The following is a 70,309-nucleotide window of genomic DNA, read 5'->3' on the forward strand; positions in this document are numbered from 1 at the left end:
CTGCTTTGTTTTAAAAAACAAATAACAAAATGGGGCCCGTTGCCCTTCTCCCATCTTTCACATCTAGACGGGGTGCGTGCCTTCCCCGTGCTCCTTCTCTCCTCCTTCTTACAGCAACGTTTCTCCATTTGCGAAGGGAGAAGGAAAAAAAGCCTGATTTCGCTTTTCTCTCCCGTTTACTTTATCGTTAAAGCTGTTGTGGATTTCCCTGGGAAACTCAGCCTGGAGCATCCCAGGACCCGTACATACTTCAAACAAACTCTCCCCACGGTCCCCTCACCTCGTCTCCATTTTGGGGTTTGTTACCGTTGTTATGAATATATTTTTTTGGGGGGGGTTGAGGGGAAGGGGAATGAGGTTTTATTTTGTTGGGATTCCTTCTCATCCTTTCCAGTGTTGGGGGGGCAGAGTGTTGATAGCATTTTGCCATGCCACACAGCATAGTGTTATACAAGCAAAGAATTTTGGCTAAAATCCAAAAAACATTACCCAGGAAAAAAGGCAAACTGTGAGTGAGACTCGATCGTTTGTTGTTCTTCTGTGAAAAGACTTGGAAATTGTCGTAGGACAGTTCGAGTTATGATTTTTCCCTTTTTGTTGTTGTTGTTTGGTTTGTTTTTGTTTTGTTTTGTTTTCCCCCATTCATACATGTAACTGTTATTTTTGCAAACAAGACAGTCTTGAATTAGATGAAAAAGTTAATAAACAAAATGGCGACTCCAATATTTAGTAAGATCACCATGACTACCAGGATTGGAGCTGAGCCCTGGAAGAGAAAGAGAAGGAGAAGGAGTTAGAAGGCGCGTTGGAAGTCTGCCGAAGGTTGTGCTGGGTCCGGGCCGCGGCAGGACAGCGGGTTGCAGACCCCAGACGGCCCATTTACACCCTCCAGCAAACGATCCCAAAGCTCTCGGTAACCCTCGCTGAAGCTTCGCAGGCTGCTGCCCTAGTGAGGACGGTGTGAATGAAGATCTCCCCCTCAGAGGTGAGCAAACGGCAGAAGCAGGGACTAAACCCAGATCTGCTGCCTCCGTCCCTGTGACAATAAACAGGTCCCCCCCGGCTCTTTCAGCTAAGCACGATGTCCTCCTAAGGCAGCCCTCCGGTTCTCCAAAGGCAGACAAATCCCTCTCCACCAACAGAAGCGATCCGGGCTCTGCTAGGAGCCCCTTTGCTCCCTCCCCACACTGACCCATAGCCCAAGGCGTTTTTGGGGCCCGCAGCATCCCCGGCAGCGCTGTCCCTTTATGCCCGAGTGACAGCAAAGCTGCCGGACTCCTGCTTTTCTGAGCCACTTCCACACTTACTCTCCATCCATTTGCCTCAATAGACACGGACACCTGCAAGCCCTGGGGCAGACTGTTTCTGGTCACGCATTAGCACCAATGGCGTGGGAAGTCCCGACGTGAGCTCCGGACCCAGCGTCTGCCCAGCAGACACCCGGATGCAAACCCACCGGACGCATCTATTAAGACGGCAGTTGCTCATGGACTCCCCCATGTCCCGCACGTAGGAAATCTGGCCTTAAAACAATAACTAAAATCAGTTGCTTACCCGGGGTGGTCAATGAAAAAGGAAAAAAAATAAATATATATTGGATCATATAGTTTTTTGGGGATGATTTGGAGGAGCCTTCAAAGAACATTCCCCAGTAAACACGACTGCTTGTACAGGTATCCTGATAATGGCAAAAGTCAGGCCAGCATACGGTGGTCTATGTCAAGGCAACATTTTGGGAAAGCTCCTTTCCTGAGGTTCACATGGACCAAATCAAGCTCCTGAAGACTATCGCAGCATCTCGCCCCGCAGCTGGCCCACGTCAGCCTCCCACTCTAGGGGCTTGAAGCGCACCCCAGAAGCACCCATTACTTTCCACTGCGCATAAAGGCGGCCCAGATAACTTGCGTTGGACCTGACGAGGATGCTGGACCCTATTAGCACGCCAGGAATGATGGGAAGAGACCGCTCGGTGCCAGGACTGCAGACAACCCTCCAACGCATCTTTCTGCAGCGCATCGGTCAGAAAAACATCCACCCTGCCACCTCGTCCCTGCCATGAGACGTTTGCTGTCCTAAAGCGTTAACGTGGCTCGCATCAGGGTGAGCAAGCCTGTGTGCAGGTAGGTGGTAGCTATTTCTCGGAGTAGCTGGTATCCTCGTCTATTCTTGCTGCAACGGAGCTGTGCCAGCTTTAATCGCCTGGAATGGTATAAACGCTTTTCTCTATGCTCCTGCCCTCGTCGCAAAGGCCCCATGGCCATCGGGTCGGCACGGGGCAGGGGTGGGCCCCCTTTCCGAGCAAGTCCTGGTACCGCTCTGCAGAGCTGCTAGGGGCCGGGGGGGCGGAAGCAAAAAAAAAAAGGCAAAAAAAAGGCAAAAAAAAGCTCCTTGGTGGCCAGAGATCGTTTCTCTTCTGAGCAGGCTGATTCAGTTCGCATTTGGGAGTGGGTGGGAGCGAGGATGCTGGAGCATAGGCATATTTGTAGCTTAGCAACAGGGTCAAAGGAAGCCAACCACATGGAGGGATTGCGGAGAGCCTCTCCTGGCAGCCAGGTATCCACGCCTGACTGCTTCCAACAAATCTCTCCGCCTGCACCACGCAAAGCCTCCCAAAGGCAGAAACCACCCCCCTGTTACCACTCCTCCCCGCCGGCCCTGCCGCTGCCAAGCGCTGCGACGCGGCGTGTTATTTACACTGGGGGGGGAGCGGTGGGTTAGCTTCATTTCAAAAGATTATTGGGTTTTACGATTTTTGAGCTGGTGTTAATGTAATAACAGATTGCAAGCGATTATCACTGTCGTTGTTTCTGTTGGCAGGGCACCACAGAGACACAAAATGCACTCGGTTCCCTCCACCTCGCAGCCAGGGAAGGACTTAATGGCTCTCCCTCGCGCTCGGTCCGCTCGCCATTTGATTTCCCCTGCCAAAGAAGCAGCCACCATGCCTGCCCCTGCTCCGCTCAGGCTACTGCATCGTTTCAATACCGTGAAGGAGGCAAAGTTGTATACCAGCTGCCGCGAGCCCGGGATCATCTGGAGGCTGCTTTCTCCTCCCTGACAAAAGGTATAGAGCAGGACCGGCCCGCTCTTAATTCCCTGGTGTTTGAGCTTCACCCTCTCACACACAGATGCTTTGGGATGGACCTGTTGGGCTGACTGACATCACAAGCCTTTGTGCTGTGTTCAGAGGATGCTGATGGTGGGATGGTGTCCGGGGAGGGAGCACACCCTTCATTTATACACCGGTGCATCAAAGTCGTGCCCTCACCTACAAAAATGGGGGGAATCAACGTGCACATTCCCATGGACGATTGTTTTGCTCAGCTCCCTGGTTCTGCGCCTATCCGCACCCTGCATCCCCTGTTCAGCGCAGAGGCAGGAGAAAATGCCTGCTCCGCCACTGCGCCTGCCAGCAAAAGCATCCCAGAAATAGGATGATGACCTGGAAGGGGGTGTCTGCAAACTGAGCAGCTCAAATCCACCTGTCTGACAACCTACGAATTCCGCTTCCTTTTTACAGGTCCTTCTTTTTAACACCTTCTTCCCCACGCTGACTCCAACAAGGGCCCTCCACGCAGCAATTGCAGGTACGGCTGCTCCCCGCCGTGAGACGCCGGCGTGTCTTAGCAGGGGCTGGAGTCCTGCCTGTGGCAGCTGGTGGATAAGCAGCTTTGCGACTCTGAAGCTTCTGTTTTAGCTCCAATTACAAATCCTGCTGCATTTCTAAATGCTTGTGTCTGGCTTATTTCTAACTTGTAAGGTCTTTGTGCCTTAACCTCTGCTCAGAGGAAACGCTTGCCCTTCTCCCCTTTGATGGCAAGGGTGTCCTGGGATACGTGTCATCTGTTTCTAAGAAGTGATTGCTGCTCGGTGCCCAGGCAGAAGATGAATCACTTTTTGGGTTTGTGCTTTGGAAGAGATGTTTTGCTGAGCCCAGCCTGGCAGTAGGTCAGTGAACTCCCTTTTACAGCAGCTGCAGACAGCATTTTAGAACTAGCAGCTTTTACAACTCGCAGGCCACACGCTAGCCCTCGACCGTGAGCCGCCCACCTTTGGAAAGAAGAGAAACAGCCCCTGATTTGCAACTTTGCATGTTGCCTCAGTAGTTCGGTGGGGCTTTATCTCATCTTTGGCCTTCCTGAGGCTTAGAAAAGCCCAATGTAACCCCCGAGGCCAGCGGTATCGCAGTCTGGGGTGCGAGAAAGCCAGAGGTTGAGCTGATTTTCCGTGCCTGGCGTTTGTGTGTCGCAGACAGCAAGCAGCCTGCAAAGCTTTTCTATCTTTTTTTTTTTTTTAAAAAAAAAAAAAAAAAAAGCTACAACACTCTCTTTAAGCCCTGAAATAGTAGTGCTAAAGCAGGCCGTCAGGAACTGCAGAGATTTGTTTAAACTACCCTGCCTGTCATTCAGGAGACGGGGCTCTGCCGCGAAACGCCGCGCTGCCTCCCAGCACAGTGCCCGCATGTCCAGAACCTGCTTTACTGGGAAGCAGACGCCAGTTGGCAGCGTCCTCTCACCCAATTTTAGCTGTCTAAATGTTAGACATCTAGTCTGCGCTCACCATCTAGGCTGTCTGTAGACCAAGTGACGTGAGACGAATTCCACCCAGAATGGTTACCAGCCTGGCTCCAGGAAAGGAAAAATGCAATCAAGCTCTGGTGCGCCGGAGCATCATCCGGCATACTGGATTTCATCAGCAAAACAAGGCAGCTCTGGGGCTGAGGGTTTTTTTTTTTAATTTTTATTTTTTATAATAAGATCCCTGGACTCCTTCACAGGGGGAGGAAAACATCTGCCAAGGATGGGCAACATCCCCCAGTATCAGCGAGGCGAAAGGGTCCTTCTGTATCAACAGAGATAGTCTCCTGGGACTTTGAAGATTTCCTCCGAGGTTTAGGGAGCTGGAACCTAGACCCAAACCCATGGAAACCCTGAAACGTGAATAACCCCTTGTTATGGCACAGGAGTAATAACACTAAATGCAGCTGCAGAAATAACGAGTGAAGGTCTCTGCCAGGCTGTGGGTTTTGGGACGCTGTGGCTCTGATGGGGGCTGCAGCCCAGCACCACCAGTTCTGCCCCTCTGTCTTGTTTGTTTTTATCCTTTAACTGTTGTGTAGCAACTCAAGAGCCTTACTGGGAATACAAGGGACAGCTGGTTTACAAATACAATTGTAGCATAATTAATTTAAGCATTAACAATCCATTATTATGTGTTATCGCAGGGTACAAGCTCTGTCTCTCTGCCATGGAAACCATAGTGCAGGTTACCTAGGAATCCCTCTGGGATCTATTAAGTGTAATTACTAAGGACTTGGATCAGCAAAAAATATATATGCATTGTTTTCCAGCCTCAGCACTGCGGAAAGTGCTGAAAACTTAGCAGCGCCGTGGCATTTGTGCTGAATTGTCACATAATTGCCAGGAACAGGCTGCTGTGAAACGGTTAAGGAGCATTTAGCAAGAGAAACATAAGGGATTTGCTTGGCTTTCTCCAGCGCATTGCTGCATCTCCCGCGACTCGAGGAAGGGAGCCCGGGAGATGCTGGATGTGCCCGTGCAAGAGGAACGGGCACTGGGTACCCAACTGAGTCGGGTGGTACCGAAAAACCCGCTTCTGCAGAAAAAAACCCGGGTGGGTGAAGTGGACGCAGGGATTTGTGCCGAGGCGGTGTCTCTTAACGAAGCCTTTTGTTGCTTCTGGTTCAGTCCTCCCGTTACGCAGCCGGGAGCGAGCTGTGTGTTTGGAGATCTATGTATGTTTTTAAGATTCTTGGTTCTCGTGCGGTCAAAAGCTGGCGTTTGACCCCAGCTTTTTCAAAGCTAGAAGAAGACGCGGAGTTGGGCTCAAAACCCTAAAATGAATCCAGGATGACAGGAGCAAAGGCAGCGAGGTGCTCCCTTCAGTACATCAAAGGGCCCCTGAGATTAAAAGGGTTTTAAAAGGACCCTGTCAAGTTCAACATCGCATTTCTCTCTGAACATTATTTACCTCGCGTTGTTACAAGTAATACCTGCGCTGTCTGTACATGAAAGAGATTAGAGGAAGAACAGCTTCCGATTATTATTTGTTTTGAGAAGAGACAACCCCCACGCCCTTCGCTTTGTGCCTGTGTCGGCTCTTCCCGCTGCAGCCCCTGCGGCCACGCTCGGACCCGGCTCATCGCTAGAGGTGTGGGTGGCGAGCGGGTGTCTCCCACGTAATTATAGCTCACACCTGTACGGACACATACAGGGATTGGGGTTCGAACCTGTTTGCTCGAGATGAGAGAAATAAGGAAAACCCAGACATGCTTGTGTTAGGACACCCGGGGAAGGCTCCCGGTGGGGAGAAAGAATGAACGGAAAAACCTGCAGCAGGAAGACTGAGAGGACCACGGGGATAAGCCACAGGGTTTAGTCCCAAGGAATCTAACCACGAAAAAGTCCCCAGGCCCCTTTCCCAGCAGATTGGGAGCATCTTCCCGTAGACGGGAGCATCTCCATGCACAGCATCGAGCCGGGGCTGAGGTGCAGGTGAAGCTTCACAATTCAAACAGCGGGTGTCCGTTTGGGACAGAGGAAACAGCCAGCTGGTTTGTTTGGGTTTTTTATCTCATTTTACACTCTTTCGGGCTAACGGTGCCTAACTTTCCCGAAGAAAACGCTCCACCTTGAGGTAAACCCCTTCAAGAATAGCCCCTCAGCCGCTGGAAAAGGCAGCATTCATCGCCCGCATCAGCAGGGAGGTGGCATTTCTGGGGCAAGCTGCCCTGCTCCGTCCCCGCAACCTTGCTCCGTGGAAGCCTGGGCTGAGCCCCCCGTTCCCCGAGCGTCCTCGCTGCGCTCCGGCTGCGCGGCCGGCTCCGGCAGAGCCCTGCGCTCTGCAGATTGGCTGCCTCCTCCTCACTTTCCCCAGCGACAGCGAAACCTGCTCAGAATATCTCGATGGAAAATACGCCCCTCGCGCAGCCAGCGAGCGAGAGAGGAAGATGCCGCAGCTGCCGGGATCCCTCCCCGGCGGGGGGTACCTGGAGGCGAGAAGGGGGTCCCTCTGAGATCCCTAACCCAGCAGATGCCTCGCAAACCCCGGTTGCTGCAACCGTTTCCCCCCGGTTTGTTTGCAGTCAGCAGCAGGACCATCAGCAAACAGCTGAGACCACTGAGGTGTTACCCGACAGCACGCGACAATGGAAGAAAATGTCAGGGGTGGCTGGGGAGGGGGTTTGGTGGGTTTTTTTGGCTGCTGCCCTACCGTCGGGCTTTCTGAGACAGGGGGATTTTAAAGGGCCGAGTCTCGAGCCTACTCACACCTCCAGGGTGCCTTTAGTGAGACCACAGCGTGTCCCTAGAAGTCCTCATCTAAATGGCCGCGATCGCTCCTGCTAAATGAGGACAGGCAGATGAATCAGGCTCCGTTTGTGCCCGAACACTGGCCCTTCTCGCAGGCGTGCTGAGGACCTCTGCGCCTAAAACACTTCTTTGCCCTTTTAGAAGCTGCAGATGTTCAGCACCTGCAGAAAAGGAGATGTGTTCTTCTTTTTTTTTCCTCCCCCCCCCAACCCTAAAAATGTGATGCGTTTTGTGCTGATGGATAAAAGGGTTGCTGGCATTTTAGAAAACCTCTTTCCCTTTCCAGTGTCTCAACAATTCCTTTTTTCCTTCCCCGTTTTAGATCTTCTCAAAGGCTCTGGGAACCTGTGAAGCATTCAGGCACAGGCTTGAGCTTTGCGCCTCATGGGCCTTTAAGGCCGGAGAGGATGGTGACGTTCGTATAAGTCCCTTAATCCGACAACACCGACACCGGTCCTGGCGCGTTGGTTTCCGTTTTCATCTGCCCGAACGATGACAATTGATGTGAGTTTGCTCTGTGCGCGCAGGGGTCAGTGCACACAGAGACACAGAAAGATCAGGTGGCTTTAAATGGAATTTTAAAGCGTCCGTATGGCTGTAGCGCCGGCTTGATGACCCTGAAACCCCGAAGTCCCCTGATGGCGAACACCAAGCAGCGCTGAATTTCATCAATGTTATTGAGCGGTGGCCTCAAGAAATGACCTTTATAAGAGCAATTTTCAATTACTGATGCGCAGCACCAGTGAATGGGGGGTTCTGGGAGCCTCTTTTTAAGGGCCTGGTGAAAAATGACCGAGAAGATCAAAGCTCCTGTAGCTCATATAGCTACCTGTAAGTCTAAAGGTCGCATCCCCACCTGGGCACAGGCTGCAAGAGGCTGGACACCAAGGGACCCCCCCCCCCCAAAGCTGTTCCTAAGACAAAAATCTTAGTGGTGTGGGGAGAGAAGTCATAATTTTAAGGCTGCGTTTTTGCAACACCTTTTGCATCCCCACCCCGTTCCCGCGAGCGCTGCCAGAGGTGTGTTCGCTCTCAAAGCTGGAGCTGGCACTCCAACACAGAGCCAACCCGCCGGGCTCATCGATGGCATGTGTCGAGCCGGTTTATGGCGGACTATTTTTAAAACAAGCTAACCTGCGAGGGTGACCTCAGTTCTGCGCAGGGATACTCCAGGTAGGGCAAAAATAGCCCTCCTCAGCTAAGAGCATCCTTCCCGTTCGTTGGCAGGCACCTTTCTGAAACAGCCCAGCTGCCTGGGAGATGAGAAATGCCCTTTTCAGCGAGCAGCTTCACAGATGGCGGTGCCGCGGATCGCAGGGAAGCAGGCTGTCAGGCAAGCTGAAACGGCGTGGGCACACACACGCGTGCACGGCACACGCGTGCGCACAGCCAGCCCTTCCCGGGCTTCGCCTGCGCGCCGGAGGCGAGCTGCGGGGCGTCGCAAGGGGAGGGCTATCTCAGGCGAGCACGAGAAACGGGGCTCTGGGGAAGTTGGGGAGCCTTAACTCTGCGTGAAAAGATCTGGAGCGTGAGCAGGAGGCAGTGGGGCTTGGGTTTTTTGGGGTTTTTTTTGGTTTTTTAGGACTGACCGTGCGAGTGCCCTGTGTCACGGAGCGTGCACGGAGGGAGGTGGATGTGGGGAGTGTGGGATAAGTCCTTCCCCCTCAGCCTTCCCCTCCTCTTCCTCAGGCACTCACTACGTTCACCGAAGTTTGAAATGCTTCGAGATCCTTGATGGCAGGTGCAGGCAAGGTCACGGCGTCCGGCAGGAGGTTGGAACACAAATCCCGGCACTTCCCATCCCTCTCCTACACCCCCTTCCCCTGCTCCTGCCCGACGACCCCCCACTCCCTGCCAGGCCACACGGAACAAAACCCTGCGAGCACAGTGCAATTCTTGCTAGAACAAATTGTTGCTGGCATTGTAGGTTATTTAAATCCACATATTATCTCTTCCTCTGTATTACATTAGCTTCCTCCCAAACCTTCGCCATCTGTTCCACCCTCGGTTATGAATGTGAGAAAACTGAACATGCTGCTTCACAGCTACAGCACTTAAAAAGTATGATGTGCATCCTAATGGCTTTTCTGTGCGCCTTTCCATGCAGGCTGTGCCCCTCCGTTAGTGCCCAGGATTCACTCGGAATAGCCATTAATGTTAGGTTGCATTAGCGGCTATTTACCTGCAGGGCTGCAGCTCAAGCCTTCCTCCCCAGGCCGGGGGTTTGTGTGTGATGAGGAGCCTCAGCAGCGCGTCTGACCCCGGCTGGGTGGGGAGAGAGACCCCAGGGCCGCTCGTGGCAGCCACCTCCCCGAGGAACGCCTGCCTCTCAGCGAGGAGAAACGGTGGTTTCATCCCTCCTTCGGGACCCGTGTCTCCCCCAGCTCCCCGCCCGCCGCGTGGGGTCACGTTATCAAAGGCACTGGACCGTCTGCAAGTCCCACAGACTTCAACAGGGTTGACGTCCGTGCAATTACAGCTGCTGCTTTTCCCTTCTGAAAGCCTGTCAGGCTCCTAATGCTGCCTGTCATTTCTCTCGTGCTTCACGGGCACGGATGCTAGCAGGTACGGACAGGTCTGGCCTCGGCACCCGCGTCTTCGCTGGGTGGTGTGTGCTCGGGGCTGGCTTCACTTGCAGCTCTTTTTCCTGGACTGGCAAGACGCGTCCTACGGTGCAGTCCACCAGCAAACACACTGCGTTCAGCTCTTCTCAAACGCTGTGTGGGTGCTCTCGAGCCTGCGCCGCAGCTTGCGAGATGAATAGGAAGGCAGAGAGCTACGGGGCTGTGGGGGGCGGTGATTTATCCACAGCCACGGCAGGGAAACTGTGGCAGAGCTGTAGTTTAGTCCTTCCTGCACCCCGGCTGCTCCCGGGCTGCAGATGTCACCGCTCCTTCCTCTCTCCCACCCGTTCACTCTCATCCCTCGGCTGCAGGTGCCGGCACCTTTGCTCTGCCGGCAGAGCCGTCGGCGGGCGGCTGGAGGAGCAGGGATGCTGTAGGTATGGCAACGGCAATCATACGTCACAGACGGTGATGCCTCTAGCCCAAACTTTCGATGTGACTGACAAATGCCATTTCAGTTTCATGATCCCTGTCTCCCAACCAACCAAACATCATCTTCCGCTGCCCTGACAGGGAGATTTAGCTCCTTTCTTCTGCCGGAGCCTGAAATGTCACCACCTGAGAGTTACAAATTTTCCGTTTCTCCTGTGTAGGTCTGGCCTGGGCTGTGGGACACCCGGCAGCACGGGACCCCTCCAGCCCTGCCCTGTGTTTGGCACTGACTCGACAAGGGGCAATTTGGAGCGGTGGTGGCTTCCCCACTGCTCCCATCGGACCCCCGTCACCTCTCCTAGCAATGCCAAACCAACGGGGAGAAAACAAGTGAGGAAGCCGCTCTCAATGGTAAGTCCAGGAATCCCAGAATCATAGAATAGAACCATAGAATGTGTTGGGTTGGAAGGGACCTCTAAAGGCCATCTAGTCCAACCCCCTGCAGCCAGCAGGGACATCTTCAACTAGATCAGGTTGCTCAGAGCCTCGTCCAGCCTGGCCTTGAATGTCTCCAGGGATGGGGCCTCCACCCCCTCTCTGGGCAACCTGGGCCAGTGTCTCACCACCCTCAGTGTAAAGAACTTCTTCCTCATGTCTGATCTAAACCTGCCCTGCTCTAGTTTAAGCCATTGCCCCTCGTCCTATTGCTACATGCCCTTGCAAACAGCCCCTTCTCATCCTCAAAAAACAGGGCTGGAAAGGACCCGAAAAATCACACAGCTCAGCCTTCTCCCATGGCAGGTTCAGCCCCGTCCAAGTTACATCTGAGCTGCAGATGTCCAAGCAGGTCTTAGACGACCTCTTCCCTCCCAGCCACCACGGCCTCCCCAGGCAATTCGTTCCAACCCTCAACTCACTAGTAATGGCTAATGGCTCACCGCTGCCTCTAAAGCTTGAATTAAAGCCCATTAATTCTGTTCATCGAGAACAGATTATTCCCTTCCACTACACAGCAGCCGTTTGATGTGTTTGAAGATCGCTCTGTCTCCTCTCCTCTGGCCCGGCCACCTCCAGCTCTTCCCAGCGGCCGGTTGTCAAAGCCCAATGTGCCCTTGTCTCTCCTGAAATGAGGAGCCCAGGACTGGATGTCTCACAAGGGGTTATCCTCCAAGTGCCACAAGCCGTGCTCCGGCTTAGAGAGCCTACTTGTGTTCTTCACAGCAGGGCCGCAGTGCAGACTGACGTTTGGCTGTAGCTGCTATATCCCCCTCATCTGCAGAGCTCTAACAGCCCACTGGCCTTGCTGTACTTGCCCGTTGCTTTCCCTGCCTGAATTTGCACCCTCCTGTCTGCAGTTTGCCGAGACCCTTTTGCATTGCATCCCCCGCCCCGAGGGGCTCGTACCCCCTCCTGGATCAGCGGCATCCACACACCAAAAATCCTGAGCTGTGTCACATCACACAGATCAGTACAGGACAACCCGAGCAGTGATCAGCTCAGGAATGCAACCCCTTGGACATGTCCCCAGCTCCGTCACCATGGTTCCCTCCTCCACCTGGGTCAGGTCTCCCGTACGATGCGGTGACAAGGCCACTCCTGCTTCCACAGGCAGTGCCACCACACAGCGGCGGAGCGATGGAGAGCTGCCGCAGGCTGCCGCGGTGCCCAGCTACCAGGATGTAAGCACTGACGTCGCAACAGGCTCCCGCCACGCTCTTGGGCCGGCGTGAAGTTCTCCTGCCATAACCTAACCACAGGGAAGCATCGCCAACGCCTTGCCTGCTCCTGCAGCTTTTCCACCAGGTGAATGCTCAAAATCCCAGTGTTTTCATTGCTGGCCCCGGGACTGGGTTGCAAAACTAACTCAAACTTGCTGCTCGCACCCCTCAGCTAAAAACCTGCTGTTCCCACCAAGAGTGTCTGCGGAGAAGAGCCCACACCGACTTCCAGCACAGGCTATTTTGCAGGATGGGAGAAGGGAGGAGGGCGGATTCAAGGCCCAAACCCGCGGTAGTTTGGGGGTCACCTCTGCTGGCCGAGCAACCTCCCCTTCCGCTCCGCTGCAGTACCACACCAGCTCTGCACCGGGTTTCTCGGCCGGATTTCAAACACACAATTTCGCCTACTTACCGTACTGGATTTGAGCGCATCCCCATTGTCCTCTTCAGATTCTAGTGCAACAGGTAAAGATTTCTGTGGCGGGGAGAAGGTTAAGTCCCACCTCAGTAGCCGAGGTTCAGCTTTGTCCCCAAATCTCAGGTTTTCCAGTTTCTGCACCGTGGGCTCGGCAGAGGAAGCTGGCCTGAAATTCTCTTTGTTCTGGGACTTAGACCGCAGTCTCTGAACCCCAAAGCCCCGGTCTTCCCCGCGGTGGTCGTCAGCCATGCTCCTGCAGGGTCCCCCTTTGCTATAGTGTCTTTTTTGGGTGTGAATCTCTTGCATATAAGAATCCATCCTCATGAGGGGCTTCATCTCCATCTCGTAATTGCTCATCTTCTCCTCGTCGAGCTCAAGCAGTTTGGAGCTCCCTGAGCTGTGGTTGTGGGACCTGTGGTGGGAAGTCCATGAAACCGTGGCTGGGGAATCTGTCCACCTCTCTCTTTGCTTGTGGTTGGAGGCCGAATGTTTGTGTCCTCCACTCCGACCTCTGTAGTCTTCAGGGATGGAGGCTGACCCTAGCTGACCGCTGCGCAGCGTCCCGCTTCTCACGCCGCGCGTCCCGCCGACCTTCTCTTCGCTCCAGCTGTTGGGGCGCAAGTAATCCCCGCCGCGTCCCTCCAGCAACATCTGGATCTCCCCACCCCGCTCTTCGTCCACCGAGACCTGCCTGGAGAAGTGAGCGCTCTTGTTCCTGCAGGAAGGACCCAGGGGCGGCGTGGAGGAGGGACTGGCAGGGAAGCTCTGCAGCGGGCTGTCATCAGGAGTCAGGTCGGACGGGGTGGTCCCTTTGCGGTACAGCTCGGGGCTCTCTTGTTGGAGAGGCGTCCCGGTGGAGAGGACCTCAATGTCATCGCTCGAGTTCTGGCGCTTCGGTCGCTGGCATTCGAGCCCTTTTTGTGCGGTCGTTAAGAGAAAAGGGAGAGGGAGAGAGAGAGAAATGCAACAGGATTATTTCTAGTCTGCGGGCGCCCACCAGGCTTCTCATGTCAAAGAATAGGGCTGAGAGTGTCGGACGGCAGGGAAACCGCGGGGCAAGATCAGGACAGCAGCAGCGTCGCACAATGAACAGCTTCTGCTGCTAGACCGAGAGAAGAGGCACCGCTGGATTTACACCAAACCTGCCATCACCCCCAGCACCCGCAGAGCAGCGCGGTGGAAGCGGCTGCAGCCTGACACGGGAGACGGTTTGGCGTCAGCTGCCGGTGTCATCAAGACAGAGGCATCCCTGCATTAAGGTTGTGTTTCTCCGCTGCCACTAGCCCAAGGGCTACCAAGCCTTTTAGAAACCAGCTGGCACCACCCTGGCTCTCATCTCCAGCTGACTCAAGGGGGCTCGAGGGCGGCTTCTCCTTTAGCACCCGCAGTTCCCGCCTGCCCTGCTGCCGGCAGGCACCCTGCTCGCGTGGGGATGCGCCTGGAGCGACCCTGTGTGCGTATTACGAGTCAAAGGACCCGCAGTAGTTGCTCTATGTGGGGAAGCCACTTCCGATGCGGAGCTGCTGGGAGCCCGGCTGGGTGGCGGCGATGCAGCAGCTCCCAGCCCCACTCGGAAGCAGCCTGCGCGGCTCCACGGCACCATTCCTACACCGCGCATGCAGTCGCTCCAGCCCCGCTAAGGGCGTTATCTCCCTGCCCATGGGCCTTTTTCGGGGCATCCATCTCACCACCTTTTTTCCACCAGCTCCAACCCCAGTTTGCAGGCACGAGAGGGGAAATCTGAGATGCGGCCGGTGGCAGCCCATGGCTCGCCCCATGCCCTGGGCGATGCTGGGATCGTGCCCAGCTCACTGCCCACAGCCCTCACGCTCCTTCTCCGGACAAGAAACACGTTGGCTTTGCAGCTGCCTGGCTTCGGAAGGGGAATCTCACCTGGGAGCTTTCAGAGGGAGATGGTCCCTTCTGGGCAGATGTGCAAGCCTCTCATTAAGACAAAAAAACCCCATAAACCCTACGTGGAACAGCTTTCCTGCCCCACACAGACAAAGATGACACGGACCCTTCCCCACTCAGCCCCCATTGCTGGACGTGACGGAGAGCACACGGGCAGTCATGTGTCACGTTTAGGCAGGAGCAAGGTAGCGTGTTCAGGGCTACGTGAGTACGATATACACCGTATCTTTAAAGATAAGATCACCTTATCTTCACCGTGCTGAACGCACTTCGTTCCCTTCGAGCCCAGAGGACACCCCAGACGATGTCTCCCTGGGGACGGGGACTTAAAATCAGTTGAGTGTCTTCTGCGGGAGGTGACCAGCTGGCAAGAAACATGTCGCTTCTCCGGACAATCCGAAAAAAACTGCAACTTATTAATCATGGATGAAACACCAAATTATTTCAAGGGGGTGCAAGCTAACAGTGGTTAATTCTCATTTTACTCTCTCAAGGCATAGTTGTTCCCGGCTAAAGGCATGCTAAATTACGTGAATAATTTGATAAATATATTAACTGCCTAATGCCCCTGAAATGCATCTAATTGCAATTGCTACGGCTAGACAAGAAATGAGGCTCAAAAAGGAAGAACTCAATTTCTTACCACGGTTTAAAAATAAATGCTCTGAAGCGCCTGCTCTCACATCTCCACTTTTGCTGAGTAATTTTCTCTATCGCATCTTCCCAGGGAGCCGCTGCCGCCGCCGGGACGTGCCTTCGCCCGCAGCCGTCCCCGCGTCCCACCGCGCCGTGGTCCGGATACATGCGGGGGACGCCGGGAGCGTGGGGACAGATGTCCCCATCGAAGCACTTGCAGGGGAGGTAAATAGTAAGCAGGCTGCTCGGAAATTTGCTACAGAAGCAATTTCTCGATGGGAAATTGGCCTTCTGATGACTGTCGATTTTTTTTGGTGTTGTTTGCCACAGAAAATTCTGTTCGTGTTTTGGGACAGATAGTTCAGTCTTAGCGCGTTCCCCGTGTCCCTGTATGTCTGTGGGAGACTGAACCACCCGGGATTTATCTGGGTCCCCCGAGCAATCCTTGTCCTGGTGGGAAATTGTGGTGAGGGAGGAAGGCGGAGTTCACCCCCTCCGCTTTCACGCAGAATTACTGTCTCTGGGGAAAAATACAGACCGATTTTGTGGCTGCTGTTGAGACGTTGCCGTTCCAGCCACCCTCCAGTATCACAGATGGGAAACTGAGGCAGGGAGGGAATAAACGGCTTCCTACGAGAAAGCTGTAAAGCGAAACGGGCTCACCCAAGACTTGGGGTGTCCCCATTCGTCTCAGGCTGGAGGTGCAGGGACTTGAATGCTTCCCGCCAGCTCCGGTGACTCCAAGGCCGATCTCCAGTGCCACAACCAGCCACAGCCTTGCCACACTCACTGCTCCTGCACCCGAGCTCCCACCCCCATCTTCCCTGGCCCCCTGAGCCCCATGATGGAGGTGAGAAAGCCCAATGATGCTCCAGCATCCTCACCCCAGAGCCCCACGCCGTCCCTTATAGAGCACCCTCTTGTCCTCACTCTTTTCCACCCCAACCTGCAATGAGCCGACCTAATTCTGCCTCTCCATGGGTAAATTCCTGGAGTTTTGCAGCCCCTGGCAGGGGCTCATGGATGAGCAGGGGCTGGGGCACGGCCGCCCCTCCAGCCCCGACGCCCCGCAGGGATGCAGGCACTTCCTTGCGGAGGAACTTGACAGATGCACGGTGCCGTCTTGCCGGCTTTCGACACCCGAGGATGTGCAACAATTATTCCGAGCTAAAATTAGTCGCGGAGCACGTGATGTTCCTGGAAGAACGGTTGTGAGAGCGCGAAGGAGGATGCGGAGCACCAAATCTGGATTTCCAGCAGGATTGAAGCAGCCGTGCCTGGCCGCGGCGTCTTCAAAGCCACGCACGTGCCCCGACCCGGGTGCTGCAGAGGCCCTGAGGACCCACGTACGGGATCTGGGAGCAGTGCCGAGCTCCTGCCTCTGCCATCACCCTGGGGGAGTCACTTCATCCAGCCCATCGGCTGACCCCGCCGGCAGCCACGGCCAGGGGCGTCCGGCAGAGCCAGGAACCGGGGAGGCACAACGGCAGCGAGCGTGATGGGGACGTGGAAGAACCCCCCTCCGGCAGACAGAGATGGAAAACCACAGGGGAGAGAGTGATGCAGGGCACTGAGTAGGGATATTTTTGGGTTTTTTTTCCAGGTAAAGGCGTTGTGGTACTGCTGTGGCGCGTCTGGGGTTGCTGGAGCCGGAGCCGGTGCCTGCTGGTGTGGAGTCGGTGTCTGTTCAAACAGGGATGCTCCGGGATGTGGGGATGCTCCGGGCCAGGACGGCTGTGGGGCTGACGCTGAGGTGGGCATGAACCCCCCCCCGTGGTGCTGCGGAGGTGGGTGGCACATCCTGCACCCACAACAGTGTGTGAAGCGGGGGGCGGGGGGGAGCACATCCCGCATCCCGCACCCACGACGCTGTGCAAAACGGGCACATCCTGCACCCACAGCACTGTGCAAGGTGGTGGCGGGGGTGGTGGTGTGGGGGGGGTCACATCTCGCACCCACGACGCCGTGCCTGCAGCCCGGTGCGAGGTGGGCGCGTACAGCCCCTGCATCGCCGTGCAGCGTGGCGGCAGCTCGCCCCATCCCTTCTGCTGCTCCCCCCAGCCGGCTGCACATACCCCCCCACCCCACCCCCCCCCAGCCCGTCGCAGCCTGGGGTTACGGGGTCTGCGGGGTGGCACGGCCGCTCGCAGCTATTATCTGCCTGACTTGGTTTCCCAGGTTTCCCGACACGTCTTGGATGGTGTGTTTGTTTTTTAATGTGCTCTAAGTGGAAACTCCTTCCTCCCCGCCCCCCCCCGCCCTCGCCCCGCTCCCCGCTTCACTCACACACAACCCACCCAGACGCGAGCACCAGAAACACAAGCCCCGACACAAGTCAAGCACCGTGTCCCCGTCTAGAAGCTAGTAAAAAATGTATTACCTAAAAATATCTTTTCAAGAGGTGATTTAAAACAGCAAAGTGTCTCGGCGAGAGGAAATGGAGATGAGGAATATCTCAGGGCTGAAGAAGCCCCTGGGACCGCGCAGCCCCGCGAAAAAGCTCAGATCTCCGATATACAAATTGGGCCTCTGCAGGAGGCAGAGGTTTGAACAGGGCTGTGCCTTCTTCCAGCGAGCAGAGAGCTGTGGGGGCTCAGCTGCGAGGGGCTCTGCATGCTCTTTTCCCCCCCCCCACCCCCCCAAAAAATGCCCATCGGCAGGTGGCCATGTCCTGGACAGGGGTTGGTGACACACGCCACCCCAGCTGGGGCAGGTTCACGGCTGGAGCCAGACCCCAAACCCCGCCTGGCCCATGGCCGCCGAGCCATGGGATGCCCCCGGCCGCCCCCGCAGCCTCCGCGCCGCGGTGAAGCGAGGACTCATGCATGGGCTGGCCGGGCCAAAAGATGCACTGATCCCTTTTCCCCAGCCGCAGGGAACGGGCACCGCCGACATGAGTCACCGGCACCAACCCCTGGAGCAATTAAGCGGAATGAGTAATCTTCAGTTAGAGAGCTGGAAGGGGGAGAAAATAATGATAGACGCCTCCTAATGAGGGTTCGGTGCAGGAAAACTTTTGAATAAAACCATTCACATATATTAATTACTATGTTAATTATTGCTGTGGGGACTTGGAGCTTTCTGCTCCCACTCGCCGCAGCCTCTCTCGCTCCCGGATAGGGAGCCCGCCGGCTGCAGACCCCTGCCCGACCACCGCTTCGCTTCAGCTTCCTCCTCCCTCAGCCTTTGCCGAGCCCGAGCCTCTCGTCAATGAGCAAAAACTGGGGCAAACCAGCAAGAAGCGTCGAAGATGATGGAGGGAAGGAAGAGCCACCAAGCAAACCTCAAATGTGGGTTTCCCCAACACCTGTACGGGTGTACGGGGACTGGTTTGCAGGCCCAAGTGAAGGATTAGGTCCCCACGCGTGCTGCCCCAAGCCTTCAAAAGACATCATGAACCGTGAAAGCCATGGGGGTAAAATCAGGGCCCGCCGCCGGGATCATTTGTGTTTGCATTTTGCCTTCAGAGCTCTTGTTGGATTTTTTTTAATGTGCAACCATCAAGGACTACGAATTTAAAAAAATGGGGGTGTTTCGGTGTGAAAAGAGAAGGTCCCCCTAACAACTGGACTGCACAGGGTGGAAGTGTTGAGAATTGAAAGCCTTGTGCTAAAAACCCCTGAAAGCTGGTCTTTCGGGGTGGTTTCCCACCCTAAAGGGTCCCAGTGAGGAGCGGGAGCTGCAGGCACAGACCAAGCCTCTGTGCAGGGCTCATTTTGGGGGGTTTTGGGTCTCTGCGGGGCTGAGTTGGGCAGAGAGTGGCATGGGGTGAAAACCGCATCCGCGGGGCCGGCCGGCGCGGCGTCACGCACTGACCGTTTTCCCTGTGCTGGAAGGAAGGCGAAAACTCTTTGGCAGTGATCCTGGCAATCCGCGCTTCCTCCTGAGCTTTCTGCGCCGCCGTCACAGCCGCCTCCGCCTTGGCCCTGGAGTGAGAGGTCCTGCAAGACAACCAGAGAGACAAGGACCACGTTAGGCAGCTTCCCGCTGCAGACCAAGGCATGGAGAAACCCAGACTGCCCCCGTAAAACCTCTTCGCCCCGACTCCCTTTGGCCGTGATGGAGGAGTCACCGCTGGGAGCTGGGACTCGCTGGGGAACGGGCGACGGTACGTTGATAACACGTTCAGGAACTGCTTCTCAGCCTGCAAATCACCCCGGCACTTTGGAAACAGGGGCAGGATGCTTTGTTCCCCCGGGATGCATCACCCCGAAGCAGGCTGGTCCCCCCTGTCACGCATCCCTCGGCGGGGGACCCCAGCCTGGCAGGCATCTGCGTGCACCTCCCGTGAGCCCCTGGGGCTGAAGACCTGAATTTAAAGCCGGTGGGGTTTTTTTCGTTTTTTTTTTTTTTTTTTTTTTTTTAACCAAAACCATTTGCTTTTGGATGAAAAAGCGAAGATTTGCACCCCTGCCCCCACGGTTTGCGTAAAAGGCTGGATGTAAATAAAGCGCGGTTTGTCACCGAGAGCAGAGGTAGGGGCAGGGGCTTGCCATCGGTACCGCCTCTACCACCCCTTAACACATCTTTTTCAGGGCCTTCTTTTTTTCCACCCTGGATGAGCGACTGTCCCCTGCGCTCACCCGTTACTGGTGATCTCCCCCTGACGCTCGTCTTTCTTTGATGGTGTTTCATCCCATCGCTCAGGATTCACACCCGCTTACGCAGCCCCTCTGCAGCGTCTCCTGCGAGCATCCCTCGGAGCCTGGTTTGCCCCTTCCCCTTAGCTGGGCTACGGAGGCACTTTAAAAAAAAAAAGAAAGCCTGTTCCGACCCACCCTGGCGCAGGCAGCGTTATAAATAGCTCCGCTGATTTCTTTTCCCTCCAAAATCAGGCCCTCCATCTCCTTTAATCATTTTTTTTTTTTTTTTTTTTTTCTCCTCCCGCTCTCTGAATTCCCTCTAATTTTTCGACATCTGCTCAGAGAGGAGTGCCATTTCTGACAGGCTCCTATAAATGGAAAATGGGGCTAGTAAGTGCCTGGCGTTGCATCGTGCAGCACAAGCCGGGGATAGGAAACCGGGTGTGCGTGTGTCTGTGCGTGGTCACCTCTTTGAACCCGAGCGAGACGCCTGGTCCCTGCTCCCGGAGCCGACCTGTCGCTTGTTTTCAAGCGCTGACAACTTGTCTTTGCTCTAATAAGCGCTTTATTTATATAAATTGGCTGCTTTTAGTAGCCGAGGGAGCGGATACGACCTGTTCTCCTGGAGCTATCAAAGGTGGCGGAGGGGCTGTGGTGATGCTGTTGCAGGTCCCGCAGGTCCTCCGTGACCAACGCAACCAAAAAGCGGTTTTAAATGTATTTTTTACCCGCCCTGGGGCCAGCGCTCGCTCTGCTCAACACTCGTGCAGGGTTGGAGGAGTGGACAAGCGTCTTACAGCCCCATCCCCTGGCAGGTATCCCAGTTCAGCTCTTTTAGGAGGAGCAGGGATGCTCCGAGCAGGAGCTGCAGCAAACTGCTGGGAGAGGAGGCCCCAACTGCTCCCGTTTTTGGCGCAGACGTGGTCGGTGGCAAAGGCTGGGGCGTCAGACCCGCCGATTAAACCACCCCAGTGCCAAGAACGGCTGTCACCTTCCATGGCAGCTTCTCAGTGGTCTGGATATTGGCTCCCGAAGATCCTCCATCCGTCTACCCCCCCGCCGTCCCCTTGGAGAGGAAGGGAAGGGACTGTCCCTCCCATCCTGCAGCGCATGTATAGAGCAGGCTGCTGGTCCCCGCTGGCCTGATACAAAGGATTAATAACGTCCGATAGAGTCTGGACCAAACTCAGCGGGCAGGATTACAGGCTGCCTCCCTGAACTCCTCCCCGGAGATGCAACTGGAGGCAGTTATTTGCCACTTCTTGCCAGGGAAGGAGGCTGGAAGTGCTGAAAAGCAGCTTGTGCCACTTCCAAGGGTCCTGGGGAGGCACAAAGGTGTCTGCAGAGCGGGAGGTTAGGCCGGGAGAGCATACACGGAGCCAACACCCACGCTGCGCTCCCTCCAGCATTCACCACCTCCCCTTTTTTCACCAAAATGGGTCAAAATCCCCATCCCTGGGGGGCTGGATGGATTTCCATCCCTGGAAAACTCAATCCGGCAACTTCTGGACTAGTTCATCCCCGCAGACTACACGATCAGCCCAGGAAGAGCAGCAACTGGGGGCTTTGGCCCAGAAAGAGTTAAAAATCAATCACATTAATTAAGCCATCTCCAATCTAAACTATGCTCGATACCCACAAAGCGGATATAACGCTGAGCGCTGCGCAGAGGCGCAGGCAGGCTTAATTGTTTGTAATGCTCTCTAAGATGCTTGGAGGAGAGGCGCCGTCGGAGGGAAAAGCAGAATTATGGTGATCTATACGTTGCATAATAAAATACATAAGTATTCCCAAATAAATGCAAGTAATCCAGTTAGCATTCGCATGACTTTGTCACATACTAAATTTAACAGCTGTCTCCTTTATACATGCCTGCTGCTCGTAGCGTGCGCTAAATCTTAATTCCCCAGTTAATTGCTTGAGTTTATTTCCTCGTAAAGCGGGTCTTTCTCCCCGACGCATCGACGGGGCCCAATCTAATCACTCTTCTCCTCCTGCCATAAATCTTTCCCAGATAGAGATGCCATCCTGGAAACCGTGGTCAAAATAAGGCTGGATCTTTCCCTACGGATCCACCACAGCCGGAGAAGGAGGCTGGGGATGCTCAGGGGTGGCAGGAATTAAACAAATCCTCTTGCGTTGCTCCTTCGTTACCTCCCGTGTTGTCCTCCGTCCCGTAACGAGCCCACCGGGCAAAAGCTGTTGTCGGCAAGAGCATGGTGCCCCTCTCATCTTGCCTGAGCTGATTGAAAGTTGCACGTCAGCTCGAAGGTGCCCATCTGGGTTTCTTCTGCCATCGACGGACAAGCTGGGGAGAAGGAACGACGCATCCCGGGGCGATGGAGGCGGCCGGAGCTCGCTGAACATCAGCACACGCAAACGCAGAGGGACTTTTGAGGATGGCTGCAACCTCTAAATGTCCTTTTAGTGCACTTCACCCATCCAAGCTGAACTGGGGGAGGGTGTTTTGGCAAGGAAGAGCCAGAGGGGTGCTGGCGCGGGTGGTTTATAGCTCTTGAGGCCCAAGGGTCTGGTTTGGGTTGGGGCAGGGAGTTCACGCTGTGACTGGCTTGGGATATTTTATTTATTAATTTTTTGCCCAGCTGACTCACTCTTCTCGGAGGATGGCCGGGCAAGTGGTCAAACTGGCAAGAAGAGCTGGCAGGAGGCAGGGAAAAAATCCCAACCAAACAGATTTCTGTAAATCTTTGCAGATCTCTTGTGATTTGGCCAGGACTGACAAGAGAAGGGATAATACCTGCGAGTGGTTCGTAATGCCAAGTTTATCGGCACCGGCTAATCTATAAGAAGCTGGAATAAACTGATTTGAAAGGAAGAACTTGGCTTTTTAGGAATGCCAAGAGCGACTCTAGCCTGGCTTTGCGTGAGCGAGGAGCTGCAAATCTGATGCTTGGGGTTGGTTTAGCCAAAAAGGGGCGAGCTCTCAGCAAAATCTGTGGCACCTGATGGTCTCAGGAAGAAACGAAGCAAAATTAAAACCAGGCAAGGCTTGAGTGGTGTTTAGGTTAATGGACCGCTTTGGCAGGAGCCTAACAAGTGGGACAAACTGCTTAAAAATTAGGCTGGAAATAAGAGCAAGTTTACAGCCCCCGACCCACCCCGAAACGTTTCTGAATGGAGATGGGTCCGTTCGGGAGTCGTAAGGGCGACGCCTGTAATTGCAGGGATGGCACCCGGTGTCACAAGAAACCTGTTCCATTTCTGAGTCATCACCTCCACCCAACCTTCTCCGAGCCCAGTGGCAGCGCAAAGGGTGAGGTGGAAGCAGACGAGGGATTCACCATCCTTGTTCCCTTTTTTTCCTGCATTCCCGTATGAGAAACAGGCTCTTCTTCGATAAAACTAGGTAACAGACTCTTTGAGCAAAAGTACGTTTGGGGACCAAGGAAGGGGACCTTGGACACAGGGGGAAATCCGCATTATTCGTGGTTTAAATGCAGAAAAGCATCACATGGGCGAGATTTCTGGAAAAGAAGGTCTGTTTTCCAAAACTGACATGGCAGCTCTCACTGGGGGATTTCTGTTCTTTTGCAAGCAAAATCCTCGCTTCTCCTGCATCCTTGTGAACTCAAAGCTCGACCGAGGGATCCCCTCCTCAGCGGGATTTCGGCTTGACGGGGAAGCACAAAAATGCTGCTTTATCGCTCCTGTTTGTCGGGATCCCGCTGCAGGGATGGAGATCCCCAGCCCTCCTCCATCCCATGCCGAGAGGTGATGGAAACCTCTCCTGAGCTCTCCAGACAGTCCCCTGTCAGGAGCACACACGAGATCGCAACAAGCCCTAAACCCTTTGCTCGGCACCGAGCTGATTTCAACAGGACTATGAGGTCTTAATCTTTTCTGTCGCCTGTACAACCCCCCCCCCACATCAACCCTCCGGCAAGGGAGCTCAAAAAATCAAGCTCCTGGTGACTACAAAGGGGCTCACTGTCTTCTCCCCCTTGTTTCGCGTTTTCTTAGCTCAGACGGAGGGGCCGGAGTGACGGACAGACTGATCTAACTGGCCAGAGCTTAGAAATGAAGTGAGAAAGAGGAGATCAAAAGAAAACTATTATTAAAGCCTTCTTCCACGCAACTTTTTAAACTCCTCCTGCCCTAAAAAAAGGAGCAAACCCTGCGGCCCACACGTTCATGGAAAACGCGCAAACGCGCCACGTGCCGTCTGCGCTGAAGGCTTCACTTCGGCAGACACAGGCACTCCCCAGCGGCGAGGATGGAGTTAACCAGCCAGTGAGCTCATCCTGGGACAAAATCAACAGCCTCACGTTTTCCTGAGGGGCCAGGCTGGCTCCATTGGATTCACTTTGTCTCTCAGGTCAATATGTAATCCGGCAGCTTTTTGGTTTTTTGGTTTGTTGGTTTGTTTTTGTTTTTTTTTTTAAATGCATCTTTATCTTCCTATATAGGAGGAATGTTTTCTCCCTCCATTACAGAGGTTCATGTATTTTTCAAATGGCAAAATTCAATTAAAACATACACTAGCTGCAAGAAAATACTTCAGGAAAAATTCAGAGAGAGCATCCGGAGGGCATTTAAGGCTCGGCGCGTTGCTCCCCCCTCCAACCCCGGCTCCGTTTGGCTCTTGAAAAGCAGCCAGGCTGGCTCAGGGATGCACAGGGATGCACCGGGATGCGCCTTGTCCTGGGAAGGGATGGTTGGATGAGGCGAGGGAAAGGAGCTTTTCAGCCCAACCAACCCACGTGCAAAAGCCAGGCTTGCACGAACGCGAGCCCCTCAACCGTGTTGACTCGTCAGGGTTTATTTCACGCCCCCACCGCCACAGCGGAGAGCAGGATCCGGCCCTAATTGCATCGAGCTGAGACACACCAAGAAAGCAAAAGTCCCTGAGAGATCGATGCCAGTAACCGAAGCCCGGGGCCGAGGGGAGAGGGTGAGCGCTGCCACAACCCTCTCCCAAGGCCACCCGATCCCTCCACACCCCGCAGCGACGGAGAGGCATTTCCAGCTCCCGACCCTGCCGGCGTGGGATCGATAGCTGCAACCGGCACCGGGGAGAGACAAGAAGCTCTGCCCGCTCGGGGCGGTATCTCAAACCCTGCCTGCGAGGAGGGGAAGCTTGGCTGGTCCTCACGCTCTCCTAGATGGGACAAATTGGGACTGAATTATTAATAGCTGCTGCAGACTGTCTGGCTGCTGCCTCTGCGGGAGCATCTCTGATTTAGGGCAGAGCTGGGGAGAGCCGCGGTGCCCATCCTTTGCCCCTGCCACGGGCTTCGGCTCGGCACAGCCTTCCATTGGGCACAGCATCCCGCATCCAGCACCGCTCTGGCCCCAAAAGACCGGAGCAAGAGCAATAACCTGACTGCAAGGGCCGGGGTAGGCGCAACCCAGGGCCAGGCTCTGTCTAGACATTTCCTTCAGGGAGTGGGGAGATGGCAGCAATTAACAACCTGTTTGTTATTTTCCCTATCTGGCATTTATTGCCCCGATAAAACCCACTCTTAATTCCAGCTTGACTCTTTTCACAGCTCTCCTGGCTTGGTTGTTATTGCACTAGGCTTGCCTTGAGTGATTTGTGAAGGCAGTAATACAGTGCCGGTACTCAGGGGGTGGAATATTAGACACACCAATTAGCTATCTGTGCATAAATTCCCATTTACCTGCTTATCGCAAGCGTATTTGCCTTGCTCGCTTCCTCCATCTGCTTTTTCCTCCACCCTAATTCCCCCCCCATCGCTGGAATTCTTAATCGAGACAAAAAAGCAGCTAATGTGACCTCTGACATGACGTAATGCAGCCCGAAACGTCTGCTCTGGCTCTTCGCAGCCAGACAGAAAGCAGGCGCTGCGCATAGCAAAGAGAAAGCCTGGCTTCCCCGCGCCCGCGGCCAGACTCCCCGGCTCTGGATGGAGATTTTGGGATGGGAGGATGGATCATTCCTGCCTGAGCTCTGTGTGCCGGTGGGGAGCAACAGGCACGGGGCGGAGGAAACCTCCCGTCGGTGATACAGCAGGAGGGAAGGGCTGGGGATGGCTGGGATGGCACGGGGCTGAGGGGGTGGTTATTGCAGGCTCTGAAAAAATTGCTCTGAAAAATCTCATTTCAAGACAAAAGTTCTGAATTAAAGAAAAAAAAAAAAATTAAACCCTGCAGTCCTGAAAAAAAAAACACCTTGATGCATGCATGTGTTATTGCCCAAGAAAACGCAATACAGAGAAGCGTGGAAAATGTTGTGGCCAAAAGCCCAAATCTGAGTTTCCCTGTGGTTTTACACGGGGAAATGTAACGTTACCGGGTAAACCATTCCCAAGCCAGCTGGGAGACCTCGCGGAGAGCAGGTACCTGCGGCCCAGCTGGGACATCAGGACTCCGAAATTCATGGAAATGGGGATGGGGCCAGTTCCCATTTAGTTCGTTGCTCCAGGCACCTGTGCCAAATTCTTCTCTACCTTTATATTTTTGGAGCTTACAAATGGAGAGCGAATTCACCAAGGCGTCATTTGCCATTTTGCACTGAAATACCTTTTTTTTTTAAATCCAACTATGGGAAAAAAATATCCCAGGCTGCGTCTTTCTGTCCTGTGCCTTGCCTTGAAGTAGACAAAATGAGTTTCGCTGGAGAACCGCATTCACAACACGTGGTGCAAAATCACGGTGAGCTGGGGGACAGGGATGGGCCGCAATCAAATGTCACGTCCCCAAAACCCTGGGAGAAATGTGGCCCAAACCACAGCCCACAGCAGGCACCGACCGTCCCGGCTGCTCCCATCCCTGCACATCCCCCAGGATCCTGAGCCGGGTCCTTGCTGTTGGAGAAGGACGAGAGCGGCCGAAGGGCTGTAACGCCGTGATCCTCTCCAGCTCGCCTTATTGCCATCGTCCCAAATAGGTTGTGGGGCAGCTCGGATTTGTTTGTTTTATCCCTGTGATTGCTAAACGACGCCAGCCCTGGCACAAGCAAATCACAGTCCATCGACTTCAAAGGGCCGGGCCAGGCGGGGCTGGTACCCAGAGGCACATCTGCCCCCATTAGCCAGGATGCCGCCAGCATCTTTTTCCCCCCAATGGACAATCAGAATATGCAGAGCCAGGCAGACCCATGTATTTCCCTCCCAGTGGGAGGGAAATTTTTAATTATTTTAATTTTTCGCCCCCTTGGCAAGGGCAAAGCTGATGGGTCTTTCGCACCTGAGACGAGGCGCAGGTTGCCCTGAGATGTTATTTACAGCTTGCAAGATAATTAACATCTGGAGAGGGAGTCTCATCTCCTGCCATCTGTCACTTGTAATGAAGCTACGGAGGACGCAGGTGAGAGACACGGCCAGGCAGTACCTGCCCATCCCGGCGCTTCGGTGCCTGCCAGCCCGGACCCGCGCTCAGGAGCCAGGCTTTGCCTAGGAAGAAGGACAGCTTTGACGCCATCGTCCCCACTGCTACCTGACCAAAAGGGACAGGTTTGGCCTTGCTCCAGACCTGGCACTTCGCTGGCTCCGACGCGGCAGCGACGGGCAGCGGTGGGACAAAGAGCTGCCCCCCTCCAAATCAGACACCGGCAGCAAGACCAAACTCCAGCCCTGGGGATGGCGTTTCCATTTTTCTTATAAACCGGGGAAGGCATGAGATAATTGCAGCGATGCTGGGAGCGTCGTTATCTTCTGGAAAGCGACGGGTGGCGATGCAAGGGGATCCTGCAGGAACCCGCCCGGAGCAGGGTTTGGGAAGAGTCAGCTTCAAGGAAGGGAAGGGAGTGAGCAGGGGGGATGCTGCTTGCTTTTCAGCTGTCACGGTTTGGATGGGGTGGGTTTCCATGATTTTACTGGATAATTGTCGTGTACATAATGGAAAAAGGTGACTTGCCCATTTGGACACTGCGAGAGGAAATGGGAAACACTGACGTCCCCTTCTTCATCCCCGGCTCTCACGGAGCGCCGGCAGACAGCCCTCCACGCACACCTCCCCAGGGCACCACCACGCCACAAATGCTCCTCTAACCCTGTGCAAAAATAGCGCATTACAAACGATCCTGCCACATTCAGGCAGGAGGCAAAACAGGTCGGAAGAAATCGCTAACAACCCTCAGAAAAGAAAAAAATAAAGAAGAAGAAGAAAAAGCCCAAGAAAAAAGCAAGTGAAGGCACAAAAACCTCCGAGGGACCTGGGCAGCGCTGGATCATTTGCACACTGCGGATCTATACCGTCTGTATTAAATGCAAAAGCAGAGCAGCAGAAAAGCCCTACATCAATGCCGCATTCGGGTGGAGATTTTTAAATGCACGACAGGCCAAGTTACAGCTCCCCGAGCAGCCATAACTCAGCCTGCTTGGACATGTGTAGCGTTGAGTTTGGCTGTACACGCTGCTGACTGTAATGACTTCAGGCTGGATCCTGCATTCCGGTTGCATCGCCCTGTCTCCGAGCAAGGCTGGCTCCCAAGGCGGCACCGTCCAAACCCTCGCGAGCCCATCCCTGCTCATTAAGCTGGGGAAATGCCAGGTTTTTGGTGGGAGGCTTGACTATGGTGGGCCTGGATAGGTGGCTTGGTGTAACTTTCCCCATCCTCCTGGATTTATTGAGGAGAGGAGGGTAGAGATGCGGTCAGGACATGATCATCCCCACTCCAGCCACAAATTTGGAGCAACCTTCATGGGATGGATGAAGGCTGTTAGAAAAAAGCCTGGCTCAGCGGGGACACTGGGTACCTCCTTCTGCCATGACCTGCCCCAGGCTGCAGGTCAAAAGGTGGAGGCACTGCTGGACCATCAGCATCCCACCCTGGCGTCCATCACCAGAAGTCTCCCCAAAACAGCCCGTTCCTCCCCGTTTTTCACACTGACCTCCTCGCTTGGCTGATGCCACGCACAGGATGAAGAGGGGGGTGGAAACCTCAATGCCAAAGGTGCAAAATGCAACACAGAGAGAGAACCTCAACCATGCCAGGGGCGAAGAGAGCCGATGGACCCTCTGGTCTGCCTCCAGGGAAGCCCTCAAATCCCTTCAAGGAGCCATCGGCACAGCCTGGCCCTTTGGGAACTGTTAGGGGCTTTTTCCTACAGCCAAGGGAAAAGTGCTCAGAGTAAGAGAATTTGGGGAGTTCAAGCAAAAAACTCCAGGTGAGGGAGGCGATGAGAAGCAAGCAAAGCAGATTTGTCAATTCAATTTCAGTTTCATTTTGATACCTAACAAAGAGCGAGTCAAACCAAATTCTGAAGCAAAGCACAACAGAACCACAAGGAAAAGTCCTTTTTTTTCCCTTTCCTGACTCTTCACCCCATTCGGGTTTTGGCCGAAAAGCTCTGGCAGTTTCACAAGTTTTGGTCACCTCAAGCAAAACAGACATTTGGCAAAGGAACTTTCCAGGCAATCTTTTTTTTTTTTTCTGCTGTTGGAGCCATAAAAGCCTGAAAGAGGCAGGACAAGACTGAGCTCATGGTCCTCCTTTGCCCCGGTGATGGGCTGATGGACGGGGTCGATCCATGACGTTACCTCTGGCCATGCACCTTTTTAACCAGTCAACACCCAACAGCAAAACCCACCCCAAGTTAGAGCAAACCGCAAAAAAAAAAATCCTCATCCGGAGTCAACGACAAACTCGTTTAGCTGAACTTCATGTTTTAGTTCCAGCACAGTCTGGACTCAGGCCAAGACATGGAGCTGAAATGGCCTCGGGAGCGCTGACGGATGCTCTCCAGCTGTCGGAGGAGAGGTGGTTGATATCCAGCCTTGCCCTCTGGGAGTTCTCTGCCGTCTCCAGCCTCGTGGGGTAGGAGACAGGACTCTTTTCTGGGTGATGGGACAGGGGTCTAAGGGACGTGTTAAAACAGTCTGGTCCTCTGAGTGATGGAAAAATGCATTCCTACCACCAGGGCCCCAAGAGATGCTTGGGAAGGAAATATGCCCGTGTCTTGCTCCACACAGCTGGGAGGAGGCTGATTCCCAACCTGGAGAAAGACGCTGGTGGTGGGCACCACTTGGTGCACCTCTTGCCACCTTTGACCTCGCCAGGATGGACCATGGGGAAGCTTCTCTCTGCTGTAAGGGGCAACTGGGCCCAAAGCAGCTGGTTGGAGACAGCCATGTGCAGGACACGACAGCATCATCTCCATCGCCCGCTGCCATGTCCGGCGTCTGCACACCAGCAACCCCCAGGAATAACAAGAAAATGCCAACCCAGAGCGAAAATGCCAACCCAGAGCGAAAATGCTCCCCAAGGAAAGCATGCCACAGCCAGCACCCCCACAACCCCATTGCTTAACGCCATCCTGGAAGGTGACGAGTGGGGATGAGGCCCTTGCCTGGCTCTGCCCCAAACCCAGGGTACCACCATCCCCCGGTGCAGCCCAGCCCCGCGCAGGGTTTGGTTGGACACAGACCTGCACAGAAAGCTCAGCTGGAGACAGTACCCACCAAATCGCCCCTACTAAAAGCAACATCAGATGTTAAAATGCTGCAGGAATAGGTTCGGTGCCAGGCTGCTGTCACCGGTCTCTGCAGCTCCGGTCCCCACGGGGAGGGATGAAGTGGGGACAGGAGCTTTTGGTGAAATTTCTGCTTGTTTTGAGCGCTGCCTGGGGCTGACCCGGCCCCGTGGCCCATGTCGCCTGGCCCCCCACAACCTCCGCGGCCCCGATGGGTGCAGGCAGGAGGGAGAGGGGCTGGGGGTGCCTCCGGGGATGTGCTCGGCCCTGGGCGGCCAGGCAGGGGTGGGCAGACCCCTCCGCGGCGCGAGTGCCGGCCGCAGCCCTGCCGACCACGGGGTAAAAAAATAATATATCATCTCAGTTGCCACAGCAACGAGCAGCTGAGGCAGCCTGCCTTAAACTTCAGAGCCCACCAAGAAGGAGACGCTTTCCCCATCCCCGCTGCCTGCACGGGTTTCTCCTCCTTGTCGCCTGCGGGGGACGGGGGGGTTAAGCACTTAGGACCCCAAAAGCCAGCCTGCACCCACAAATATCTCACTTCTCATGAAGGCATCCCAAGAAGGGGGGGGGCCATGCATGAGCTGCTGGGTTTGCCCGCTCAGCCCTGCTGCCTGCCCGCGCCTGGATTTGATCCTCAGCTGGAGGGTGTTGCTCATCCCAATGCACCCCGAGCATCCCATGGCATCCCCCGGATGGAATGCTGCCACTGGCGACCCGCTGGGGTGGCAGGTGCCCTTTCTTGTCCCCAAACGCCGACGTGCCCCGAGGCCGGCAGACGGCCCTGGGTTTGCAGGTCTGTGTTGCCTCCAAGGCAAAGCCCGTGAAAATTTCCTCTTAAGCAGCCAGCAGCACAACAGGGGAAGGGACTCAGAGCCCGGCTCTGCCAGGAGAGAATCTGGGCTTTTAATTATTTATGCTTCACCTCCGTGCTATGGTGATGAGAGACAGATCAGACAGAGAGACACAGCCAGATAGCGGAGAGAATTCTGCAGCCCGCTTCCCCAGAGAGGCCATTTATATGACTCAGGTGAGCCGGAGGGCTACCAACCCCTGCCCGAATCCTGCCCCACACCTCTTCCCCTTGGAAAAGCACCTTCTCATCAGCATCCCCTGGCTCTCGCCTCTACCACTGCTTTCCCAGAGGGTTTGTCCCCAGGACCAAAGGGCTGGGGAAGAGCTGCCACCCGCCACAGCTGTTTGAAGCTCCCCGGGGATCTTGTCATGCTGGATGGGGACCGGCTGTATCCGCCTGCCAGTGGGATGGCTGTGGCACAGCCACCGTGACCACTGTGTCCAGCTTTGAGACCACAAAACTAATTCTTCTCTGTAAGGGAGTCCGACGCCGAGGAACTGCTGTTCAGGGTACAGGGTGGCATCATCGAGCCATGGAGGCTCACAAGGATGCTTTGCGGTGGGGTGTCCCCTCACCCAGGGATCCCCATCTCCAGCAGGTTTTGCTTTGGGGATGGATACTGGACGGGCTTTAATTGAGCAGAACGAATTCAGCAAAGCAATAAGACCCGGTCCCGTGCTCCCTTCTGCCCTCGAGGTCCACGAACAGGAGCTGGCGCTGCCAGCATGGAGCCCACCCATCTCCCATCGGGATGCACCCAGCCTGCCTCCCATGTGGGCTGCTCCCGATGCCAAACTGGGAAAACCAACAGGCCATGTCCCTGGAGAGTGACACATGGGGACGGGATGGGGCGGATTCCGGCAGCGAGACTCTGCTGTCCCAGTTGGCAGCGAGCAGGCAGCAAAGGGCTGCTGCCCGCCATTGGAAAGGGGTGGTGGACCTGGGATAGAACTGAAAAGAAGGTCTCGCCGGACGGTGGGGTGAGCATCGGGCACGGCCACATCGCTGCCGCGATGGGATTTTAGGATGCTCAGCACCCTGAAGAATTGGGACCTTTCTTAGTCACAACTTTAAAGGGATAATCGGTTGGATCCATGGGTTAAATCCCCCTGGGGGTTTTCAGGGGGGAAATTCGCTTAGCAGGGTCTATGGTCAAATCCTTTAATTTCCTGGATTAGGAAGCCAGGACAGCTTGTCATTTGTCCTGCGTGGAGGAGGCGACAGAAACCTCATTGCTCGAGGTTTTTCAAGCCAACTGCAAGAGCAGTGCGGGACCGGGAGCCCCCAGCCCGGCCGCTGGCTCCCACCACGGCGGTGCCGGTTCCCCCAGCATCCCCCTCTCTGGCTGCGGGGGGAAGCGATGCTCATGAACACCAGCAAGGAAAATACTCAATATTCTTGCCCAGCTCTGCATTTTCATCTCACTTGCGCTCCTGATACTGCTTTCCCCCCTCTCCAGGGAGGAAAGGGCTTCGGGGGCGGGGGCGGGGAACAGGAGCATGGGGGTGTTGGGGCTGTAGCTGCAGGGATGCGGGTGGGTGGGCGGCCGGGATGGGAGCAGCGCAGCCGGAGGAATACATGCCAGGAAACCCAAAACGGGAGCTGGGAGAGGAAAAAAGCACGCAGGCCCCTCTCGCGAGATGGGAAGGCAGCGTAGGGACCCCAAACCTTCCCCTTGGCTCCCCCCCCCGCTACCAAAGCTTCGGGGTGCAGCATTGCCGGGGTGCAGCACGGCAGGGGCACGGTGCAGCAGCTCCCACCCACACAGCCGGGGGGGGTTTAGGGCGGTGGGACATGGCAGCAAGGGGCTGGGATGCTACAGCCAGCATCCCCCGCACTTAGCCCATGGGGCTGGCTGGGGGTAGGTGCGTACCCCCACCAGTCTCCTTGCGGCCCACGGAGGGCGAGGATGAGGATGGAGGAGAGCGGCGGGGCTGCGAGCCAGCCCGCCTGCCAGGCAGCTGCGCAGGCTGGGGGAGGATCGCTGCCTTCCCTCCCGAAGATCGCTGAGAAAAGCAACGCTGCAGTTTCTGCTCGTTGAATAGGAAAAGCAGCAGAAAGGAAAATCAGGGGCTGGCTTTTTTGTTGTTGTTTGTTGTTGTTGGCTTTTTCTTTTTTTCCCCCCATCTGACGAAGGGCTGCTCCACCCAAGAGCTACCGGGCACCAGCGTGAAGACCAGGCTTCACCATCCTCTTCTTCAGCTCATTCCCTCTTCCCCCGTGCTGTGTGGGCAGCCAGGAGGTTATTGTGTTAGTGGGGGGATTGAGCAGGGCTCGGGAGGCTGAAATCAGCCTTCACCATCTCCCGAGAAGGGCTGATTTTGCAGCGGGGCCAGCCCCGGCAGGAGAGCAGTGCCAGCCGCTCGGCCCAGGCTCTAAACCGGTCAAAGGCTTGGATTAGAGACCAGGCAGATGATCCAGGCTGCGATGGGTGATGCTGGAGGTGAGGAGGAGGAGGAGCAGGAGGAGGCAGCCTCCTCTCCAGCCCCCCGCGCTGCCCCTCGCCTCCTGCCCAGCTCTCCAGGGCAGCCCCTTCCCGTGGAAGCGGCGGCTGCCAGGAGTGAATCACCCTCCCGTCCTTCCTGCCTCGCTGCCGGACGGGGCCATCCCTGCCCTTTTCCATCTGCTCCTGCTGCAAAAGTGACCGGCACATCGGTCTCCTGCCCTGGCACAGCTCTGCCATCCCGGCACCGCCACCGAGCGCTTCCCTTCCTCCTGCATCCCAAAACCCCTCTCCTGCTTCACTCTAGGGCACAGATGGGGAGGGACTCTATCAGGAAGCGTAGTGATAGGATGAGGGGTAATGGTTTTAAACTCAAAGAGGGGAGATTCAGATTAGATATTAGGAAGAAATTTTTCACTATGAGGGTGGTGAGACACTGGAGCAGGGAAGTCACGGATGCCCCATCCCTGGAGGTGTTCAAGGCCAGGCTGGATGGGGCTTTGAGCAGCCTGGTCTAGTGGGAGGTGTCCCTGCCCAGGGCAGGGGTTTGGAACAAGATGATCTTTAAGGTCCCTTCCAACCCAAACCATTCTATGATTCTAAAACCAGCCCCTCCAGCCACGCTTTGCTGTGTCTGCCAGGACCGCTTGGATTTCGGAGATCTTCCCCAAGGAGCGCAGGGAGGAGGGCAGAGCAGAGCCGGCTGGGACCACAGTGAATCCAGCGGGCTGTGACTCTCCGCTCTGCCCATGTTATTTCATCACAACCTAGCAACGTTGGAAATGGTCATACGAATGCATGTTGCACGCCTGGGCCACACAACCGGGGTGGTTTAGCTCATATTTGGCTCAGGGGGCAGGGAAGGCGGTAGGAGCTGCCGAGTTGGGAGCAGCAGTCATGGTTGAAGGACGGGAGAGCAACAAAAGGACAGGGCTTAGAGAAACCCACACCGAGCTGCTCTCCTAGAAGCTAAAAAAGACCCTGCTAGAGGTTTTTTTTCAGTTGGATTACTTTGTAAAGCATCATTCCTTATGAAAAGCACTTAATTTTCCAGCCTGTTCGTGCCTGTGCACGGACGTGCCTCTGCACCGCAGCGCCGGCAGCGGGGTGGCAGTCGGGGACACGCGAGCGTGCCGGCTCGTCCTGACTTTTGACGCGGCCGCAAAAGGGCTTAATGCTGTAAGTCCTGTCTGAGCAGGAAGTTATTAAACTGGCATTGCAGGAGGACTTAAACAGTCACGGTGCAGAGATGGCAATGGGTAAGGATGCGATGATCCGGGATGCCATCCGGGGATTTGCCGTTCCTCGAGCGTCCTGGACTAGGGGTGGAAATTGTGCTTGGCTTGAGTCAGAGGTACCCGTGTCATCCTGGCTGACAGCGACGCACAAACGGGAGGAATAACAGCTGATCCTAATCTCTGCCGCCCTGCTATGGCCTGACCCCTGTCAACACGCGCGGGAGGTTGTGGCCGGGCAGGAAGAGGGGAGGGAGGTGGCAGAGGGGAGGGAGGTGGCAGGGAGGATGGTCGGCGTGCCCTGCCGAGAGCCAAAGCCCGCTGGAGGCTGCCAGCCCTGGGCTTTGCACGGGGGCTGTTTAGTGGGGAGAGAGGGCAGGGAGGAAAAAGAAAATGCTGCTGTAAAGAGAATTACCTCCTGCCCCAGCTGATCTCAGCCTTTGAGTCACCTCCACCCATCCCCTCCGTGTTTTCCTCCCCGTCTCTGTGCACCACTCAAGGAAAGGATGGAGGGACTGGGAAGGGATGGAGGGTGCACGGTCTCCCTGCACAAGACCCCGTGGGTACCAGGTGATGCCGCCACTGACCCCATCGGTCCCCAGCTAATGGGCAGAGGTGAGTCCTGCAGAGCCCTAAGCTCCAGCTGGGTTGCATGGCCTCAGTGGGGAAAGGGGCAGCACTTCTTCAAGGGGCCAGAAGTAGAGGAACGCTCTCTGGACTCAGGGATGACCAAAGAGGGGCTGGACACGTAGTGGGAGGCCCCGACATGCTTGGTCTGATCCCCAAAGCATTCGCTCTGCCCCGCAGCCGGGTCAGCTGTGACCCATTTCGGCTTCAGTCCGCTGCCGGCTCGTCTCGGCCATCCCAAGCCAAGGAAGGGGACACACAACCCTTTTGGGGCCACAGCGTTCCCCTTAACCCGCATCCCTCCTCCTCCCCCTTCTCCATCCGCAGCGAAAGCCCCTCCGGCAGCTCGAGGCGGGGACTAGGATGAGACTAATGCGGGAGCCCCGCAGCCTCCCCCCCCAGGCATCCGAAAAGCCAGCAGAAACCTTAAATCAAATGCAGCTAAGTACAATTGCAAAGCTGCAGGCACAGGCCTGCGAGAGCATTAAGCAGCATTATTATGGCTCGGCATACTGCCGGTAGTGACATTACCGCAACTTAAAATGTTTTGGGATCAGAACTGCAGAATCTATTCTTTCCTGTGGGTTTTGCCCGGGCCACATTTCCATTTTTCTGTAGAAAATACCTGTTTGGCTCAAACAACCTTCCGCACTTTGCTGTTCAGCTCTCCGGGGCTTTTCTTGCCTTCCTGCTCCCCATTGTATGTCAAACGCAGACGGATGCTTTGCCCTCACTGCAGCATCCTGAAGAAGGACCCACGCTGAGTCCAAACCTTTTCCTTCACCCGTCCTCGCTGCCAGGTTGTCTTTATTCGCTTCCTTTTTTCTTTTTTTCCCCAGTTCCCCTTTCTGAAGTTGAACGACACTGTGCTAATTTGCAGCCCGACTCCTCCTGAGACTATTGAGCTTAATTATATTTTTCTCGTCGTTGTTGAATGGCTTGGCTATAATTATGCCGGGAAGCGCATTACTTAGGACTAACCTGAGAAGAGCATCCCCTCCGGGGTGCTAGGGCATCGGCGGCTCCACGGAGCTGTTATTTAAGGTGCTGAACAACGGGGCCCCGCGAAGCTGGCGCTGGAGAGGAGCCCAGTGCCTGCCAAATGCCACCCGCCTCTGGGACTCATACCCCTAGCACCGACCGGGGATGTCCCTTCCTCTCACAAGCAGTCCAGCCACTAATTACAAAACCTTGGATTGCGGTAGCAGAAGGAAACCCTGGAGAGAATTAGGGTCTGTCTGCCTTGCATTGAAACTGCCATCATTGGTCGCGGAGAGCTGCAGTCGGTCCTGAGCTCCCCCTGATGCTCCACGTGCACCTATCCTCCACGTCCAGCGTCCATGCCGAAAGCCAAGGGCTGAGGACGAGCTTTCTGTCCCGCCTCTCCTGCCTGGATATTATATTTTAGTTGACCAGGACACACCAGTGGACAATTTGCCTTAGGTATCAACATTATCAACGACGAGATGGGAGCCGCTGTCTCCAGTGCATCCTTCATCCTTCCAGCGTAGCAGCAGAAAGAGTGACGCCTCTTGGATCGTATGAGGGGGGAACGAAGCACCCCATAGCACAAAGGGGACACCCTGCGCCTTCATCTCAAACGGGCTGCAAAAGGTCTCCCTCCCCAGCTACCTCCGAAAACCCGTAGCTGAGATCAACGGTAGTTTTTCCGACCTGATTCATAGCCCTTCTCGCCCATTGACTTCACACGAGCAATTTCAGCCAATGGGAGATACGAGGGGAAGGAAAGTGTTATTTCATTTTAACCGCACCGAAGAAAATTTAGGAAAATCAGTTAGTGAACCTAAAAACTATCCCTTAAATGAGCTTACTTTTCTGTGCCACAGATAACATTGTACTCTCTTCAGACTAAAACAACTTCGAGAATCCAATTTACTTGTCTTCAGTACACTATGTTTTTAGCCTACTTTCCTCAGGAAATGGGGCTTACTTATGTGATTGTGCTGTTTATATATCTATATGCCATCACTCCCACACTAATAACATTTGAACGTGTTGGCCAATTCCAACCAAATCTGACAGAGCGGTAGAGTTTTCAAAAATACTGAATCCTTACAAATTTAATGAAATACGTGGGTGGGCACATATTTTCCCCCACCAAGGGAAAGGCTGCAGAGTGAACTCAGCCGTATTATTAGACAGAAGAGAATACACAGACACACACACACAGACACACACACAGACACACACCAGTGGTGTTATAAAATCCCCTAATCTTGGTATTAGATGGGGAATATTGTACCCCTGAGCCCCAAAGCCACCCAAACGAGCATCGGGATTCCTCCGCCAAGGCACCCGCTGCCTATTTTGTGCATTTCTTCCCATTTGGACCACGCAGTTCGGTGTGGGCACTGCAGGGGAGTGTTTATTCATTTAGAAGCTTTAAAATTAAGCGGACTAATTATATGAAAGCCTTTCTAGGTGGTTCTAGGCTTGTCAAACCTTGCTCTGGTTCTGCACGCCGAGGAGAGACTGTCCCTGCAGAAACCCCCGCGAAGGGGAAGAGCTGGAGCCGAAGGACCTCAGGTTTCAGACAAAGCGTCTCTCCTCGCTCGCATTTCAAGGTCCTTGGGCATCTCCTGCGTGCAGCCGAATCGCAAACCCAAGACACCCTCCAAGACCTTGGGGTTGAGCCTGTACCCCCACCTAATCCCACCTGCCCCCCGTCTCCAGCAAAGACCAAATCCTGCCATCCTGCCCGCCCATGGCCCAATGGTCTGGCTCTTGGCTGACAGGTTTCGGGGGCTCAGCATAAGCCAGGAACTCAGGCAGCAAAACCTCCCGGGACGGATGTCATCGGGGGTCGGTAACCCAGCACTAATGCACAGTTGCATTAGTTGGAGTCCGTCTGTCCCCGGCTTGCCCGGCGAGCCATGGGCTGCGCAGCAGATCAATACAGGGCTTTTCGACACACTCCAGCAGCCCGCGCGCACCGGAGGCGATGGCTGTGCCATAAAAAGAGCAAAGCCCTGGGTTCCCGGCGCTTGCTTTTCTTCCACGTGTGTCCAGGCAAGACCAGCCGAGGTAAGACCGAGCGCAAGCGGAGGAGGGAGCCGGGCTGCAGGATGGAGACGTCAGGTTGCTCATGGAGCGTTGTCTGGTGGGACCAGGTTCAGCCCCTGACGGAGCACCCTCGAAGCTGCCGCTCATTTATTTCTTTGCATCTTCACTGATGATTAAAGGGATCCTCTGGGCGGTCCCCAGATCCCACAGCTTTTCTCCTTCTCCACGCACGGGCATGGTCACAGGCTGCACCCTCCCTCCCAGCACCGCTGAGGCTCCTCTCCAGGAGAGCTCAGGTCCATGTTACTGGTACAGGGGAGGAAGGCGTTCATGCCCTCGTGTTGCTATCATCTAATTTGATTTTTTCCCTTCTCTCTCATAATTAGAGGGTGGAACATTATATGCCAAGAGCTCATTAATGTATTTCCAACATGGGAGGGGGGGGTGTCATATCTCTTCCAACTCCCGCTCTCGTGCTTTTCTAGGACCATTACCGCCTGGGGACAGAGGATGCTCAGGTTCTCAGTCCCGGCATCCCACGGCAGGCTAGAGCTCCACATTTCCAGGATTCAGGCCTTTGTACCGAGGCGTTCGCATCCCCAGATCACAGGGAAAGATCTGGTCTTTCCGCTGCTCTGCAGTCTGTTTCCTACCTGGCAATCCAGTGGGATATTTTTTTTTTTTTCCCAAAGCTTTGACAACAATTTGGTACAACATCAGCTCGAAAACATCATCAAGCGCGAATATGCTCCCAAAGCAGGCCTGGGAGTCTCATTCACATTGCAGCTAAGTCACCGGCAGACATGCTGATAAAGATTTCAAGTGTGACTCTGCATACAAATGATCCAGAGCCAACAATTAATCCAGTGCAGGCGACGGAGGAGGAACCTGGGTTCTTCCCCTAACCCCAGCCCTTTTCCCCCAGCCTGGCTGCCACGCGTAGCACTTGCTCAGAAACCAGAAAGGAATGACCACGCTCTATCAAAGCGACCCTAAAAAGTGATACAAAGGGCCTTGAATTCGGCAGAGGAGCCTTTCCTCCTCTTGTCTGGGAGCTTGCTGCAAGTCATGAAGCTCCGGGCGCATTTTGGGACCCAGCTCGAAGTCGCTTGGGTTGGCCCTGTTTTAAGCTGGGAGTTGGACCCTATTTCAACCTAAATGAGACATGACCTCTTCTTCCCCCACCTCCTGCTGGTTTTCAGCCGGATCAGGTCACTGCTCCGAATCACTGTGCAGTTCCACGATGGCTACAGCCAGCCCGGGGAGTGGGGGTTTCTTGAGGATTGGAGGGATTATTTGGGCACCCAGATCTGCTGCTTCCTAGCAGAGCGTCAGGCAGCGCGAACCCTCCCCAAGCATCAGCTGCAGCCAGCGATTCGACTGCTTTTCCACTCAAAACCTCTTTTGGGAACAGAAATAGCTGGGAATCCTCCCAGCACAGGCCAACCCTGGGATGGTTCCTCTTGGCTATAAGTCAGGCAGAGGGTACGGGCAAACAGCCTCTCAGGAGCTCTTCTGCTAAGGGTATCAACGCGCTTATTAAAGACGCTGGGGAGAAACGGGGTAAATAACCCAGTACCTCCTAAGTGGCAGCTATCAGGTTGTGAGCCCCACACCGCGTCCCATAAGTGCAGTCCCACCACGGTGCAACCACCCCCTGCACAGGCTGCAGTGAACGCACCGCTCTGGGTGACCCTGCATGGCCTCGATGGTTGGTTCAGGAAGGTCGTGCATCCACAGCCCACTCGGAGTTAGCAGAGCGACAATTCGGCTTGGATCCACCCCATTTTGACCACCAGCCATGAAGCTTGGGCAAGCCCAGCGGCTTGGCTTTCCAGGATGTTGCCCGCCCCCACTTTGGGTCCAGATAGCACCACCGCAACGCTTGTCTGCCTCCAGCAGCTTCCCTAAAATACCCCTCCGAGCACCTCCTGCTGGAAGAAGTCTCATCCCACTTCTCCCATCAAACTGCTGCCATTGGGGGAGGACCCCAGCCGAGACGCCGCGTCGGGATGGGGACCACCTTACCTGGATGCTGCGATCTCCGCTTTCTGCTTGGCGATGGTGGCCGCCCGCTCGGCCGCCTCGACGGCCCGATCCACCTTCTCGCGGATCTTGCTGGCCCGCAGTGGGATGAGGTTCTTCCTCTTGCCGCTGACCAGGACGTTCTGCTTGTACTTGCCCTCCTCCTTGGTGCCATCGGGGAAGGTCATGCAGCCATAGCCGTGGCGCTTGTTGTTGGCCCATTCTCCCTCGTACTTCAGCCCATCCGAGCGCTGGCTCACCCCGAAGCCCGACCGCTTGTCGTTCTTCCACTCCCCGACGTAGATCTCGGTGGTGGTGGCATCGATGTCGTCTTCGATGACGGAGAGCTCGGCTTCGCCCTCGCCCAGGCTGATGGTGGAGTTGATGTCGCTGGCGGTGGAGCTGACCGTGCTCATCCCGGCTTCGCTCCGGAAAGAGCTCTGCTTGCTCCGCTGGCTGGCCAAGGAGCTCTTGGACTCGGACTTACGGAGCTTGAGCCCGCTCAGCAGCGACCGCCGGAAGATGCCCTTCTTCTTGCTCTTGAGGATCTCGGCATCGCTGTGGGCCATGAGGACGAAGCCGCCCCGGGAGACGGCAGGGCTGCCGGCCACCGCCGGCGAGGAGTCGGGGTGCAGCGCCGTGCCGTTGGTGTGCTCGCTGCGCAGGGAGTTGATGGATGTCCTCAGGGGTGACCTGATAACCGCAGCCATGCCGTAGGGAACGCTCTGCCGGACGCCGTAACCCTGGCGCATCCCTCCGACCCACTGGCCCTGGTATGTCCCTGGGAAGAGGAGACAAAAGCAAAGAGGGGTTTCATGGCATGGCATCCTGAGGACCGCTGACAGCACCAAACCCCTCCGCGAGCCCCTCGTTAGCGGGAGCAGCAAAGTGCAGCTCTGGATCCCAGTCCTATCTCCATGACAAGGATTGTAATGTCGCATTGTGGGAGGAAAAAAATAACATCTCGGTGGGATGGCAGGCATGCACTCCAGCAGAAGAATTAGAAACCAGCCCCGGCACCAGTGCGCAGGGAGCGATGCTTCGAGGAACTGCTCCTTAGAGCAACCCCTCATTTGAAAGGGAAGGGAGCGGGGAGACGGGGTTGGGGAACTGTTATCCGGGAGCAGGCTCCGATCCCGCCCGTGCTGCCGGCAGTGATCAAAGCGGATGGTATATTACAATGCATTTATTTATATACATTGCGCCTTTCATCCGGCACGTAGCGGAAGGGAGCGGCTCTATAGAAATAAAGGCCTCACGGGGAGAGATGCATTTGGTTCTTCTCCTCGGAAACGTGCCCCTGTTTGAACTCCTACATTTGCGTGGGCACTTCCTGGAGCTGCTTAACTGGTGGTTAGCGGGATGAAACGCACACGGGACCTCACCGCAGCGCTGGGAATGCAGGCACAAGAAACCCATCCAGCCCGGGAAGCCCAACAGGAGCATAACGCTTGCCCTGTGCACCGAAATGGGCGGCAGTAATCTGCCCGGGGTTTATAATCCCTTCCCCTCCCAGAGCTCGGCGATTGGCACGCTTTCTCATTTTATCCCAGCCGGTTGAACTGTGGGGCTTGTTTTTATTCTTAGGTCGGCTTAATCTTTTCTGGACTAGCTGGAGACGCAGCGATTCACTGCCCGCCTAAGCCCTCACGGGTGGATTGATGAGCCCGAGGACGGCACAGTGCCACCCCGGCCTGGCACCGGTGCTGCTGGGATGCTGCGGCCGGTCCCAGCGCGGGGCTGCCCTGCTGCATCCCGTCCCCGGCCGGCGATGCAAAAGAGCGGGACGGGCGCGGGCAGCACCTCACAGCATCGGGGCCTCCCTTCGCACCAGCCCCGCTCCCGCACACCACGCGAGTCCTAAAATAGACTGGCTGAAATAGCGAACCCTGTGGGAATCAAACCGAAACGGCCCCGCTGATTACCACCGGCTCCGCCTGATAGAGGTTTTCCATCCCCAAAGATGCTCTTTGCCCTTAGCAATCAGGTCACGATTCGTAGACGTGAGCAACCCGTCGGGTCCACCTGAGCCGGCTCTTTTGGCTGCAAAAATATTTTTCCCTGAGACCTATCCGCCTCACTGCAGCACTTTCCCTCTCAACGTTTTCCAACAGCCCAGCGGAAAGGATTATTAAAACGGGCTGTGCTGGCCACCCCCATCCCCAGCCCGGATAAACCCTACTCTCGCTGCAAGGAGCCATCCCAACCCGACAGCGACGCATCCTTTTGCTCCATTTCATTCCTCATCCCGATCCTACCCCCAGCACTCCCTTAGGGGTTTCCACCGCCTGGTCCCCGGGGCTCAGCTCTGGAAATGGGCACGTGCTGGAGCAGCTCACGCTGAGCACGGGAACGGCTTCCTGAGAGCATGAAAACAGCCCCTGGACACATTTTGGGGTGCATTTTGGGGTGCATCAGGCGTCTTATCTAATAGCCACCAGCGCTTTGCACACATCCCCTGGGGCTCACGCGTCCTTCCCAGTGCTCCGATGCAAGCGACCCCGCAAGACGCTACGTTATCTGGGTGACAGCCTTGTGCACCCCAAAAAAATGCCAGCGCCAAGCTGGAGGACCCCACAAAGACTGCCTCGGAGAAGGACATGGAGAGGTAGGGCCAGGAGGGCAGGATTTTCTGAGGGTTTATAGGATTAGCACTGGTGAGGGAGGAAGAGCACTGGGATTACATCAGGCACCGTCAGGGCAGTGCAAGGAGGTGGTGGCAGTGCCGGTGGGGAGAAGGACGGGGGACAACCAGCAATACGGCTGGCAAACAGCTTGGAGGAGACATCAGACACGTCCTGTGGTTGGGTGTGAGCAGTGAGCCCGGCTTGCTCCGCTACAGGCCACTTTGGTGTCCCCAAGAACAGGCAATGCCGTGCACCCACGGCTCTCCCCTTGCCCAGTGGCATCCTGGAACGGCGCCTGTGGCAGGGGAGAGCCCCCCAGGACATCCGTCCTTCCACTGCAGACCTGGCACCATCTCGCTCCCCTTTCTGGCTGCTTCCCAGAGCATCTTGGCAGGACAGCCTACTGGGAGTGATGGGCAGCAGCCGGGTGAGAGATATTTCCTCCAACGCCCCGAGCACCCCAGCAAAGGGAGCCCCCAAGACGGCTTGGGATGTCCTCATCCCATGCTCAGCCTCCTGTTTCCTCTAGAAATGGATTCAAGAGGTTTCAGGGGAAAGATGCTGGTGTGGGCAAGGGGATGGGGAGAAAAGGTCCTGCATGAGATCCACCAGAGCCTGCCCTGCCCAAGTCCCGGGCTCCCTTTCCCTCAGCTGCGTCCCTTGACTCAGTCCCTGGCCCCAGGCAGGTCCCTTGACCTCCCCGTCTGCCAGCAAATCTGCAGCTGAAAAAAACCCTGAGGGACTGAACCGAAGCACTGTAAAGCAAGCACGGCCCTTCGCTGAAAACCAGAGGCAGCGGCAAAGAGCAGAACAAAGCGCTGCCGGAGGAGGCGTGACAGCGCGTCTCAGCCAGAGCAGGGGCGGCAAATTGGTCACAGCAGGTTCCGGCTGCAGCGAGCGCCTGTGCGTATCCCCAGCAAGGCAGAGGTGCCCGGGAAGCCGTCATCTTTGCACGGCCTTAAAACCTACTCCTAGCTGCATCTCCTTGGCAAGGCCGATCCGTCTAAGCAGAGGATGGAAGGATTTGAGGAGCCATCCCCTCCGGCTGGCCCGTCCTGCTTCTCCCTCCCCAGCATCACGGAGCAACTCCCAGCAGAGAGCAAAACCCAAACCCCAGGTATTGCTTGCATGGGTGCCGTTGCTCTCCTGATTGCTTCCCTGCTGGAGGACGCAGCATGGATTGCTTCTGGGGATTGCCTAGGAGGGCACAGTCACCCCCCTGATGGCCACCAAGACATCTGGCCACCTTCACAGCCACCAGCAGATCAAAGCGCTTCCTTCCAAGGAGGCGATTTCATCCGTTCTTCCTCACCCAAACAGCACTGTTTTGACTTCATTATGTTTTAAACCCCTAAATATCGCAGGATTTGCCCATGAATACTGGAAGGTCCCAGAGCCATCCCATCTGCATTGCTAAGCACTGTCACCTCCTCCCCTCGCACTGCTCAGTTTAACCTCTGCCCCCTAACATTTGCAGATAGATGCACAAAGCTTAATCTCTCAAGGAGCCGGGAGACTCTTTCTCCCTGCAGAGGAAACAGGATTTTATGGATTTCTACTTCACGTGCCAGGATGGACCAGCTATAGCTGTTTCCAAGCCAGGGAGCTGAAAAGGGAGTGTGTAACGGGAATCCCGTGCAGCGGGGACGTGGGATGGGGCTGGGTGTAACAGGATGAGCACCTCTGATGCAAAAGGTCCCCAGACTGATCTGCTGAGGTGGTTAACAGAGGTTCTCAAGGACTTCAGCGCAAATATAGAGAGCTGAGCACCTCCCAGGGTCTGGGCAGGAGAGCAGACACCCTCCTTAACTGTGCGCAAGAAGGGAACATGCCTCCGTTGGGATGGGAAGCGGGGAACAAGCCGACGCTGCTGCAATCCTGGCCACACGCTGAGTGCATTGCCCAAGCCGGGGCTCTATGGCAAAGAGGCAAAGCCACTGTGATGGAGAATTGCTGGGGAGGAAAATGTGCCATGCACACTTCCCCCCAGCCATGCAGGTCAGTCTTATGGATGCCTCCAAGATGCCACAAATATCCACCCCCCGTTCTGTGTGACCCTTTTGCACTGGGCAAGAAGGACAGAGAGCAGCCAAGAAAGTCTTGGATGCAGAAAGAAAATCTTCCTGAGCCAGGTAATTTGTGACTTACTACGGTAATACAACCGAGGCGGCGGCCATTTCTGCGCTGTAGCTCTTTCCTTACTATCAATATTTGCAAAACGCTTCCTGAAGCATTAATTGCATGAGAAGATTAATGGAGTGATTGCATCGGGGAAAATGCACCACCCATTCCGTGCTCAGGGGCAGCATCGTGCCGGCAGCTGCGGGCAGCCCAGCTGTGCAGCCAGGGCCAGGGCTGGGTGGAAACCGCGGACGAGAGAAGATGCACCATAGGAGAGCCCTGGACAGCCAAGCCGAGAAATCTCAGCCACCACTACCACCCTGCTGAAAAGAAGGCCTCATCCTGCCCCGGGAACGGGAATTTTGCCATTCGGTGTAACAGCAGCGAAGTCACGGCCCGAGGGAATAAGCCGGTTGTCCTCTCGCTCGTCACGGTTTTACCCCACGGCAGATTTCTTGACTCTGGTGTAATCGCTCCAGCGATTGGTGTAATTGGTGTAATCGCTCCAGCAGGATTTGGCCAAGATAAAGGTGATGCCAAGAAGGGTGGGGATGTGGCCATGTGTGTGCACACGTATGGAGCAGAGATAAGGAGAGGCCATAACCTGAGGCTGGGAGAAAATAACTGAAGTCCTCCTGAAAGATGGATCAGCGAGAATATTCCTCTTTCGGAAAGAGCAGATGGAGCGTGAGAAAGGGAATGGGCTTGCAAGAAAGACAAGGAAAGTCGGGATGGGATGGAACCATGGAAGGAAGAAAAAGGGCAACGTGGCTGTTGGCCACGTCTGCGTTTTTAAGCCTGGGGTTTGGGGTTTTTTGGCTGGTTCCCCTTGGAGCAAGGTTGGGTTGTTTCCAAATGGCATTTAAAACTCCTGCAGGAATTTCCATTGCCTTGAGGACCGTGCGGAGCCCCATCCTTGGCTGGAGCCAGCCAGGCTGAAAGCAGAAAGCGGGAAGTCACTGGCCTCCAAAGCATCGCTCCTGATGCTCCAGCAGGAGATCATATGTTTTGAGAAATGACAGGTACCAAAAAGTAATCTAATTTGTTGCAGTTATTCAGCGCTTTCTCAGCATTTGGCTCAGGAGGCTAAAATTCATTCTGGGAAGAGAGCAGGGAGTCTGCAGGGCTGCTCCTGTTGTCCCCATAATGCCAAAATCCCCGAAAACAGGGTTTGCCCTGGTTTGCACCTTGCAGAAACGGTGAAGCGAGTGGGACCCCGCGCAAAGCTGGTGGCGAGATGGCTGGGTGCAACCTCCGTGGTCCCTGCTGGGAACAGGGATAATGCAGAGGCACTCCAGCAATTCAGCTGGGAATTGGGAAGACTAATTAACTCCCATTTGCAAAGTGCTCCAGGAGGATCTGGGGCATTACAGACACCAGGAAGACCGACAAATTTCCATTCATTTCCTTGGCTTTGCCACGGAGTTTTTGAGGATTTTCCTGGGAAGCAGGGAAGGAGGAGACCCATCTCCAGCTCCAGCTCATCTCCCTGGGATACAGCTGCTTTGGCAGGGCTTGCATAGGTGCTGGTGGGCCCAGGACCACTGAGGGAGCTGCTCGTTCTTGCAGACCAGGTCTTCTCCATGGGTGGGAAGAGGCAACCAACTCATGGCTTGCTCTTCCCACAGGCAGCACACTGGGCTGAAACCTCGGGCAAGAAGAAGAGTCACTTCATTGATGCCTCTTGTCCCTGTAACAGGTGGCTTTTGCACATAAGAGAGTGATGGAGAGGGAAAGGGGACCTGAAGCATCTAGAAAATGTCCTTTCCGGCCCAGACGGAGGTGGCCTACAGCGTTACTCTCTGCAGGTGAAGGTGAAAAATGCTGGAGGATGGAAAGCCCCCGGCTTTGCCGCTTGCTGCCCCGAGCTGAGGGGCTGCCCGTCACCCGCAGTCCTCTCCTGCTTAAGGAGAGATGCTGAAGACCAACAACGATGCCCGGGGGAGCCTGGCTTTCAGACAAATAAGCAGCACCTTAGGCCACGCCAGAGCAATAGGCGGATTTTTGAATGATAGAGGGGGAAGCCCCAAGGGAGGATGATGGGCTGCTCACAGCCCAGCAACGTACCTGGGGCCTCCCTTGACCCAAGGTGGGATCATTCACTTGGATATAAACCTGGTCCATCTTCACCACGGCATTGCAAAGAGACAGAAGTCAGGATTTTTTGGGTCGGAATGGCCGCATTTTCTTTCCTCCCTCCCCCCATACCCAAGGGTCTGGCATTTTGCGGGCTGCTGAGCCCTCTGGCTCCAGTCCAGGAACACCATTAAGCACAGGCTTTACGGACCGAAGGCTGCTCGCAGGCTTTTCCCGCACGGAGACGGCCGGTTGGGTGTCCTGCAGGACGAAGCCCTTGGCAAGCGCTCGGGGTAAAGCACACGGGGAGGTTTGCACAGCCCTGCCCTGCCTCGCTCCGCCTCGGCTTCTCCACGCCGAGAAATTACAGCAGTTACGCGGGATGTTGTAAAGCACTTTGAGGCCCGTGGACACGTACCTATTATCACGACAACATGACCTCGGAACAAGTCAAATGCTTAGAAAAATATTCCCTACCCATCACTAACGCTGAGTTTAAAAAAAAATAAAATACAACTAACCCACCGTCATGGGTCAACGCAAGGTATTTCCAGGTTAGCTAAAATAATCAGCAACACGGGTGCAGCTACCCAGGCTTTCACGGAACATGGGAGCAGCAGGCTTCAAAGGGCAGGTTTCTCTGTAGCCGCTGTCCCATTCTTGAAGCACAGCCAGATCCGCCTGTTACGGTGACTGTGTTCGGCAGCGGCAGTGATCCAAACCTCCCAGCTCACCTTCGCCGCTCAGGGAAATTTGGGAAGGAGGTCTGAGTTGCCCGAATCGCCCCTCCACTTTTCAAAACCTGAGCAGAAGTCATTAGACCTCGCAAATTGCTGGTTTGTCTTGCGAAGGATCCTTCCTGGTATGCTCACCTCCCCTCTTATCTCTGAGCATATTAACTAAGGACGTCCAATGGCAATAATTAGGCCGGTCTTTTGAATTACGACAGAAGGAGCAAGTTTTACAGATATTGCTTTCCAGCTATTGGATATCAGAAAGGCCCAGAGAGGATTCATGCAAAAATCAGGTGCAGCATCTCAGCAACATCTACCCCAAGGAGAAGATGTGTGAGAGAGAAGAGAGGACTGGAGGATGCTCTAGTGGCAGAGATTGTAGGTTGTTTGGTTGGACTCGATGATCTTAGGGGTCCTTTCCAACCATGAAGATTCTGTGATTCTGCGATGCTAATTCAGCCTCAGTCCTGATGATGTGGCGATGGGGACAACCTTGCTGACCACCCCAGCTGATGTCCAGCAGTTTGGGGGCCTTGCTGGTAAAAATGTGCCCCCCAAACACGGTGCCTGCATGTACGGGTCCTCCCGAGCACGCACATGGGTGCATGTTTGCGGCCGAGACATCCCAAGAGCTGCCCTTCCTGCACTATCCCTCCTGGCAGCAGGACAAGGCATTGCGCTGGGTGGCTTCCATGCCCTGCCATCGTCCCCCAGATGCTCATCTAAATCCCACACTGGCATGATATGGAGGGCTAGGACTTGCCACCTGCATTGCCTGCCGCGAAAGGTGGCAACGAGTGATGGTGCATGCGTGCAATGCTTCATGGATACAGCATCAGCAGCAAATTACCTCCCCTCCACCCCTGCCAAGGATCTCCATGCCTCTGACTATCGCCAAGCCATGCTAAAAACACAGTCAGATGCTTCTGCTGTGGCTGCTAATTTGCCAAAAATATGCTCTGGTAACTGCTTACACAGGGGAAGAAATAAAGTATGGATTTTTGAGTATGCAAATATAATCTGCAGGCAGGAACACGTGATGGATGTTAGTCATATTGCTTAATGCGAGGCTGGGTACATACATCCACGATGGGCACAGTGAGGCCTCGGCATCCGCGGAGGAGAGAAGGGGAAGAAGGGAAGGAGAAGGGAGAAGAGCAGAGCAGAAAGGGAGGAGAAGAAAAGACTAGAGCAGAGGTGTCCTGGGCTGCTTGGCTACTGCCGGGGCCCTGGGTAGCATTAAGTCTGCTGCTGGGGCTCAACAAATCATAAATCCTTACAAGTCGGCAGCTCCTATCAGCACGGTTAGCTGGCGCTTTTAAAAGCTAAACGGCAGGGACCCTGCACCTAAGGAAACACGGCAGTGGAGTCGCTGGGTTTAGGTGATGTACGGTGGGAGATCGCCCCGCGAGCAGGTAGAGATGGGTGCAGGGGCACCTCTGCAGGAGCAAGAGCCGGGGGCTGGAGAGAGAACACAGATTTATACAGCCTCACGCCACAGCCAGGGAATCTGCCGCCTCCTCTGGATGCAAATAACAACATAAAGTAACTCGGGCCGAAATACCACAGAACAGGGATTGCTCAACCGTTCTCCATAGGGAAAGCCATCTGACGGGCAGGTTCACGCGTGGTGAGAACGCTCATCGGGGGGATAGGAGCCCCATCCAAAACACGCGGAATCCTTTCCACTCTCACTGCCGGGATGCCTGCCCCGAAGATGCTCCGCAATCAGGAGATGGGCAGAATAAAGCCACTTCCCTCACTGGCAAACATGAATGGGCATCAAGGTATTGCAAAGACCGCTGATACTTGCGCGCCTCCTCCTCCTGCGGGCACGAAGGGGCTTTGCACAGCCTACAGCAAACCTACGGCAGGGCAGGGAATGGGGCAAAGCCCCCAGGCTGATGCCCTGCCTCTGAAGACAACCCCGGCTGCAAGAACTAAGCCATTTTCTGCAGCCACGGGCCAGTGGTGCATACGCGCCCTTATAACATTAAGAAGAAGCCACTCCAGAAAAATCACACATGGGAATTCAGCTCAGATAAGATCTGCGAGAGGAGCACCCCCCCTCCCCAGACCCATGGCTACGTTCAGTCTCGCCCTACAATGGCTTCTGAGGCATTTGGGCTATTTGCTTTGAGGGGGAAAAACTCAATTTGCTCTCCACCCTGTGCAGGAAAACCCAAGTCCGTCCTGAGTCCTGAGCATCCCCTCCCTCCTCCCATCGTTTCTGTATCTCCTGCTTCCCAGGGCCTCTGTGCATTCGTTAATAATTGCCTTTTCCAGCCAGCAATTGGAGAAATGCTTCAAACCATTATAATGACAATCGAATCTCGGCATCGCTAATTCTGATGGGGCTCATAATGCATCTCAGGCCGGTGGCGATTTGTCTCAAAGTGCCAGGTCCTGGAGTCAGGGGAAATACAGCTTTTCAGAAGGAAAGAACCAAAGAAAGAAATTTCTAGTTTTCCTGGGAATGGGAAGCGCCAGGGAAAGTCACGGGAGCGTCATCCCCTGGTGAAACAGGGCCCATAGTTTTGCCCAGGGCAGCTGAATCCCTGCGGATTTGGCCACCAACTGGGCCCAAAACTGGGATGAAGCTTTAGCACAAGGGATGCGAAACACATTAACATATCGCTCAGCACCTTTATTACGGCTAATGTGCTCCTCTTACAAAGCAGAGTGAAATCGGGCTAATGCTTAGTCCGTTAATCCTCCAGCGCTCTAATCCCCATCGCAAACTCTGTGATCTCACCCCATTTCTCAGCAGAGCTCCAGGGAGCGAGGGCTGATCCTCTGTCGCTCCCAAACGGCGCCGGGTTTCGGAGGGCTGCCTCCCTTGCGAGGTGTGGGAGATGCTCAAACGCATGGGATGAGGCCGAGCTCCCCATGGATTGGGGATACGAGGCTGCACCAGGAGTGGGGAGGGCACGGGACGGGACGAGGTGAGAGCAGGGTTTATTTATTTCCTGTGAAATAAATGATCAATCCCTTGTTCAGTCCAGGGAAACACCTGGCAGACCCGAAGTGATGCCCTGAGCAGGAAATCATATCATTCGAGTGATCATCTTGGTGCGAATATCTGCAAACTTGGGGATCTTGCTCCGGCTGTTCACTCATTCATGAAAATTCATGATGCTCTGCTGTATGCTAAGAGTAAGCGGAACCTCTTCAGGGAATAATTTTGGGAGTGACTGTTCTAAGGGAATGCTCATGCATCAGTTGCAATTTTTAAGGATTTTTGATTCAAAGGCCAGATTCTGCCTGTGAAAAGCCGGTATCAAACCCCAAAATAGAAACACTTGCCACTCGAGTGTTATTTTTTTCTCTGAGCTCCCCTTTTTATGTTAACAATCAAATACGTTAATTATAAGCTAAACAGCTTATTGCAGGGGCAAACTAGCGTCAAGAGTCTCCTGTTAACTCCTGCAAACTCTTGCAAAAAAATTAATCCTTTCTTGGTCAGGATTTCAGTCAATGCCACAGCCGGAGCCAAAACAGGCAAAAAACTGCCAAATCTCACAAGACGGATGTTAAACCGCAGTGTTGCCCCCCATAAGGCCATCGCCATCCCCATCCCCATCCCCACCCTGCCCGGCTTCTGTATCTTCAAGTCGTGCCTACATTAATACAGATCATTCATCTACATCAGCGTTACCTGACTCAAAGCATTCAAAATTAATCAGGTTCATTTTAAAATCAAGGCATTTTTAAACAGAAGGCATTTTTAGCTCTCGTCTGCTGGTTTCCGAGCCTCTAAGAATGACTTTTCTGCAATAGTCTGGGTGGAAACCTTGCTTCCAAAAAATTAAGCTGAAAATCTTGCAAAATCACATGATTCCACAAGCTGGAGCTTCAAGGGAAAAAAACCGTTCAGCTACAGGAGCAGATGTCACCCAACCACGAGGAGCTCCATGGGATACCAAATCACATGCAAACACCCTGAGATTTTGCATTAAAAGCCGTGAGAAACCCCGGGGTAACCCAGCCCAGCGTCCCCACTGGAAGGATATTAAAATTCTGCTTCTGGACTTAAGTCGCCCTCTCTTCTGGGGCAGGGAGCGGTGTGTAAGGGGGTCAGGTTGCCCCAAGGTTGGGGTCCTACGCCACCCCCTGGGGCATCAGCACTGGCCAAAATGCTCGAGAAGATGGAGCTGGGGTCTACGCCTGCCTGGCAATTTCTATCTCCCGTACTTTTCCCCGGGGTTAAAATCCTTCTTCCTCTGTCCTGAGCTGTACCTGAAACTAAGCAGCATGTTCCAGTGAGATAAGTAATTACCATGAGTTCATATCATTTATTTTTAATGAAGCTGGTCAGAATCTTCGCATAGTATTTCGATTCATTTTCCTATGTTCGGTGGGTCCGATGATGTTTCAGTTATTGCTCTCCTAATAACCGCCGTCGCACTGAAAGCACCTTCCGCACCAAATCTAGACAGCAAGGTGCTTCATAAACAAAGCTCATAGCTTTGTTTTTTTAATTAGCAGGTTCTTAGGGGGGTTGTTAGGACCAGCAAGGGCTGTGCCTGGATTCTGCAGGAACCGGGAGGATCGGGGATCAGGGCGCGTTTGTATTTGCTTGTTTCCACCCACTATTTAAAGTGCATCAACAATTCCTTCCCGGCAGCAAAATAAGACGGGAGCTGATACTTTTAAGGTAATTCTGACATCTGCGCTATGAATAGATCGCATGGAAATTTGCCCTCGCTAGTTGGTTCCCTGCAGCTGTAGAGGAACCCGTGAAAAACCCCGGTACGGAGGGAGGCAGGAGGCAGCCCTCGGTGATGCCGCTGCCTTTAGTGGCCCCGGCGGGTGGTGGCTCATCCAAAACCACCTCTCGGCTCAGGCACGGGGGCTGCAGCCCCTTCCCGGACAGGCAGGTTCCCCTGCGGCATCCCCGATCCATCCCCCCAGAGCGCAACCCTTTACGCTGGCACGGGGCCTGCTTTGGCAAAACGTTTCATGGTTTTCGTCTCCTCAACCACTTCACGGCCATTTGCTTGGTGGCTGCTGGTGCACCTGCTAAGAGAGCGGCTGGAGGTGTCACCGGTGCCACCGCAGAGGTGGGGAAAGTGGGGCACGGAGCTGTCGCGGCTCCTTCCCGGGCAGGACAGGCTGCGGGAGAGCCCACGCCGGCAGCTCCCACCGCACCGCTTCCCTCTCCCCATCGCTGGCAAAGCATGAAAATTTCCCAGCCCGGGCCAAGAAAACCCACTTGCCTACTCACACGGTGCTAACAATGAAAACACTAATTATATTTCACTCACCTATCAAAGGGATGATTCATTTAGGTGAGTGGGCACGGAGGATTACACAAGATGAACGCCGCGATGCGACCGCCCGGCCGTTTTGGGGTAGCCCTCCCGAGAAACAAGGCTGCATGGAGCGCGTGGGCGCCGGGGATGGGGCGAGGGGGTGGCGGCAGGAGGGAGCCGGCATGGCCCTGAGCCACCACAGACGCCTCCGGTCCAGGGAACCGCTGCGAGCCGTTCCCCGAGGGCTGGCCGGGCAGCGGGGACGCGAGAGAAGGGGCTGGTCTCCTCCCCGAGCCCCTGTCCGGTCTCGCATCCCCAGTGCTCAGCTGGGGAGAGGTGGAGGGAGGAGAAAAACAGCGTTGGCAGGGACGGAAAAGGCAAAAGCAGATTTGGGGCTTCCTTCATCCACCCCATCTCATCCACCCCCACAACCACGGTTTCAGCAGCTAAACCCCCAACCCAATGCACAGCCCTAGGACTTCCACGGCAAGCCTGCAGTTCCAACCTGAACTGTCCCCAGGGAAAAATCACTGACTATTTCCAAAGTGTCCGAGGAGTTACAGAAAGGCAGGAACCAGATGAGATGTCTCCCGATCTCCAGACCATCTCGGAAGAAGGTCTCCAACGGGAGGTCTCCAACCCTCTGCTCCAGAGAGGTTCCACCAGCACCAGCAAGGGCAACGGTTGCGTCCCCAGCTGATCCAGGTGGATGCAGCCCCTTTTTCCTGAAAAATGGGAGCAATCCCACTCCCGCTGTGGACCTGGGCTGAAATCAGGCCCAGCAAACGCGTGGTGCAACTCCAGCACCCAACTGAAGCGAACCTCAGCAGCCTGCTTTATGTAATATCAGAGCGCTTCTGGATGGGGGCAGGAGGTGGCAGGGATTTTTGGCAGAAGGACAAGGACGTGCCAGCAGTATCGTTGTTGGGGGGGGGGGTCCGAGTGTGTGCGCACATGTCCTGCACGTGCCGGACCATGGGTCGGGCACGCTGTGGTGCCAGGGCAATTTGGCAAAGCGTGGGCTCCGAGAGGAACAGTGAGATTCTATTTCCTTACGTGGGCTCTGTGCTATAAGTTTGCACTGATGGACACGTATCCGCACCGCGGTTTGCATCCATCCGGCGCATGCATGGGCCGGAGAGCGCTGGGGGCCGACCACGTGCGTGTGGGTATGCGAGCGGAGGGGCGAAGCGGCGTCTCGGCGTGGGGAGGAGAGGCGTGTGTGCATGGCGATGAGCGTGTCGGCGTGGGAGGTGCGAGATCTGCAAGCTGCGCGTGGGGGATGCGTGCGCGCGTGGCAGGCGTGAGCACCCAGCGTGGGAGGGCGGGGGGGGGACGGGGACAGTACCCAGGGCGGCGGCGGGAGGGGGGTGGGGGTGGCAACGTGTCTCAGGCCACCGCATGCTATACCCCACCTCCAAGCCCAACGCATCGACACGTGCGCATCAGTCACGCAAAACATCGCTCCCCAAGATAGCGCTGGCGACGCTTGGCGGAGCGTCGAGATTTGCCCTCACCCACTGTTGTGCAAGGAAATGGTAAAATTGGAGTGAAAACCCATGAATTCTGGGGCATCTCGCTTCCTGAGCCTCGCTGCGCATTTAGGGACCCATCCCCTAGCCCTGGTTGATGTGCTAAAAAAAAAACATGCAAGGGATGAATATTTATCTGTGGGTGGCAAGTGACAGATGCTGGGGCGAGGATTCTAGGATACTTCAGTTTGATGAAGGTAATAACTTGAATAGATTAATGAGAAACATCCTTCCCAACAGTTGCCTCCCCTGTGCCATAGCTACGCAGCCACCCTTCCAGCAGAGTTCCAGCACACGCCACCTTCTTGTACCCAAGCACACAAAGTTCATCAAGGTTTGGTGTCCACAAGGCTGGAGATGCCCGACTTTGGCGTTCTCCACCCAGAATGGAGACAGGCAACCGGGAAAGGGCCGTGGCCTCTGGGTACTTGCAACCGAGTTGGTCGAAGTGCAATTTCGGCTGGGTTGAGTCGCTCCGCGGTGATTGCCCAACCGAAATGGGGGGAAAACTGGTGTGGAGGAGCCCAGTTGGGGAGTGCGTGGCCCATCCCTGCTCCCGGCAGCAGGATGGGCTTGGCCACAGGTACCATCGCTCTGCATTTCCCCAGCACGGCTGTCCTCTCCTCCCAGGACAGAGTCCCTGGGTGGGAACGCGGTGCTACAGACCCTACAGACCCTGCCCTTGTCTCCTCCCGATCCTCTCACCTCCTCCCAGAACGACAAACACGCAACATAGCTCGTGGCTCCCCCAACACCCAGAAGCCCAGCCGGCCTGACAAGATGGAAGCAAAAGCTCTTTGCTTCTGGTAGGTTCTCAGAAACGGTGAAACCGATGGTGACCCCCCCCTGCCCCCCCCAGTTTGGAGATGCTCCCCAGGTTTCCCGCCGCGCTGCGGTTGACGGGGAAGCGTGCCGGGGTGGGGGCACGTGCGTGGCCCGGGGACGGGGCCAGCCCTGCAACACCCAGCCCTCGGAGACCTGTAGTTTGTCGAGACTTGTGTCTGCCTTCCTGCAAACCTCCCCGGCAGCGGCTGGGTGCCAGGAGGGGAGCGGGGCGAGGGGCACTCGCCTTGGGAGGATGCAGAAACCCACCCCCCCCCCATCCCCTCCTGACCGCTTTCAAGGTGGGTTATTCTCTGACCGAGCTTTATTCCCAACCAAAGGACTGCTGGGATTTATGGGTGGCTCGCAAACACACACTCGGCAGATTCCAGCTCAGACCCCAGCATTATTCCAGGCAGCTGAAACAAAAGGTTGCAGCTCTGTTTTCCTTTAGGAGAAAGCCACCAGCACAAAATTATCATTAAAAAAAAAAAAAAAAAATAATCAAGAGATTGTTCCACCTCTCCCTTTGAGACCATAAAAAAGCAGCTGCAGGTAACGTTTAATCTTGCCTCCCTGTATCATCACAAAGCAGCAAACTGGGTTTTCTAGAGAAAGGTCTTGCAGCACCTTTCAGGAAGGCTGCGATGGAGCTCAGCAACGCTGCAATTCCCTTAACATAGCAGTCCTGGAAAACCATAACGCCTTAAAAAAAATAAATAAATATGAGCTTGCTGTAGATGGACACGTTCGCCAGGAAAACAACGGGGGCAGCGCTGCCGAATGCCCCCCCGGCTGGCGGCAGGTAGGCCTGCCTCGTATTATGGTGGCAATTTAGATGGAAGTAGCCACAAAACATGCGGGAGGATGATACAGCCACTTACAGCACAGCACCAGCTGTTTCTCCTCGTTCGGCCTTAAAGCTTGTTAGTCCAGCAATTTTATATATATTTTTTTTTGGTCGCTCCAATTGGGTTTTCTTGTTTTTTATTTAATCCCAGTTTCCCCTCCACATCTCGTTAAGCCGTGTTGACGGCAGAGAATAGCTTTGGTGATCCCTCTGAGCCCCTACGCTAAGCATTAAGCCGTAAACTAGGAATGTAAGACTCTTGTCTGAATTAAAGTCTTTTGCCTGATATTATTAAGCGTGGGGCTGCGTTTGGAGGGGGCCGCAGGGCGTGCGGAGACCCCAGCCCCTCGCTGGAAGCATTTGCGGCACCAGAGCTGCACCCCTCTGCCCCGCAGCCCCTCGCACCCTCGCCTCCCCTCTGCCCCCGGTTGCTTCGATGCAAATCCTACAGGTTCCAGCGGTGCAGAACTGCAAATCCCATGTGCAACTTGGGTCGTCTCCCGACGGCTTGGCCCACCCCATCCTCCGACCCACCCTGGGCGAGAGCCGGGCATCCCCCCCCACCAGCGCAGCCGGCTCCCCTCCCCAAAAAGCCTGGTGGAGGAGAGGCGGGGGGAGGACCCGGTGCCCAGAGACCCGCTGAACATATGGGGCTACCTGTGGCAAAGAGCTGGGCTGATGCCACGCTGGGCTGGCTCCTTGTCTCCTGCGGGGGGTGAGCATCCCTTGCTCCAGGCCAGCAGGTTGCAAACTCCCAGACTCCAGCCTAAAACCAGGGTCCCCGTTTGGAGCCGTGTAGCCCCACACCCCCGGCCGAGAAGGTATCAATGCAGCACCTACCTCCATCCGAGTAGGTCTCTGTCCCGTAGCCATCCTGTAATCCATTGCTCCAGGTGCCTTCGTACTTGGCCCCGTTTCCAGTGCATTCTCGGACCCCGTACCGTCCCTTAAATCCATGGGTCCACTCTCCTTTGTACACCCACTTCCCCTTGCTCTCCATGCCAATGCCATGGCGCTTGCCCTGCGCCCAGGTGCCCTGGTAAGTGTTGCCGCTGGGCCAAGTGTAGACCCCCAGCACCTCAAAGCCGTGACTCCAGGAGCCCGAATATTCACCTTGACCCTTCGGGCCGGTACAGATTCCGTGGCCATGAGCCTTTCCGTCCTCCCAGCCTCCACAGTACGACCCTCCATCGTCAAAATTAAACCTTCCCCCACTGGACATGCATGTAATTCGGTTTGCAAATCCCCCAAAAGGTGAAAAAAAAAAAAAAAAAAAAAAAAGAAGAAGAAAAAAAAAAAAAGAAATGCAGAAAATAAAATGCGAACGATGACTTGGGGAAAAAAAATAAAAAATAATCAAATCAAATCAAACTCAATTGAAATCATGCACCAGATCCAGGGAGCTGCTTAAGCCAGTTTCTTGTGATTATTCATTCTCTGGGAGTATGTTCAGGATCAGTTCTCTCTTCCCCTGCTGTGGAAACAGTATCATTAAAAAAAAAAAAAAAAAAAAAAAAAATAGCAGCAAGAACAGCAGCAGCTATTGGGTTTTGGTGCAAACGACTCCACCTAAAAACCATCCAAGGCAGGGAACGGGGGTGGGGGAAAAAAAAAAAAAAAAAAAAAAAAAAAAAAAAAAAAGAGGCCAAATGCCAAGAGAAGGAAAAGGAAAAATAACCCCCAACCTGCGCTCCGCAGCCCGAAGGGAGGGAGGGCAGGACGGCTCAGAGCCCCCGCGGTGACCTCCAGCCGGGGCTGCCCGGCCGCCCGGCGGGGCTGGGGCGCGGGGCCGGGGGGAGCGGCGGCGGCGGCGGCATGGCGGGGCCGGGCGGGCGGCTGACGGCAATGCGGTGCCTCCGCTCGGCTCCCCCGGCCTCTCCCGCCCCGGCCCTGGCGAACGCGCACGCACCCCGCGTCCTAAAAACCCGCCATCGCCTCCCTCATCACGCACACACCGCACACACACACACACACACACACACACCGCACAACCGACAACAACCCCCACACACCCCCCGCCTCCCCGGCAAACCTCACTCCCCCGGGGACCCGCTGGCCTCGCCCGGCGGATCCCGCATCTCGGCCGGAGGATGCTCGGAGCGAGGTTGGATGCCGGGGTGAGGGGCTGGGGGTCGGAGGGGTGCAGAGGGCCTCCCCCCCCCTCCCTCCCTCCCTCCTTGCCGGCTCCCTACGGGGATAAATCCTGCTTATTAATGAGCAGGGATCCTGAGCTTTCTGCTCTGCCTCATCTCCCGGCTCCTGGCTCAGGGTGGATTTAAAGAGACAGGAACTGCGTCGCCTTCGCCTCCCCCCCTAACCCCCCCCAAAGCTGGGCCGCGGCCCCCCGCAGCCCCCCACCACCTCGCCGCGGATCCGGGATGCTCCCCGATTTTTATTTATCCCTTCATCCCTCCCCTGCCCCGCTCCCGTCGCTCTCCCGCCGCTTCTTCCATGCGACGAGGGGGCGGCCGTGCCCTGCCAGAGCCGGGGGGGGATCCCCATTTGCGGGTGGGTGGGTGATTGGGTGTTGGCGGGGGGGGGGACGACACACACACCGTGGGAGGAAAGGGCCAAACGCCTCATTCAGCGCCGCCAACGCCAAGTCTCCGGGCAGACTTTGCTCCATGCCGGGTCCAGCACACCGCAACTGCAACACGAATTATTTATTCATGAAAAGGCCGTGCTGTCGCTCGCTCCGGGTTTATGGCAGCGGTCCGGGCTGTACCCCCTCCCAGCTGGGATGCTGCGCACCTCGGTCCCCTCCCTTCATCCCCGAGCATCTCAGCAGGGTCCTTCCTTTCCATCAGGAAGGTGGAAAACAGCAGGAGGCCTTGCCAGTCCTGTCCGCAGATATTTCTTTTTTATATGTGGTTTTGTTTTTTTTTTTTTCCCCTTGGGATTGCTGAAGATGTGAAATCCTCCCCAGGCAGCGGCGACAGCTCGCTTCCTGCCTCCGGAGCACGCGGGGTCCTGGTCCTGCCACGCACCCCCTTGTTTCTAAGCATGCCAAATATTTGCGGCATCAGCGCGTTTGTGCGGGTCTGTGTGCATTTATATATATATATTTGTATTAATACACAAGTGTATTAATACACAAGTATTAAAGGGGGAGCTCTACTTAAGGAAAATTTAAAAGATGCTCACAAGTGCCTGTAAAGCAAAATGTGGGCAATGTATGAAAACACAGTTCTTCCGGAAAATCTCCAGTAGGACCGCCAGGCTCACCGGCTCGTATGTGCATCCTGCCATCGCCGCCGGCGTTACTGGAGCGCTCATCTTGGGCCAAGACTATCGGCTTGGATTCCAGACCCGGCTCTGCCAGGACTCCAAGGAGAAAAATGAGCTGTATAAACCCTGGCGATGGAAACCCGTGGGATTTAGGCACGTGCATCCCCACTGGAAGGGATGGTTACGCTCAGTACCTGCCTCGGTTGCCCACCTAGTAGGAAGTTTCAGGCTGCGTCTTCCCACTCACATTGTTTTTTCTACATTGATGCATTTTCTTGTCCATCCGTTGAAACAAATCACCACCCTCGGTGGGAAGAAAACCTTCCTCCCTGTCAGAGCTGGAAGGAAGAGGTGCGTCCAGAGTGGGTGGAAATTTTCCCACTGAAGCATTTTTTTTTGCAGTTGAAAATGTCTTTTCAAACCACACCGAGTCCTTTGTGAATGCAAGAACCACACTCATTATACTTCGGGGGTTTTTGCTGTGTTTTTTTTTTTTTTCCTAAAAATCCCACGCCTCAGGTACTGCATTTTTTGGCAACTGCAGACTCACTTTTTTTTTTTCATGGAGAGAGACTTTGGGTGGAAACCCCCCAAACTTTCCAAGAAAAACACTACAACTGAAGTTGCTTAAAGGCATATAAAAATTTTGGCAGAGAAAAAAAGAAATTCCAACGCCCTTCTGTTGTTTTCTCAGTGGCTTTACACCGTTATAGTAGTTTTACACGTTAATTGGCACGTTAATTAATGGACAGCTATTCCTTCTGTGGAGTTCAGTGAGGTATAAAGACCAGAGGCCAATGCCGTGCATGCACCAAGGTACCATACACCTCCGACCAACGCAGGATGATGCTCCTAATAAAATAGGTATTTAAAATAATAGCGTGTTGAGTAGGACCTGGTGAAAATGAAATCACTAACAACAATCTGCTGAGGAAGCAGAGAAAAGAATGAGCTTTACTAGCGACAAGCGCTAGTGCAGGGCTATCGGGGTGGTGCGTGGCTTTAAAATGAGTATTATTTTGGGAACAGCATCTTTGTGGCTGACGAGGGGCCAGTTTCTACGCTGAAGATGCAGCCACGTGTCACATCTTCTGTTCCTGACCTGAGCGAGGTTTTGTGGTGTGCCCGTAGCCTGTCTTGCTGCCCCGTGGCTGGAGTGGAGGGTTTGGTGAGAAAAGGGCCGCCTTGGTTATTAAAGGGTTTAAGATGGGCTTCAGGAGGCTGCAAAAAATTGCCCAAAGCCATGTTGGCAGCCAAATAAAGAAGACTGTGGGAATACCAGATGAAGGGGCTGGATGGATGATTACAGACGCCAGGGTGATCGTGGCGTGGTGGGCAACAGTGACGCAGCCACGCTGCTGTCCCCGAGCCTATCCCCAAATAAATCCATTTTTCCCACAGTTTAGCCAAAGGTCAGGATTTAGTTTAAAATAAAAACTCATGCCCCGATCGTCTGCAGTCCTTGCTGCCAATGGGGAGTCCTTTCCAAACCAGTTCCTATTTCCTTGGTGCTGCTGGTGTGCGGGAGGCTGAGGGAGAGGAAATTCCACATTAGATTTCACACCAGCCCCGAATACCAGCGGGCTTTTCCCTCTGGAAGATGCTTTTGCCACTGGCGAGCAGCAGGTTGAGCTCTGCAGACGTTGCCATTCCGGGGCCGGAGCCGGGCTGCCCTTAAATCATCACAGCGGGATTTCTCGGGTACATTTGGCAAACTCTGGAGAGATTTCCCCGAAGGGTACAGACAGCGTTAGATAGGGCTGTAACGTTGGGTTTTTTTAATAACCTGATGCAGGTGTGGATGAGGGGAGTGAGATGACATTCGGGATAAAAGAATAATGATGAAAAAATATAATAAAAAGCATATCAGCTTACTATAAGTAACTGAGCATCGATGGGGGGAAGACAAAATAGCAACAGGCAGTGGGAGCAATGCAAAATACAGAGAATAAAATTAGCACCTGCCTATTCCTGGTGTGCCTTGCAGGACACAGGTGGAAAACTGGTGGAAAGGCACAGATCTCAGGTGGAAAACACTGGTGGAAAGGCACAGATCTCCGGTGGATCCCATCCCACCCCTGTGTGCGGGAACCCGCCCGGTCCCGCAAAGAGCTGGGCACAGCCCAACGGAGCAGCTCAGGGAGGGATGGGGATGCAGGCAGGCGGCGGGTTTTCATGTGCAATGTGGTCCAGAAAGACAAGTGCAAGACATCGGGGAGACCCGGCCATCGCAGAAAACCTGCTGGGAAGTTTGGCCGTGCTTAAGAAAGAAAAAAAACCTGCCAGAGAGCCAAGGGAGAGAGAGGATTAGCTGGAGGAATCCATGCTGCTACTGCATCCTCGGCGTGGGAACAGCGGGATGTCTCTCTAAAGGTCCGGCTGCCCAGAAAAACATCTCCAGCATCCCAGGAAGGCGGGCGGCTTTTTCTGGGAATTTGATCCTGCGAAGCACAACAGAGGCTGGGGAGAGGAGGAGGAGGAGGGAGGGCGTGCTGGCCTGCCCGAGCCCAGCCGCGAGGTGTGATTCGACGGCTTCTCAACTCAGTGGGCCACCATCCACGGGGGTGGAGGATTTTTTTGGCAGGAGCAGCGGGGCTTCGCAGGACCTCACAAATTGCAGGCAGCTCCTGGGGATGCCCAAATGATGCTGAAGGGGAAGCGCATCAAAGTGATCTTAAAAAAAAATCGCCTCTGTTTCACGAGGAAAGAAAGGAAAAAGGCAGCTGGTGCCCCTTGCAGACAAAAACGCTGGTGGAAAGGCACAGATCTCCGGTGGATCCCATCCCACCCCTGTGTCCAGGAACCCCCCTGGCCCTGCAAAGAGCTGGGTACAGCCCAATGGAGCAGCTCAGGGAGGGATGGGGATGCAGGCGTGGAATTAAACGTGAATTAAATACCAGGTTGCTTAAGCGGTGTAGGGAGGTTTGTGTTTTCCCAGGATGAGTCTATCCGTGGTGGACCTGCAGAGCTCAGCTGACCCCCATCTCAGAGGGGAAAGCTCCCAGGGGGCACTCTGGCCAGCCAAGCCAGGGGCACATTAGCCTGATCACGTAACGGAGGAGGAACGAGGGCACTAGGCTGCACTGCTCCAAAAAAAAATACAACTGGGAAATCAAAGGACGTAAAGAGAATGAACTGCAGTGGCAAAAACCACCAGCACAAGGTGCAATTGCTGAATACACACCACATCCCTGCTCCTAATGCCACAGGGTGGCGAGGAGATTTCACTGGCTGGAGTATTGCAGCCCCGTGTTATAAACACCTTCTCCTTTTAAGTTCCTCTCCTGCTTGGAGGTCTTGATCTGCTGGTCCTATTCCACATCCCGCTGGGACTGGTTTGGGAGCACATACCTCCTTCTCTCGAGCACCGGCGGTTCCAGGCTGGTTCCAAGTCATTAGCAACATGGAAATAGATGATCCAGAGTGTTTCTGGATCAATATCCTGGCAAATAATTAAGCAAGAGGAGTCTGCAGCAGGGACGCAGCACAATCTGCTTCTTCAAGCAGCCACGTCCATAATATCTAATAAAAATCTTGTGATCACTGAGGACTGCAGATGAAGCGATGGATGCTGGAGGTCTCGAGCTACTGGTATTAAAATCTCCTTAGGATTTCTAGGGGAAAAAAAAGATAATTTCCTAATGCAAAAAATATTGCCTTCAACATGAGGGAATTCCACGTTCGACCTCGCCCTGGCAGGTGACGATGAATTTCTCACTGTACGAGGCACAAGTGATCATGGCTTGATTACATTTGTTATCTGCAAATGAAGTAAAGCTCAAAGCAGTAATATATATATTTATATATACACTTGCCACTTTAAAAGGTCCCGTTTCCCAAAGCAGAAAATAATTACAAGTCACATCAATTTGGAGAAAGACTTTAAATGAAAAATGTGTTGAAAAGGGAGAAGCCTTTAAGAATATTTTACCCAAAAAGCAGCAACGCAGACAGAAATAATTGTTAAAAAAAAAAAAAAACACAACAAGGCTTGGAAATGAAGTGAAAGAGCCGCCAAGACTAACACATAAAATATAAACACATGAAAAGAAGAAAAGGGAAACTGGTAGTAATTAATAGACCTCAGAAGCTGGGGAAATTAAAGACAGAAGGATATTTTCCAAGATTTTCAAGAAAAGGAGTGCATTAGCATTAGCAGTGGGACGATGCTCCACAGAAATGGGAGATTTATCAATAACGTAGAAAAGGCAGAAATGCTCAGCGCAGGTTTCTTCCTGCTATCTGGTGGAAAAAAAGACAACGTGCTAATGGAATCCTTTCCAAGAGTATACGAGGGGTACGCTGAACCGCAAGCTGATGGAGCTCAATATTTTTAAACCAGCAGATGTGAATAACTTGCGAGAGTTGTAAAGGAGGTGGCCAAGGAGCTGTCGGGATAGTTAATGGGGTTTTTCAATAGGTCTTGGAACAGTCATTGGGAGTACTAGAGGACTGGGAAAAAGCCAGCGCCGTGCCCACGCTTGAAGGGGTGAACAAGACGCTGCCGATTTTAAGCCTTTAAGCCTGCGAGGGATCCTGGGCAATTATTGGAACCATTAACGCTGAACTTGATAGATGGAGAATTGAAAGAGGGTGATGTAATGAGTGGCAAACAGGAGTCTGAGGGAAACAGGCAGTGGTGAGCTCACCCCCTTTCACCGATGGGGCTACGAGGGTGTTAGGTAGAGATAATCGCACCCGAGCGATAGCCTTAGCTTTCCGCACAGCCCTTGGCTTGGGCCCGTGCGACGGATTGATGGGGAAACGATACAAAATCAACAGGGCCTGCATGAAATAGATTAAAACTTAATTAAATAGATTACAACCGAGAGGGCTCAAAGTAGAGTTGCAAACGGCGAGCGAGCGTGGAGTGAGCGGGGGTCCAGCGGCATCACCGGTGAGCAGCTCTGGGCTCATGCCTGGGCAAGGTAAGGACCGAGGTGTCCGAATGTCCTCCCTGTGGCACCAGCGTATGGAGAGGAGCTAAATGCTGGGGATCAAAGCAACCACAGCAGCCGGAGGGATGGGGAAGCCCATCTGGGACGGGATCAGACTTGATATGGGGGTTTTTAAATAAAGAGGGCACCTCCTACCCTGGCTCATAACTTTTTTGAGGCTTGCTCGCCTTGCCTGTCTCTCCTGGCCTTGAGCGGGTGGCACAGCTGCCACCTCGCGAAGACCAACCGCCAGGGTACTGCCGAGGTCCTAACGACATTAGATTGAAATATACGGGTTTGGAAACTAGAATGATTTTCATTTTCGCTTCCCGCTCATTTCCTCCCCCAGTTAATTGAATTCCAGGCGTATACAATCACCTGATGTTGTTCCCAAGTTTTCTCTTATCTGCTCGGTCTCTAGCTAAATTACCCCCAAAACCAATTAAAGAATAGAATGATATTGCAGCAAGCAGGACTACTGCTAATCTTCCGGTAGATTGTAGCTTAGGAAAGTGATTGAAATGGTTGGAAATTACATTACTTGAAGGAGGTCGGCCTTCGAGTCGTAAGTAGCTTTTTTATTACTTATTACTCTATTAAAAAAAGAGTCTTTCTTTAATACGTGACTGCTTCAGTGCTAATAATCTCTCACGGGTCAACAAAAGTCACGACCTGGGTTAACCAGAAACTCCTGCGTGTCCTTGGGTTTAATACCGGTTCGCAAAGAGCTTAGGAGAAAACGATGACATGTTTCGCGTTCTGCAATAACGCTCATTGTCTCAGAGGGGAAATGGGTCTGCAGCGAGAGGAAAGGCAGGGCTGGCTAATGGGCATGTTACAGGCATGTGTACAATAAATTACCTTGAGTGTCTTCTTTGTGCTGGGCATGGGCTAAGTGCATTTACTGGTCACTGAATGTATCGCATTAACCTGCTGCATACAGTATGTGTCTGTTTATCCTGCCAATTACTGCAAATCTAATCAGCTTTAGCTGGGTAAAAATAGAGCCAGTTTCCATGTGGAAATCAAGAGGCACAAAAACAGCAGCAAAGAAGCTGATCCTGATCAACCGAGCACATGGGAGGGAAGACTTGCAACGCTGGGAGCATGAAACGTGTTACGATGCCTTCTTCCTTGTGGCCAGGTGGATCTTTTCCCCCAGGCCTATATCCTCCCCAGCACCCACCAGGCAGCCTGAAGGAGGGAGCTGGGGGCTGCGGGAACGGCAGGCAGGCAGAGACCTCCTCCGATGCACTTTCCGGAGCGAAGGAATAGGGCTGCAATCAGCTGGAAGGGCCAAACAAGCCGAGACCGATGCAGAAGGGGCAGAGGTGTGCAAGAGGTATTTTGCAGTAAGGAAGGGCAGGTGATAGGGGTTCTTTGGCGTTCAGGCTGGGGGAAAAACCGTGTTGCTGCTGCTTTGGATAAATTGGCTAAATGTGGATGATGACCAGATTTGAGTTCCCATGTGCTGTGGAACGCTCCCAGCAAGTGTTTTCTGTAAGATCAACCTGCTATCCCATGTAAAGGCCCATGAAGCAAATACCATACCATGAGAAAAGGAGCAGTTCATGGCTCCGCAGGTGGTGCATCTCGTCCTCCTTCCCTCCCTCCATCCCTCTTTGCTGAAGGACAGAGGTAGCTTTTGCCCACTGTGATGTTGGAAGCCGAAAAATAAAGTCAAGGGAAAACGATGTGATTTCCCCCCCACCAAAGAGGTCTCATTTCCCCTTTTATTTTACTGGATGCCCCACAAAAAATAAGTGTGTCGAGAAGTTTGTTCATGATAAAGCCCAGATCCTTCTCACAGTTGCCGCTCTGCAAGACACAGCCTGCCGTGCGGAGCGGCCCTGCTTTGCCCTTCTCATTGCAGGTAGCAACCTCTGGAGCCGGCAATACAATAATATAATTTATTTGAAGGGACATGGCTTCCCCAGCCACCCACATCTCCCCCTTTTTTCCACCCAGCTAGTCTGCCCGCCGCTCTCGGGGAGGGCTGGCATACCCCTTGGCATGCCAGAAAACCCAAGGCGACTAATTTTCCATAGCTGAAAGGTGCTTGTAACTAAAACTGAGGTGGCCGGTCTTAACCTAAACGAAACATGGCCTTCATTTCAAGCCTCTGAATTTTATGTCTGAGACCAAGGAGTGGGAACGCTGCCGATAATTAAGGGACATCTGTCACCCGCGTGTTCCTGCTGGTTTTGTCAGGAAATGCAGCTGACATAATGTGAAGAGGAGAAACCTGCTTCGGAAAACGACTTGGCGTGCTGGTTTCCATCTTCATCACCGCCATGGGCAAAGGCTGCTGGCGGAAAGGGCCAGAGGAGCTGACGCGGGGCTCGTTGCTCCCTCTGTCCCACCTCAGTCTTGAGACAAGCTTCAACCTGCGTGAGATTTGAAAAAATAAACAACTCGGAGGTTTTGTTGTTGTTGTTGTTGTTTTGGGGGCACTTGGGATGTTTTCTGGAAAGTGCTTGGTTTTTTTCCCAGCCACAGAAAAGTCGTCCTTTTTTAATTTGGAAAGCTCTCATAAGAACTCCGGGACTTCTAGAGCTGAGGGTTGCGAATGCTGGCCAAAATGGCTTGCTTTTTTTTTTTTTTTTTTTTTTCCTCAAGCTCCTGATGGACTGAATACCGATATCTGATTTTGCCAATGGGGAAACTGAGGCGGGGACCAACGGCACGTTTTGGCGGAGGTCACACAGACAGGCAGTACCACCGCTGCCACACACTCACCGTCAGACAAAAACGCTCGCTCCTCCGGTCTGCCCCTTTGGAAAAAGTGCCGCTTCTGAACCCCGGGGTCAGGATTTGCGTTTGATGGAAGAAATAAGTCCCTTTCCCAGTTTTCAAGGGGACAGAAGATTATCGGTGTTCTGCAGCGCATCGTGCATCGGTGCAGCCGCTCCTGTTGCTCCTTTAGTTATGCCTAAAACCATAGGATTTTTAGGCAGGGTTTTCCTCTCCACAGGATCGCCTGCATCTCGCCAGCCTCGGCAAAGCCAAACATTAAGCTTAGAACCGTGGATGCTCAGGCATCAACCAAGTCAAGAAGTAGTTTGGCACCTGATTAGAAAGAGGGGATTATGTTTTCAGTTTAATGGAGATGCTGATGTACCAATTTCTACGTGAATAATGAATGTTTGGAAACGCTTTGAGTATTGCAAATAGTAAGGACAGCGTATTTTCCTGCGTTCAGAAAGCCAGTGGCAGCAGTTCCCAGAATTGTTTGGACTGTAGCAATTTATAATTTGAATTTATAATTCATGACAAAGAAGAAATGTCTTTCATAGAAGCAAGAAGACACAGCAATGTAAAAAAGTTGACATTACTCATATTCTTTTATTATGAAATATTGTCATGCAAGAGCGTTCAAGGATCTCTTTTTCTGGGCAGAAGAACAGCTATGGAGGCATTTATTCCATATTGGATGTAGTTTTTCAAACAAGGTTTCTTTCTTACGGCCTGTTTTGCAGGGGATTTATGCAGATGCACTCTGCAGTCTGGAATAGTGTATCTAGACTGTCTAAACGCATGGAACTCCTTTGCTTCCCAAAAGCCGGAGTAAAAAGCTATCCTACACATTTCATGCGCTGTGTTTAAAAAAAAAAAAATTACAAAAAGCACAAAACAAACCTCCACAAAACTCAAAGCCAGATTCACGGGGTTTCAAGATCTGCTTAAGGAATCAGCAAGCAGGATTCAGGAGTAGTTAACAACAGACTGTATTACATGGAACCTATTAACATGGGATAATCCAGCGGGAAAAGAAAGGACGAGGGATAAAGGAACGTCGCCCTAGAACAGCGAGACATTTCGAAATCAAGCCACGAGAATTCTAAACCACCAGATTAACTCAGCTGTCACTGTCAAGAGACACCCCAGGCACAAAGCACGGGAGGCAGCAGGGATGAAGAAGAAAAGGGTATTTGAATTTTCACTGTGCTGAAATGCACACCTTGGTCCCGCCGAAACTGAGCGCACGGTGCTGATCAATCCCAACTCTTCTGAAGTGGGGGAAAATTTGGATTTGGACTGAAACTCCACCGCTCATCCCAGACACGATGGGATGAACTGAGCTCCCTGGAAGGAGCGGAGCTGAACGCTACTTTCCCTGTCCTCCATCTCATTCCCTTCTTAATCCAGTTTCATTTTCAGCCAGGAAAACAATCTTCCTTGGGCTTCCACCTCCTAGAAATGCCCTTCTTCTCACAACCACCGCAAGCTCCTCCTTTACCCTCTGCTCGTATTTACCAGTGTTACTTCCCTCCAAACTCCCTTCGTGATTAAAGCCACCAGGATTTTCAAGAGCCTGTGAATTTTGGATGGTTAATTCTGGAGAAGACTGAAAGTGAGTGCCAAGTGAATACCTGCTTCAACTTCTCACTTATCTTGAATGCCCCAGGGCCGGCCGTCTTCGTTGGGAAACCGAAGAACATACGGGGGTCTGAATTTTTAAAGGAAGGGGCCCAAGTCAAACTCTGGAGCGAAAAGCCTCCAAGTTCTTTGTTGAAAGTGAAAATTTGGGAGAAACTGGCTTTCAAGCCACATGCAGGCACCCAACTGATTACCAGAGCTGCTGAGCACTCAGTTTTGGTCTTCAGCTCTGAATGTATTGATCCTACGCGCTCGCACAACGCTCTGGAGTGCTGCAGAGCATCCTTCGCTCCTACTGACATGCAGGCAGCGCTCAGCCCCGCACAGGATCCGTCCCTAAATCTGTGTACGAACCGCCAAAATTGCAACAGCCTGCTGTCCCTGCTGGGCAGAGGGGGGCAGAGGGGCATGTCCCAAAACGGGGAAATCACATCCTGGCCAAAACCAGAACCATCTGAACTGAAATCCTGGCCCAGCTGTAGTCAATAGAGGTTTCGTCGTAGGTTTGAACAGGGCTGGGATCTCGCTCTGTCTGCAACAGGCGGCTGTTCTGGTGTCCCAAAAAGACCTCTTTAAACAAGAGCAGCCTGCCCGTGGTTTTCATCAGGCTCAAGTATTTCCTATGTTTATTTTCTTGGCCACGACCCAGATTTGCCAATTGCTGTACTGTACACTCTGCCGGCCTGCGCTCCCTCCCATGTAGCGAGTATTTTCCCTTCCTATCCGAAACTGTTGAGCTGTGCTGCTCTGAGCCACGCTCCTCCCCAAATACCTCTGGTTTATATTTACTCCACAAAATGCTTCGGGATCATTTTGGGAAGAAAGACACTGCAGCAATGTAAGATGACACCATCTTTCAGTGGCTCTTTCCATGGGGATGTGACTGCAGCCCGGCAATTTGCTATTCCCGTCCCATGAAATCAGAGTGCTTCAGAAGTATGAGAGGGACTGGAGACTTGGGTGCGGGGTTTCTTCTTGCCTCTTGGCCACGACAGCAAGGGAGAAGCCGGAGACGAGCTGCCCACGGAGGTCCACCTGAGCTCTGCATGGACTGCATGTGAACCGCAGTTTCCATCCTTGTGACACGAGGGAAACCACTGCAACCAAAAAGATGGTCTCAGCCAACACCAGCACTTGACCAAGCACGGTTTTATTGCAAAACTGCTGTCTCAGACAAGTCACTTGCTCTTTACCACCCCTGTTTTTTCATCTGTCGGCTAGAAATAATTGCTGGCACACGGTGCTAACTTTCGGGTCTAGAAGGACCAGCTTCCTCCCAGATCTGGGGGAAAAACCAGGCTGTGTGCTGGCTGCTGACATTGTCCTCAACCACCTGGTCAAGACACTGATGCTCCTGCTTTACGCTGAAATCCCGGGCAGGACAGCACAGCTCAGGCTTGCTGGTGGGGTTCAGGGTCAGCCCTTCATCCCATCTGCTCTGAATCACCCACTGTGGCTGGGACAGGAGCAGACGGCTCCAAACCCTGAGCCATCTTGGCTGAAGTCCACAGGAAAAGCTGTCAGCGTGGGAGGCAGAGCCAAGC

At 54.3% G+C, this 70,309-nt stretch overlaps 1 protein-coding gene and 1 long non-coding RNA gene across 2 annotated transcripts; one reads left to right on the forward strand and one right to left on the reverse strand.

Annotated features, from left to right (window-relative positions):
* Positions 1 to 576: 576 nt before the first annotated feature.
* On the reverse strand, positions 577 to 58,372 carry JPH3 (junctophilin 3). The gene is made up of 5 exons (XM_074582738.1): positions 57,061 to 58,372; positions 40,207 to 40,984; positions 18,830 to 18,954; positions 12,458 to 13,377; positions 577 to 766 (listed from the first exon to the last, which is right to left on the reverse strand). Exons 1-5 carry the CDS (start codon positions 57,440 to 57,442, stop codon positions 686 to 688), a joined length of 2,286 nt encoding a protein of 761 aa, XP_074438839.1. The 5' UTR covers positions 57,443 to 58,372; the 3' UTR covers positions 577 to 685.
* LOC141741744 (uncharacterized) lies at positions 10,325 to 12,463 on the forward strand. Its single transcript, XR_012586452.1, has 3 exons — positions 10,325 to 10,738; positions 11,936 to 12,130; positions 12,218 to 12,463. It is a non-coding gene; the product is annotated as an uncharacterized LOC141741744 (long non-coding RNA).
* Positions 58,373 to 70,309: the final 11,937 nt, after the last annotated feature.

This window comes from Larus michahellis, chromosome 4, assembly GCF_964199755.1.
Source record: "Larus michahellis chromosome 4, bLarMic1.1, whole genome shotgun sequence".
NCBI lineage: Eukaryota > Metazoa > Chordata > Aves > Charadriiformes > Laridae > Larus > Larus michahellis.

Bases quoted from the DNA above. Each gene is read 5' to 3' on its own strand.
- JPH3 (XM_074582738.1), bottom strand. From the start codon at position 57,442: ATGTCCAGTGGGGGAAGGTTTAATTTTGACGATGGAGGGTCGTACTGT. The intron at 18,955-40,206 runs GTAAGGTGGTCC...GTTGTCTTGCAG, and splicing joins GCGGAGATCGCAGCATCCAG to GACCTCTCACTCCAGGGCCA. The intron at 13,378-18,829 runs GTCAGTGCGTGA...CCGCACAAAAAG, and splicing joins CTTCCAGCACAGGGAAAACG to GGCTCGAATGCCAGCGACCG.